Source organism: Bos indicus x Bos taurus, chromosome 3 (genome assembly GCF_003369695.1).
Source record: "Bos indicus x Bos taurus breed Angus x Brahman F1 hybrid chromosome 3, Bos_hybrid_MaternalHap_v2.0, whole genome shotgun sequence".
NCBI lineage: Eukaryota > Metazoa > Chordata > Mammalia > Artiodactyla > Bovidae > Bos > Bos indicus x Bos taurus.
In genome coordinates, this window is record NC_040078.1 from 105,741,608 (window position 1) to 105,813,178 (window position 71,571).

Consider the following 71,571-nt stretch of genomic DNA (forward strand, 5'->3'; position numbering starts at 1 on the left):
TCCTGCTTTGTTGGATTTATGAAGTTTTCATTATTCCTCTCTTCAGATTTTTAAGTTATACACTTTATTTCTGTTCTTCTAGTTACCATTACATTTTTTCACCTTATAAGGCCTTATCCTTTTTCAGAACTCAAGGATTCCTAATTTCAGATCTCCCTTTTTCCACATTCTGTGTTTTCTTCTTTTCATTATCCTTTTCATATTTAATTCTTAAAAACTACCATGTATGATATACACAGAAAAAATGGAGCAGATTAACTGGCGGAAAAAAGGCCCTAAAAGAGAACGAAAGGATTTTTCAGTGATCTTTTTATAAAGTTAAACAAGAAAGAAAACCTCAATGTATGACAAACTCTTAGAGGTGGGAAAAATTGAGGGGTTTCTCCCTTAGACTGTGTATGGCTGTTTCAGCCAGAGAATACGGAGTAGGGAGTTCTGGGAATCTGAGATGTTTGGATGGAGCTGAGCATACTTTTGGTTTTCTTCTTGTCAAAATCTTGTACAGCTTGACAATGAGGTCAGTGACAAAAGCTTTCAAGGCGGCAGTTTATATTTGTCTAGTATTGGAAATATATTTTTAACTTGCTTATTGTATTCTCTCTTTCACTTATGCTGCTGCTGCTGCTGCTAAGTCCCTTCAGTATGGAAGGGAGCAAATTAGAGAACCTAGATCACAAGCTTGCTGATGTATTACAATTAAAACTCCCTTATTTTAGGGACTTCTCTGGTGGTCCAGTGGCTAATGTTTCATGTTCCCAAGGCAAGGGGCCCAGGTTCAATCCCTGGTCAGGGAACTAGATCCCACATGTCACAACTAAAGATCCCTTATTTCATTCACAGATCTTTACACACTTCTTGCCACATCTTTATACATTTCTTGCCTACACAGCTGCTCTTCCAAGGGGACCTCACATCATGCTGACAACAATAGAGCTCCCTGCTTGCTGCTGCCAAGTCGCTTCAGTCGTACCCAACTCTGCATGACCCCATAGACGACAGCCCACCAGGCTCCCCCGTCCCTGGGATTCTCCAGGCAAGAACACTGGAGTGGGTTGCCATTTCCTTCTCCAGTGCATGAAGGTGAAAAGTGAAAGTGAAGTCGCTCACTACTTCCTCTTAAAATGTGTCCTCCTCCTATAGTCTTAAGTAATTTGGAGTTTCTCAGATGAGAAGCATGGGCATGGGAAGGGGAGATAGGATGGGAAGGGGAAGCACTAAGCAGGGCAAAATGAGGATTTCATGTAGGAAATGAGAAAACTGTTAAGTTGAAAAAAGGCAAATTCCATGACTATAACTACTTAAAGAATTCCCAGTACTTCCCTGGTGATCCAATGGTTAAGACTCTGCACTTCCACTGCAGGGGGTACTGGTTTGATGCTGGGTGGGGAACTAAGATCCTCATGCCATGTGGCCAAACACAGAATTCCCTGTGTGGCCGGCAAACTGATTCTGAAGACAATTCCAAAATAAGGTAACAGAGATTTAGGGAACTTGAAAGAGTGTAAACAATATGTAGTCTCCTAAAATAACTGGCAAACTGTTAAAGAAAAAAAGGTATTTGATGACATTTGTTAAAGATGACAAATGACAAGGCAGACTTTCTTCAGGACCAGCGTGATAGGCAGAGGGACCAGTGCAATGGGGTTTTAGTCAGGCTCAACTCTGAATATACTGTGGACAAGTGGGTATTTACAGCCAAGGAGTAGGTAGGGGTCAGTGAATGGAAAATTATTAAGAGAAAACATTAGGGAAAAGAAGGGAAAACATTAGGGGTAAAGGAGGGTTCTGGCTAAATCATCCTTACAGGATTCTTGCCGAAACAGGCCAGGGTAATCAGACGTTACCTGAAGGATGATGGAGGATGAGAAATCTGATCAGACACTCAGGGTGGAGAGTTCTGTTTAAAATGACTAGCAGGGTTCTTGCTAAAAATAGATTTTTTTAAGGAAGCGTGCAGGTGAGCCTCAGAAAGTTTCAGGAACCTGACTAAAGTTTAGTCAAGCAAAAAAATATTCAGTAAAAGATTTAATTTAGATCCTTAAGTTCTAGTGTGCTTGTTCAAAACAGCACGAGTATTCATTTATAATCATCACTCAACGTTACTCTTCAAAACATGGTTAATGAAAGGAAAGCAATGTAAAAAAGTTGTGACTGAGCCTAAACTTGAAAAGGCCTGATTTCTGAATTTCGGATCAAGCTGTTTGGCCACAACTCAAAAAAAGGCATAAACATTTTTTGACATGATCAAGGAATATTGTGTACAATTATAAAAACTGTAGCTTCAATAAAGATTGGTTCATCCTTTTAAGGGAATATTTGGAATTTACCAAATGTCACGTTCCAAAGTGAAGTTGCTAAACTAAACATAACAAAAACAGTGCTCTTTTCAACTCAATTAAAGGGCCTATGGAAATTTTCCATGTGCTGTCACATGGAAAATGCCAGGCAGTTCTAAGAGTTAAACCTGTATCAATCTCTTAACAAGAAAACAAAAAATAGATCCAAAAATTTGCTCCCTGAAAGTTGCAAAGTATCACAACACCCTACCTTACTAAGATGAAATTCAGATGATACCCTAGGTGACTATGCTTACACCTCAGGTGGACACATCAATGAAAAAGAACAGGGGTATCTGAAGTGCAAATGTTTTATTTACATACTTCTTTAAATACTTCCTTTTCCACAACTGAGCACTTAGTGTATAGAATACAACTGCTTTCACCATCTCAACTGATATCTTGTTAAGTTATACACACATGTAATTCTATATATCTTTATAACAAGTTTCAGAATTAAAGAGGAGACTCTGAAATTCAGTAACACTGCCACACCCATTAAAAGCGCCAGTGGGTGGATGAAAATATTACTGAGATTCATACTATATCTTAAACCACATTTTTTCACTTGCATGTTACTATTCAGATTGGAAGAAAAAGTGATATTTACTTCAGAAACTCTTGATAGATATAATTTAACATATAAACTTTTTATATTCACACTTGCATAATTATATAATTTGTTATAAAAATAATCAGAGATGCTGAATGTAGTTTTCACTGATTCCTTGATTGTTTATGTTTTCCAAGCTCTAAGTTTTATCATTATAAATTAACGTTTTCTGTGATCTTTCCTCTAAAAACTTTATCACTTCCAGAACATGACTGGCATTGATTTTTTTTAATGGGAATTTATTCTTTCAGTTCCTTCAAATTGTTGCATTTCTCCTCACCATGAATTCTCTACTCAATAACTTATCAAATATTAAAGCTTTCTCATATTCATAAGTAAATATTACATATGAATTTTCTGATGTACAATAAGATTTGACTTCTGGGAAAATGGTTTCCCACATTTGCTACATTCATAGGGCCTTTCTCCTGTATGAGTTATCTGATGTCTAAGGAGATGAGACTTCTTGATGAAGGCTTTGCCACATTTAATACATCCATAAGGTTTCTCTCCTGTATGAATTCTTTGATGGGTAACAAGCACAGAACTGTTGCCAAAGGCTTTGCCACATACAATGCATTGATATGGTTTCTCTCCTGTATGAAATTTAGAGTGTTTATAAAGGGACGAACTATACCTAAACGTTTTCCCACATTCCTTACATTCAAATGAGTTCTCAAGTGTATGCGATTTCATGTGTTGATTAAAGGAAGAATTCCAAGTGAATGATTTTCCACACTGACTGCATTCATAAGGCTTCTCTCCAGTGTGGAGTCTCTGATGGACCACGAGTTGTGCTTTATGTGTAAACGCTTTTCCACAATCACTGCACACAAAGGGTCTCTCTCTGTTATGAATTTTCTGATGAGTCGCAAGGTGTGCCTTGCTGCTATAGGCTTTCCCACAGTTGTTGCATTCAAACAGTTTTTTTCTTGTATGATTTTTTTCACGTCTAATGAAATTAAATTTCTTTTTGAAGGCTTTCCCACATTCATTGCATTCATCAGCGTGTTCTCCATTATAACATCTATTATAATTATGAAAGTCCAAAGTAGGCTGCAAACTCTTCCCATATGACTTACATTTATATGATTTTTTTCTTGTAGGATTAAGACTTGTGCTCATATTATAACCATGAAGTCTCTCCACAGTCAGAATTTTATCAAACATGAACAAAATTGAATTTAAAAAATTGTCTTTGCTTTTCTGGTGCTTGTCTGATTCATCAACAAGTGGGCAGTCAGCTTCTAAAAAGGAGTACAATGAAATGTTCCTAGTTAATTTTTGCCATTGACAGTCATAGAAAGAAACTTGATTTCAAATCTAGTCTCATTCTGAAACAAGTATGCTTTCACCTTGCTCCTGAACTTTAAGAGTAAAACTGCTAGGGAGGAAAAAGGAGACAGAATGACAGTGAGCTTAACTTGTGACCTGGGGGGGAAAAACAACAACAACAACAGTAAAATAGCATAAGGTAGTGAGGAAAGTACAAAGAAAATCAAAAAGTTGCTTAACAGGGTGTATGGTCAACTCACAGAACAAAGACAACCCACTACGGAGATGTGATCAATGGACAGGGAGAGGAACAAGAGACAATGGAGTTAAGGGGAAATTAGATTTGGAAGAGGGAGATCAGAATCAGAGTCCTCACTACATAATTCCTAGATCACCCTGGTAGAATACCTCCCTTTTTTTCTGCATTCATATCTCTTTTTTCCTCTTGGTCAGCTGGCACAATATCAGTTCCCTTCAGGAACATTTTTGTATCTACAGTCCTCTGCTGCTGCTGCTAAGTTGCTTCAGTCGTGTCCGACTTATGCGACCCCATAGACGGCAGCCCACCAGGCTCCTCCATCTCTGGGATTATCCAGGCAAGAATATTGGAGTGGGTTGCCATTTCCTTCTCCCTCTCCAGTCTTCTAACCTTATCCAAAAGAGGTTGGTGGAGTAAGACTGCAAATCCACATAAGCTGACTACATTATTAGAACTAGATGTACGGAAAGATCTGCCATCGTGTTGAGAAGGAAAGAACAATGAGGATTCTAGGAACTGAGAGAACCAAGCAAGCACTTCGATGCAATGGGCAGTGTGAGGAGTCAAAGTGGAGTGGCAGGACATCCTCCTACACAAGAGCTGAGGAAGAGAAAGAGCAGCCACGTGGGAGAGGGGAACTGAGGGTGTCATTGGGGGATCTGACGATGTCAGATGCATGTCAAATGCACCCAGTCACTTCCAAAGGTATGTGCTTCCTAAAAAGTGTTTCAAAGGTGCCAGTCCCTCACTCACCAACTGGGACCCCAATTTCAAAGACTCCCATCTTCCTGGGTTTCTCTGACTCACCTGGAGAGCTCCAACGTGAGTTCTCTCCCTCCACCATCCAAGGTCCTTGTCCTTGCTCCACCTTGAATATCACTGTTGTTTCAGTAACTGGACACCCTGTTCCTGGGAAACAACACAGAACTGGGGACAAAGTGCTAGGAACAACTACCTCATAATTCAGGTTTGCCTCCTGGTGTCTTAGGGCCTGTGAAGGCTGACAAACAGGCTTCAGAACAGAAAAGACCCTTCTTCACTTAGAGGCAGAAGCATAAACACAGTACCTGATCCCCAAAGGAGATTAAGAGTCTTTGACTAATGAAGTTCAAGGCCAAACTTGCTAATGCTTCAGAATGTTCAGAGCTTTCACAGGTCTTAAAGGAAGGGTACTGTTAAAACATTCTGAGTTTCAACTAAAAAGTTACCACCCACTGTCCTTACCCACTGAGATGAGGTTTCTAAAGTTCTCCAACATCACATCCCAATACAGGGTTCTCTGATCACAGTCAAGCAGCTGCCACTCCTCTGGGGTGAATTCCACAGCCACATCCTGGAGTGTCACTGATCCCTGTAATAGTACATGGATCTTCAAACTAAAGTGTGCATCATTTTCGGACTTGTAAGAGTCATGGCAGCCTCTTAGGATCATATCATGTTCGTTGATGAGTTTTCAAAGTTATGTATGAAAACTACTATACACCTGATTCAGAAATATACTTTGTGATAGAAACAAAAATTATATTAAAAATATTCAAATAGTATCAGAACAATTCAATAGCAGAAAGAATAGTCTTTTATTTTTTTTTAATTTTATTTTTAAACTTTACATAATTGTATTAGTTTTGCCAAATATCAAAATGAATCCACCACAGATATACATGTGTTCCCCATTCTGAACCCTCCTAAGAATAGTCTTTTAAATGAATGGTGTTGGGACAGTTGGATATCCACATGCAGAAGAATGAAGTTGGACTCCCTCCAACCCACACACCTCATATAATAATAAAAGAAAGTGAAGTCGTGAAGTCGCTCAGTTGTGTCCAACTCTTTGTGACCCCATGGATTATAGCCTACACCAGGCTTCTCCGTCCAAGGGATTTTTCAGGCAAGAGTACTGGAGTGGGTTGCCATTTCCTTCTCCAGGGGATCTTCTCGACCCAGGGATCGAACCCGGGTCTCCTGCATTGTAGGCAGAAGCTTTTACCCTCTGAGCCACCAGAGAAGTCATCATAATAAAAATAAACTAAAAATGGATCAGAGACCCAATGTAAGAGTTAAACTACAGGTAACTCTTGAACAACTTGGGGGTTAGGGTGCCAACCCTCCCCACAGTCAAAAATCCACATAAGTTTACAGACACCTCCATATCTGTGGTTCCACAACCATGAATTCAATGAACCACAGGTCATGTAGTACTACAGTATGTATTTACTGGAAAAAACCTGCACCTAAGTGGATCCACACAGTTCAAAGCTGTGTTATTCAAAGGTCAACTGTATATAATTCTTACATGAAAACAGGGAGTAAATATTTATGACATAGGATTTGGTAACGGTTTCTTAGACATGACAGAAAAAGTGTGATAAAAGAAAAATAGATAACTTGGAATTCATCAAAATTAAGCATTTTTGTGCTTCAAAGGACACCATGAAGAATGTGAAAAAGACAACTCACAAAATAGCAGGAAATATTTGTAAATCATATATCTGAAAAGAGAATTGTCTCTAAAAGAAAAAGAATTCTTACAACAATAAAAAGAAAACTCAATTTAAAAATGGGCAAAGGATGTGAACAGACATTTTTCAAAAGACAGATATGATCCAAAAGCACATGAAAAGATGTACAAATCAAAATCACAATGAGATATCACTTTACATCCAGCAGGATGGCTAAAATCAAAGGCAGACAATGACAAGTTTTTCACAAGGGTAGGGAGAAACTAGAACTCTCATACACTGCTGATGGAATTGTAAAATGGTGCAGCAACTATGGAAAACAATTTAGGAGTTTTTCAAAACATTAGAGTTACCATATACCCAGCAATTTTTCCTAGGTATATACCCAAAAGAGTTGGGAACATGCTGCTAAGTCGCTTCAGTCGTGTCTGACTCTGTGCGACCCCATAGACGGCAGCCCACCAGGCTCCCCCGTCCCCGGGATTCTCCAGGCAAGAACACTGGAGTGGGTTGCCATTTCCTCCTCCAATGCATGAAAGTGAAAAGTGAAAGTCAAGTCACTCAGTCGTGTCAGACTCTTAGCGGCCCCCTGGACTGCAGCCTACCAGGCTCCTCCGTCCATGGGATTTTCCAGGCAAGAGTACTGGAGTGGGGTGCCATTGCCTTCTCCGAGGGAACATATGTCCACACAAAAATCATACACACATGTCCATGGCAGAATTATTCATAGCAGGCAAAAGTGGTAACAATATGGGTATTGAGCAAGTAATAAATGAATAAACAAAATGAGGTATATCCATATGATCCAATATTATTCAGTACTAAAAGGGACTCTATGACATAGATGATCCCTGAAAATATTGTGGTAGGTGAAAGAAGCCAGTCACAAGAGATCACATATTGTACAGTTCAATTTGTATGAAATTTTCAGAATAGGCAAATCCATAAAAACATAAAGTAATTCAGGGCTGGGGGAAGGAAGGAATGGGGAGTAGCTGTTAATGGGTATCGGGTTTCTTTTGAGGATATGAAAATGTTCTGAGATTAGTGATGACAGTTTCAGAATTGTGCTAACACACTAATTTTAAGGTGGTCAACTTATAATAAGTGAATTAAGTCTTAATAAAATTATTTTAAAATACTGCTTATATGTTCTTCACTCATTCACTCACATAATATTTAATGAGGACATACCAAGTATAGTACCGATGCTGCTGCTGCTAAGTCGCTTCAGTCGTGTCCGACTCTGTGTGACCCCATAGACGGCAGCCCACCAGGCTCCCCCGTCCCTGGGATTCTCCAGGCAAGAACACTGGAGTGGGTTGCCATTTCCTTCTCCAGTGCATGGAATTGAAAAGTGAAAGTGAAGTCGCTCAGTCATGTCCGACTCTGTGCAACCCCATGGACTGCAGCCTACCAGGCTCCTCCGTCCATGGGATTCTCCAGGCAAGAGTACTGGAGTGGGGTGCCATTGCCTTCTCCGAGTACAGTACTTTTTTTCTTAGTACTAGTGATACAAAAAAGAAAAAAATTATTACTGCCCTCAGTAATCTTACAGCCTATTAAACACTACAAAATAAATGTATAACGGTAATTAGATGTTAAATAGGCTATAAAGTTAACAGGCTAGACTTATATAAGCATAATAAAATAGAAAAACACAGATTTTTATATGATAAAATATATCCTCTTAACCATGAATCAAAATCATTTTTAATTTAAACTGAAATTAAAAAGGCACATAGCAACATTTCTATCACAAAGAGATAGTTAAGACCATATAAGGAAGCAAACTAAAACCTACAAGCTTTTTTTTAATGCCACAGAAATATTTTTATTTAGAAGAAATATAATTTTGTAAATGAAATGTAACTGGAAAACAGTTATGCCTATTTGTTTTACTTCAACTACAAGGGCAGAGTTGAGCAGTTGTCAGGGAAGCCATATAGCCTTAAAGCCTAAAATATTTATTGTTTGTCCCTTTAATGGGAAGAGTATTATAAATTCTTTAAACTGTTATGTTAAAACCATGAAATATATTATTGACAAGTATAAAAAGAGGATATGAGGGGAAAAGTTCCCAATTTATGAAAACAATTTTAGTAAGCTAAGGATCCTTAACTTGATTAAAAATAAAAAACCAAAGAACAACTATCTACCGGAATATAAGACACTGGAAGAATTCCCATTAAAACTGGACCAGAAAAGATTCTGGCTAGCAATTACATTCAAAATTATAGTACTAGAAATCCTGTCCATTGCAATAAGACAAAAAAAAAACCAATGGAGATAAGCAAATAAGGGACAAAACTCCATTTGAAGAGTATATGATGGTCTATCTAGAAAATCTAAGACTAAACTAAAAAACTCTTAGACTTAGTAAGAGTTCTGTAAGTTGAATAAAGTCAAACAGACAAATCTATACTTTCCTATGCACCAGAATAGCCAGTTAGAAAATATTATGAAAAAAATATTCATCCCATTCTCAATAGCAACTTAAACCATGTGTAAGAATAAACATGATAAGAAATGTATAAGAATTTACATACATAAAAACCTATACAACTATAATGAAGGACCAAAATAAAAATGCAAATAAAATGAAGAACTCATTATTGAAAAGTTATGAATTCTCTCCAAATTTATCTAAAAGTATAATGCAATCACAATAATGATACCTAATCTATCCCCTGGGTCGAGAAGATCCCCTGGAGGAGGGCATGGCAACTCACTCCAGTATTTTTGCCCGGAGAACCCCCACAGACTGGCAGGCTACAGTCCATGGGGTCGCAAAGAATCAGACACAAATGAGCGACTAAGCACAGCATAGCACAGCACACATGGACTTGCAAACGGAGTTCTTGGCACTATGTTCCCTGCTTATTCTAGGGAACACTCTTAAGGTCATTGGAAATCGGATGTTATATTTATCACAGAATTGTTACTGGCAATACTGTTGCTAACATAACCTCTTTGAAACATTATTGTAATATTTTCTTTGGAATTGTAATATTTTCTTTGGAGAACTGTGCTAGGAAAGATTTTACTTATCAGGGGAATTGTTCGGCTTTATGCTCCTGGACAAAGCCAATACTGTGGTTGGCTACCCATTTTCTATGATCACCAGAAAGAGTGGGTACACATATGAGGCTCTGCTGCTGCTGCTGCTAAGTCGCTTCAGTCGGGTCCGACTCTGTGTGACCCCATAGATGGCAGCCCACCAGGCTCCCCCATCCCTGGGATTCTCCAGGCAAGAACACTGGAGTGGGTTGCCATTTCCTTCTCCAATGCAGGGAAGTGAAGAGCGAAAGTGAAGTTGCTCAGTCGTGTCCGACTCTTAGCAACCTCATGGACTGCAGCTTGCCAGGCTCCTCCGTCCATGGGATTTTCCAGGCAAGAGTACTACTGCAGTGGGGTGCCATTGCCTTCTCCGATATGAGGCTCTACCTAAATGCTGAAAAACCTTATAACCTGGATATCAATTTATCAATTTTCTGAATTTCCTATTGGACCTGATCTATTCAGTCTACATTCTCCCTAACTATATATAATCTCCTTTTTATATGGATTTTTAAAAAAGAGATTTGGACCTCCTGCTTTCTGAGATGGTGCACACTCTGTCTATGGACTGTGCATCTCTCTAAATAAATCCACTTCTTACCCATCAAAAAAAAGAGACAGATTTTAATAACAATAAATGGACGCCTTACCTTGAAGTTGATCATTTCTGCCTCTCTGCACAGAGATCTATGAAAGTAGAAATGGGGAAGAGAATAAAGACATGAAATACCAGGACTGCAATGGAGAACCCTGCTCCACGGGAACAGAAGCACATACAGTGCAGTCTGAGAAAAGGCCACCCTGTGAGAGAATGATGTTTCCAGCAAGTCAGAAATGTCCACATTTTATAAGCAATGATCTTATATTAGTAGGCTGTACATTTCTATCCTACTGACCTAATAGCAAATCATTAACCTTAACCAGTGACAGGTTTTTTTCTCCCAGAAATTCATTCTAAGTAGATAATAATGAATGAGTTAAAGTGATAACTAAAAGCCTCATCTCTCAAGCTCAGTTATCTTTGGAAGTCATTCCTTCCTGTGATTCTCTGGCCTCTGTTCTGTAGGTGGATTGGGTAAGAGATCTCAAATTAGGTTTTATGAAGAGGCTGGATGCAGGGAAAGTGGGGGAGGGATTTTTTTTTTAAGCTGAAGTCTTAAACTGAGACTCTAAATCTCAATCTCTCTCTCTCAATCTCACCATCTCCTACAGGCCCAACCTGGGCTTTTTGAAATTCTAACCAGAACTGCTCGAGCCCTAGAAAGGCTAAAATGTGCAAGAGGCACTCTCAGCTTTATTTACAATCATCACTGGAAAATCTGCAGATTCACCAAGGGTTCTTTTTTTTAAAAAAACTTTAATTTGTATTGGGGTATAGCCGATTAATAATATTGTGGGAGTTTCAGGTGAACAGCAAAGTGACTCAGCCATACACATACCATGAGTTGTTTTTTTTTTTTTTTTTTAATGACAAACCAAAATTTACTTAGCATATATAAAAATATTTCGAAAGAAAAATAAATCCAATGATTTGTTTTGCAGGTTCTTTTCAACTTGCAAAAAGAATGAAATTTGAAGGAAATTCATCTGGAGTTTAACTCTCAGATCATCTATACTAAACTGCCTGAGTCCAGGCAAGTTAAACTCACCTTTCTGCTTCAGTTAACTCATATACAAAATAGAGATAATACTTACTTCAGATGATTGTTGTGAGTGTTGACTAAAAAAATATAGTCACAATCTGAAAGTAGCGAATTATTTTATTTGGTGGGAATGTTAGCCTGGGAGACCGCATCTCAGTAACTCTGGGAAAACTGCTCCAAGGAGGCAGGAGAGGAAGTCAGGCTATACACAAGTTTGCAACAAAGGAAGCAGGCAGGCTGAACCTCAAATATCAGTATCAAGTTAAGGAATTTAGCATTCTTTGTATGGGAAGATGCAAGCCTCTGGGCTCACTGAATTCATTCCTTTCATATTCACCTCAGCTATCTGGGACTAATCCTGTTTCCTTGTTCACCTTACTTCTGGCATTCTCCCAGCTCCAAAGCAATCACCGTGGGGCGGGGGGCGGGCAGCAGCTTCTGCTGGATCGCAGTTTTAGCAGCCCTCATTCACATTTGGAAGCCACCTATCACTGATAGCTGTGACATTTCTTGTTTATTAATATGGCAGGAGATATTTTCACTTCATATGAAAATACCCTAAAGCATGCACCGAAGTTTCTCTAAAAATGTTTTCTTCCTAGATCCCTGAAAATGGTTTACTATTTCCTTTTGTAGGCTTTAGTAGGGCCAAAGGTGCTTCTGTCATCAGGAAAGGTGCAGTTTAAAGCACAAGAGCAGGAATGCAAACTGAACTTGCTCAAGCCGCAACTGGGATCTAGGAACCCACGGAGTGGCAGTTGGACCCTTCCCTAGCTTTCTCTGAACTACTCCAGAATCGGACAGGACCCACACACCCAAACTGGAAGTCACCGCATGTGAGGGTTTTCACGTTTTATTTTCGTTGGGTAAGCCAATAAAGCGGTCCCTTTCTTCCTGCCCTTTCCTTGTGTCCCCCAAGTTCTGTAGAGTCATACTTGCCAGCTTTGCACCGCCACACTCCCAGCTCCGGCTCTAAGCTGGAGATCAGGTTACGGAGATCTCCCAGATCCGGGAGATACCCCAACTTTCACTTCATGCAGTACTGGTTCAAAAATTACAGAATACCGGCTACCACCCCACTGCGCGTGTCCGGAAATAACTCTTCGCCCAGAGTTCCCAGGCTCCCGCGGGGTGCAGGCTATTCATCCAATACTACATTTCCCATAAAGCCCATGGAGCTTATTTCTGGAATGCGTCGGTTCTGCCTCCTTAGAGGGAGACTCCAGATCTGGTATTTCTGGGGCTGCTTGAAGAGACATGCTCACTTATAAAAGGGAGATGTAGATACCATTTTTGTTTAAAAGCTATAGACCTCAGAATTTTTAAATACTGGAAAATCTAAGTCAGCAGTTTGCTAAGAGAATAATTTGCCTTTACTCAGTTCAGTCTTTTCTAGTAAAACAGTAGCTTAGGTCAGAAACATGAAGAGGACCCAACAAAGAAGACTGAGACGGAATAATCCCGAGGCAGATGGAAAAGGAGGAAGGTTTGGATCTGCAAAATCAAGGGAAGAGAACGTTTCAAGGAGGAGGGAGTGATCCATTGCATTAACTGCTGCTGATAGGTTAGGTAGGATGAGAAGTAATAATTGACCATTGGATCGAGCAATTCGGGGATGGCTGAAACTTGCCCTTTTGGTGTACTGATGGAAGTTTGATGAAGTCTGACAAGAATTAGGAGTGGGATGAAACAATGGGAGAAGGCAAGTACTTATAGACATACTCCTTCAATTTTTTAAAGATGAATAGGAAAGTAAAACTGTCCATTGCAGATGGATTTGGGGTTCAGAAATTTTTTTTAAGATGGAAGAAATTACAGTGTTTGTACCCTATTTAAAATGATACAATGGAGAGGGGGAAATCAACAATACAGGAGAGACAGGACAGTTGCAAGAGCAAAGTCCTTGAGGAAAGAAGGGATAGAATCCAGCACACAATTGGGAGGATCAGTTCTAAGCAAGAGCCTGGGCAATTTATTCATTGAAATAACCGGAGAAGCAGAATCAATAGGTACAGATTTGGTGGGGGGAGAATGAGGATATCCTCCCTGAGTGTTTGTATTTTATAAGTGAAATTGAAAGCTCAGAGTGATGTTAGGGAGAAGGTATTTGAGATATGAGGAAAGAAAAGATAAGAAATTCTGCATTAGACTGATTCTAATATTTTTTTCATATTTCAACATATGTGAAATTGCTGTCTCACAAATGATGACATGCCATAGTTTAATTGGTAGACTTTTTCTTTCCTAGTAATATGTAAAATAATGATGTATCTTATAATCAGTGGCATCTGAGATTCTAATGTTAGTTATTTAGGAATGTGGGGAAGTGAATGGATTCAGAAAATGAAGTACTATTACACAGCACCATTAAGATCTCACTTGATGCTCACCATTAAGATCTCACTTGATGCTAGTAAGCTCTTGACTTTACTGGCGTTTTCAATGTCATAAACACATATTTTTATATCTTATTTTTAAAAAATCATTTCTTGACTTTAGCTCACAAGCAATTGTGCCATTTCCTAGCTTTCTTTTTTTTAAGGTTTTGACTGTGTCCTGCAGCTTTGGTAGTTCTGTGACCAAGGATCAAACCCATGCCCCCTGCAGTTAAAGAGCACTGTCTTTTTTTTTTTTTTTTTTGGCCTAACTTTTAATTTGGAAACACTCAAACTCACAGAAAACTTGCAAGCAGAGTACAAAGAACCATTTGTTTAGGACCGCAACAACCTAAAAAAGGAAGTTCAGTTCAGTCCCTCAGTCGTGTCAGACTCTTTGTGACCCCATGGACTGCAGCATGCCAGGCTTCCCTGTCCATCACCAACTCCCAGAGCTTGCCTAGCATCAGGGTCTTTTTCAATGAGTCAGTTCTTCACATCAGGTGGCCAAAGTATTGGAGCTTCAGCTTTAGCCTCAGTCCTTCCAATGAATATTCAGGACTGATTTCCTTTAGGATTGACTGCTTTGATTTCCTTGCAGTCCAAGGGACTCTCAAGAGTCTTCTCCAACACCACAGTTCAAAAGCATCAACTCTTCAGTGCTCAGCTTTCTTTATAATCCAACTCTCACATCCATATGTTACTGGAAAAATCATAGCTTTGACTATACGGACCTTTGTAGGCAAAGTAATGTCTCTGCTTTTTAATATGCTCTCTAGGTTGGTCATAGCATTTCTTCCACGGAGCAAGCGTCTTTTAATTTCATGGCTGCAGTCATCATCTGCCGTGATTTTGGAGCCCAAGAAAATAAAGTCTGTCAGTGTTTCCATTGTTACCCCATCTATTTGCCATGAAGTGATGGGACTGGATGCCATGATCTTAGTTTTCTGCCATGTTGAGTTCTAAGCCAGCTTTTTCACTCTCCTCTTTCGCTTTCATCAAGAGGCTCTTCTTCAGTTCTTTGCTTTCTGCCATAAGGGTAGTGTCATCTGCATATCTGAGGTTATTGATATTTCTCCCGGCAATCTTGATTCCAGCTTGTGCTTCATCCAGCCCAGCATTTCGCATGATGTACTCTGCATATAAGTTAAATAAGCAGGGTGACAATATACGGCCTTGACATATTCCCTTCTGAATTTGGAACCAGTCTATTGTTCCATGTCCAGTTCTAGCTGTTGCTTCTTGACCTGCATACAGATTTCTCAGGAAGCAGGTCAGGTGGCCTGGTATTCCCATCTCTTTCAGAATTTCCCATAGTTTGTTGTGATCCACACAGTCAAAGGCTTTGGCATAGTCAATAAAGCAGAAGTAGATGTTCTTTCTGGAATTCTTTTGCTTTTTCAATGATCCAACGGATGAAACCAGGAAAATAAACAAATATACCTCCTGCCCCCAACTGGAATCAACCAGACAGCACTGTCCCCCAACACGAGGGGTCCCATGATGCCCCCTCATCCTACCTAAGGATGCTTAGCTGGCACTGGCTGGGCCCAGGCCTGCCTCTCAGAGGTGGTTGACCAACATCTCCAATGGCTTGGGTCACTTTGTGGAAGCGAAGTCTTAATCACTGGGCCACCAAGGAAATACCCCTGGCTTTCTTTCCGAGGAAGATTTCCCTAAAGAGTTGCTTCTTGGTTCTGCCTACATTTTCTCACCTCCAGTTCTCTCTTAAATCCACTCTAACTGGCTTCTTGACCATAACCACACTCCTAAAACTGCTCTTGTCCATTTACCAAGGAAATTCCACTTGAAAAACTAAATGGGTTTTCTTTGTCCTCATCATATTTGACTTCAACAGCATTTAAGATAAATGACATATTTCCTTATTTTGTTTTTTACAACATCTCACGAAAGATAATTTCTCCCACCTCACTAATACTGTTTCTCTATTTTCTTTATTGAATAATCTTCCTCTATTCCACCTCCAAATGTTGGAATACTTGGCCTTGGGTCTTTTCTTTTTGAAGTTTTCCTCAAATGGTCTCATTCAGCCCCACAATTTTAAATACCATTTATTTGATGACAAATTTCTTTGATTTAACTGACACATCTGTATCTCCACCCCTCATCTCTCCCCTGAATTTCTGAGCCCTAATTCCTTATGCCTACTTGAAATCTCCCCTTAAAAGCTACCTTCAACTTCACATGTTCAAATCAACCTATTAATCCTGTCCCCACCCACACTCCCACTATAACACTTCTCCTAGTTCAATAAATGTATCATTCACCTGGTTACTTGAGCAAAAATTTAGGAGCCATCCTTCATTTCTCTTATTCCTGTTTCCTTTCTTTGATTTATTTGTATTTGGCTTTCATCCCCAGTTCTGAATCAGAGCTCCTAAAACTCTTGGAATTTCCTAAGATATGAGAATGAGCATGTCTTTTGTTATGTTAATGAGGTGACTTTTGGACAGCACCTAAGGATGAGGGCTGACTGTCCGGAAAACCAAACCACATGATTAGAGGGTTAGAACTTTCAGTCCCACATCTCCTAACCTATGGGGAAGGGAGAGAGGTTGGAGATTGAATCAATTGCCAATGGCCAATGATTTAATCAGTCACGGCTATGTAATGAAGACTCCATAAAACCCCAAAAGGGGACTTCCCTGGTGGTCCAGTGGTTAAGAATCCACCTGCCAATGCAGGGGACACAGGTTCAGTCCCTGGTCCGGAAGATTCAACATACTGCAGGCAACTAATCTGTGTGCCACAACAACTGAGACCATGCACCCCAGAGACCATGTCCTGCAACAAGAGGAGCCACCACAATGAGAAGCCCACACAATAACTAGAGAGTAACCCCTGCTCACAACCAGGTTGGTGAACACGTGAAGGTATGGGGAGAGCCATGTACCCATAGAGGGCATGGAAGATCTGCACCCTTTACTGATACCTTACGTTATGCATCTCTCCATATGGCAATTCTTGAGTTATATCCTTTAATAATAAACTGGTAGTCTAGTAAGTAAAATGTTTCTCTGAGTTCTGTGAGCCATTTGAGTAAATTAATCAAGTCCAAGGAAGAGGTTGTTGAAACCTCCAACCTATAGCCAGCAGGTCAGAAAGACAAGTAGGCAACCTGGACTTGTATCACCGAGCAGGGAAACTTCCCTCCCATCTTCTGGGTGTTTGTCTAGACTTCAGTGTCATTTCTAAATATTTGGGAGAATTCAGCAGTAAATCATCTGGGCCTACAGCTTTCTTTGTGGGGAGGTTTTAAACTACAAAATCAACCTCTTTGTTGGATATAGGGCTATTATTTAGGTTGCAAATTTCTTCAGAGAGCTTTGGTAGTTTGTATCTTTCAAGGAATTTTTCTATCATCTAAGCTGTCAAATGTATTGGCATAAAGTTGTTCTTACTATCCCCCCCCCTTTTTTTTTTTAACAAATCCACACTTTTTATTTACTTTTCAGTAAGTTTAAATTCTCAAAGGGTACAGCATCACATGATGCTGTGTTCAATGTCTTCAGCAGGAAGGTTGCTTTGGAATTTGGCAGGAACCATGCCACTGTTTCCATGAGCTTGAGTTATCTTTCCCCAGATTACTAAGGTTTTCTGCCAGGAAATACTGTGTTGTTCTTTGCTTTGTACACAGAAACACATCTCTTGCCTAGACAGAATTCAGTTTCATCCCGAGCATATACACTTTCAATTTTCAGGAGAGCTGCATGCTCCCTCTGGTTCTGTAGACCCCACTTATAGCCAGAAAAAATGGCCTTGGACCACAGCCTTCCAGACATATTTGTCAATTTAGAAGTCCTGTTCCTAGCAGGCCTCCACAGGATCCAAGATGGCTGCATAATAATCCCTTATTTTCTTTTAATATCCATAATATTTGTAGTGCTGTCACCTCATTCCTGATATTGGTCATGTGTCTTCCCTCTCCCCTCTCCCACCCTAATTGCTCTGGCTAGAACTTGTCAGTTTTATTGATCTCAGAATCAGTTTTTGGTTTCATTGATTTTTCTCTATTATCTGTTTTCTATTTTATTAATGTCAGCTATGTTGCTCATTTCATTTTTATGGTTTCTTTGAATTTGATTTTCTCTCCTTTTTTTAGTTAATGGGGACACTGAGGTCAGTAATTTGAGATCTTTCTTCTTTTCCAATTAGTGGCATTCATTTCAGTTCAGTTCAGTTCACTCGCTCAGTCCTGTCCGACTCTTTGTGACCCCATGAATCACAGCACGCCAGGCCTCCCTGTCCATCACCAACTCCCAGAGTTCACTCAGACTCACATCCACCGAGTCAGTGATGCCATCCAGCCATCTCATCCTCTGTCATCCCCTTCTCTTCCTGCCCTCAATCCCTCCCAGCATCAGTCTTTTCCAATGAGTCAACTCTTCACATGAGGTGGCCAAAGTACTGGAGTTTCAGCTTTAGCATCATTCCTTCCAAAGAAATCCCAGGGCTGATCTCCTTCAGAATGGACTGGTTGGATCTCCTTGCAGTCCAAGGGACTCTCAAGAGTCTTCTCCAACACCACAGTTCAAAAGCATCAATTCTTCGGCGATCAGCTTTCTTCACAGTCCAACTCTCACATCCATACATGACCACAGGAAAAACCATAGCCTTGACTAGACGGACCTTTGTTGGCAAAGTAATGTCTCTGCTTTTGAATATGCTATCTAGGTTGGTCATAACTTTCCTTCCAGGAGTAAGCGTCTTTTAATTTCATGGCTGCAGTGACCATCTGCAGTGATTTTGGAGCCCCCAAAAATAAAGTCTGACACTGTTTCCACTGTTTCCCCATCTATTTCCCATGAAGTGATGGGACCAGATGCCATGATCTTCGTTTTCTGAATGTTGAGCTTTAAGCCAACTTTTTCACTCTCCACTTTCACTTTCATCAAGAGGCTTTTGAGTTCCTCTTCACTTTCTGCATCTGCATATCTGAGGTTATTGATATTTCTCCCGGCAATCTTGATTCCAGCTTGTGCTTCTTCCAGTCCAGCGTTTCTCATGATGTACTCTGCCTATAGGCTAAATAAACAGGGTGACAATATACAGCCTTGACGTACTCCTTTTCCTATTTGGAACCAGTCTGTTGTTCCATGTCCAGTTCTAACTGTTGCTTCCTGACCTGCATACAAATTTCTCAAGAGGCAGATCAGGTGGTCTGGTATTCCCATCTCTTTCAGAATTTTCCACAGTTTACTGTGATCCACACAGTCAAAGGCTTTGGCATAGTCAATAAAGCAGAAATAGATGTTTTTCTGGAACTCTCTTGCTTTTTCCATGATCCAGCAGATGTTGGCAATTTGATCTCTGGTTCCTCTGCCTTTTCTAAAACCAGCTTGAACATCAGGAAGTTCACGGTTCACATATCAATTAGGTATCCAATTAGGCATTTAGTGTTATCAATTTCCCTGAAATATACTGCCTCCCACACATTTTTGTATATTTTCAAGTAAATATAAGTAATTTCTCTTTTTGTGATATCTTAGAAAATGAAGATCATGGCATCTGGTCCCATCACTTCATGGGAAATAGATGGGGAAACAGTGGAAACAGTGTCACACTTTATTTTGGGGGGCTCCAAAATCACTGCAGATGGTCACTGCAGCCATGAAATTAAAAGATGCTTACTCCTTGGAAGAAAAGTTATGACCAACCTAGACAGCATATTGAAAAGCAGAGACATTACTTTGCCAACAAAGGTTCGTCTAGTCAAGGCTATGGTTTTTCCTGTGGTCATGTATGGATGTGAGAGTTGGACTGTGAAGAAAGCTGATCGCCGAAGAATTGATGCTTTTGAACTGTGGTGTTGGAGAAGACTCTTGAGAGTCCCTTGGACTGCAAGGAGATCCAACCAGTCCATTCTGAAGGAGATCAGCCCTGGGATTTCTTTGGAAGGAATGATGCTAAAGCTGAAACTCCAGTACTTTGGCCACCTCGTGCGAAGAGTTGACTCATTGGAAAAAACTCTGATGCTGGGAGGGATTGAGGGCAGGAGAAGAAGGGGACGACAGAGGATGAGATGGCTGGATGGCATCACTGACTCGATGGACATGAGTCTGAGTGAACTCCAGGAGTTGGTAATGGACAGGAGGCCTGGCGTGCTGCGATTCATGGGGTCGCAAAGAGTCAGACACAACTGAGCGACTGAACTGAACTGAGGGTACTTTAGTGTGTAATTTAGTTTGCACATAATTTTTGATTGTTCAGATATCTGTCATCAAACTCTAACTTAATTCCATTGTGATCAGATAGCATACTTTGTATGACTTTCATCCACATAAATTTATTCAGATTTGTTTTATGGCCTAGAAATAGTCTATTTTGATAAATACTCTATGTTCACCTGAAAAAACAAGCATCTACAGAAGATTTTTTATGTCTAATCACATACACCCAACACATGTATTTGATTTATATTTAAATGTATGATTTAAATATATTTAAATATATGATTTTTGATACATCCACAAAGTATCTTGAAGAACCTTATCCAACTTCCTATTGATGGTTATTTTGAGATTCAGAATTAACAGGTATGCATGTAAGACCAATATTTACTTTCTACTTTATACATTATTATAGTGTTTGTAGTAGGAAAAGATAGGAAATAGCTTAAGTATATATAAATAGAGGTCTAGTTAGATAAACAGTATATCTTTACAATGGAACCCTTTGCAGCAACTAAAAGGAAGGAGGTGAACTATAAATACTAATATGAAACAACTCTAAAGTACATTGATAAGTAAAAGAAACAAGGTGTGTTGAAGTTGAAAAATATTGTATATCTTAAGTGAGATACCAAAAGCACTAATGAAACATTCCAACTGGTCTTCAGCAATATTTTGTTCATCAAAAGACACCATGACAGAATAAAAAGGCAAGCCACAGACTGGAAAAAGATACTCCCAATAAAGATATTCAATGAATGTTGTGTTTATTGGAGACATTATTAAAGAACAGCAGAAGTGAAGTTCAGTGGAATTAGAGCTACTGAGGCTGGGATAACAATTCTTAGCTTATTCGTGGTCCACATTCACAGATTCTGCTTATGAGGCTTAATCAGTATTCCTAGGATACTGACCTGGAATTCAATACAGCTCATTTTTCACTTCATCCAGACCTCCAGGACTTAGACCCTCCCCTTGTTCCCAAGTCAACAGAACCATCTGCATTTTTAGCTTCCACATGTGAGGATCTGACAACCTGGTGGACTGTGACACCACTGTAATATTTCCAGTTTCAGATCCATCTGAGATAAATCATTCTGCACCATGTTAGCTTTTACCATGTCAGCTCCTCCTTTGGAATACTACTTTGCTCTCATTTACTTTTAAAAGCTATTGACACAGTAGAATATTATTCAGTCTTAAAAAGGAAATTCTGGCACATGCTACAGCACCTTGTAGAAATCTTGATTGAGAAAAACATAGGGAAGAGACTTAAAAGAAATGGAAGAATCTTAAGAAAACAATGATTGTGCTCAAGCCATGATAAGCATTTGTCTTTTTGGCGACCTGTGGCAAAATTCTAGGGATAGTATAATCCCAGATCTCTCCCACTCAGCCATGAGCCAGGGTCTTGGATTTGTGAGGTTAGAGGCTGAGGAAATATGAAAAGAACCAAAATAAGAACACTGTCCAAGAAATTCAAGCTTGGTTGAAGAGACTGGGCCTCTTTAACTCTGCTGAGTACATTAGATGCAGGAAACATCCAAGTTCTTGAAGGCACATCTTCTGTTCATTTGGCCTTTTTGACTTGTGGCTCTAGCGTGGCACTGATCAACCCACCGCTCTTCTTCCACTCACAGATATCTGCATAGTTGCACATCCGGCATTTCCAGGCCTCCTCCACATCAACCCCTTGAGGCTCTCGGTGGCCCATCCAGTAGGTCATATAATGCTGTACTTTGCTTCTCACCTCCTTCTCTGCAAAGGCCACCATCTCTGTACCTAGCACAGTGGCAGTCCCTTGGTGGACATACTCAATTTTCAGGCTATCAATAAGTGGGAGGTCAGACAGTGTTAGAGACAAGAAGACCAGTTCTATGAGGTCACCCAAGGACTTCACAGAGTAGCCTCCCTGCTGGGCATGCCTCAGCACTGAAGGTCCCAGTGGCTTTTCTGGATCCAGTTTTGTGTGGTGGATTAAGCTAGCAGCAGTCACTTTCCCCTGTACCATGGCATCAAAGATATATTTGTACAGGCTGACTTGAAAATAGTCTTTTTTTTTCTGAGCATCTGAAGGGAGCACAGGGTTCCCACGGGTCTTGAGTTCAGTCAGTTCCAGTTCCCCGCTGGCTGTATAGTGCAGCTCATCAATCACACCAACAAGAAGCACACCCTCCACTTCTGCAAACACTGGAAACTCTCTGATGCGCCCTTCTGACTGCAGGGTAGGAATCATTGATAATATGTTCAGAAACTTAACTGCCCAAGCATCTTCTTTACTGGTGATGGGGATACTCACAAGATCATGAACTTCTAGTTCTCTAGCTAGATGGATGCTGGCACCAGTATCCAAAATCGCTGATTTCTCAGGTGTCAAGAAACCAGAAAACTCCTTTCCATATACCATTTGCTGTTCACACCAGTTCTGAGTAGACAGGTCAGTGACATACAAATATTTCAGATGAAATCGCTCCATAGGTGATGAGACATCCAATCTTCGTTTCCATTTTGGTGACCTTATGAGCTTGTCATCCTTCCCAGGTAATTCATAAGAAGGACCAGGCTTGCTAGCTGAAGCACTTGACTCTTGTGTATCCTCCAGGTCCAAAAGTTCTGAGTCACTCAAGTCTGAGAATCCAGAAGCCTCTTCTGACACCGTCTCCTCTTCCTCAGTCTCTGCCATGGCACAGCTCTGGATTGGGCAAAGGCTGTACACATCATATTAAAGAAATGCATTATCCAAATGGAAAATTTCTCAAAAGCACTTTTGAATTCCAATGAGAAAAAGATTCACAACTAATTATTTATATATAGTCTTTAAAGATGCTTATTAATTTATGAACAATTAATAATGCTATAGAGTTGTAGCACACATGCAGTTTACAATAAGGCTCACTGTATCATCCATATGTGAATACTTGGCAAATATTTTTTAAGTGCAAAATAGTTTTATTCCTAAATCTGGCACTAACATATTATGTGACTTTAAGCAAATCACTTTCCTCATCCTCAATTTCTCCATTTAAAAGGAGATTTAAGGTTTGTCCTTTTTCCTTCAAAGCTCTCCTGGGGCTTCCCTGGTGGCTCAGTAGTAAAGAATCTGCCTGCCAATGCAGGAGACATGGGTTTGATCCCTGGTCCAGGAAGATCCCACATCCTCAGAAGCAACTAAGCCTATGTGTCACAACTATTGAGCCTGTACTCTAGAGCCCAGGAGCTGTAACTACTGAAGCCTGCGTACCCTAGGGCCCGTGTTCCACAACAAGAGAAGTCACTGCAAAGGGAAGTCCATGCACCGTGACTAGAGGGTGGCCCCTGCCGGCTGCAACTAGAGAAAAGCCTGCACAACAAAAAGAACCAGCACAGCCAAATATAAATTTAAAAAAAAAAAAAAAAAAAATATATATATATATAAATCTCTACTGCCTTGGGATATTATTTCATTATTTTAAGTAAATACAGAACACTGTAAATGTTGTACAATGTCTGCCAGTTTATCATGGACTGCTTCTACAATTCCTCTAAATACAAAGTCCTTAGCTAGGAAAACAAATCTCAATACCAAAGTGTTCCATGAGGAAAATCAGCTCTACAGTGACTGTTTCAGGAACACGGTGTGGCAAAATTTAAAAACTAACTACAGATAAATGCAAATAGACCTACCCATATACAAAGTAACAGCATACAGTAGTAGAGGATATTCACAGCAACATGCAGAAATCAGTTGTTTTTCTATTTGAGACATATTAATACTTTACCTTTACTGCCTTTATAAATTCCTCCTAACATTATAGAAATTGATGTTTCTTGCTAAGTTTTATTTTCTCTCCCCACAAGAAATTAGCTTATGATGGAAAACATCTGTCAGTGAACACTCTTAAAATATTACTGTATGAGCATGCTTGCTAAATCACTTCAATCATGTCCGACTTTTTTCGACCCTATGGACTGTAGCCCACCAGGCTCCTCTGTCCATAGGATCCTCCAGGCAAGAATACTGGAGTGGGTTGCCAAGCTCTCCAGCAGGGGATCTCCCTGACCCAGGAACTGAAACCAGTTTGTTATATCTCCTGCATTAGCAGGTGGATTCTTTACCACTAGCACCACCTGGGAAGCCAACAAATATTACTGGATTTTGCTACAAATAATAGTGGATATTGGGAATTCCCTAGCGGTCCAGTGGATTGGGCTCCATGCTTCTACTGCAGGGGGCACAGGTTCTGTTCCTGGTTGGAGAACTAAGATCCCACATGCTGCACTGCACAGCCAAATGTGCTAGACACTGAACCAAGTGCTTCACATTTAACATCTCACTACTTTACTACAGGACAAGTACTCCCTCTCTTTACAACAAGCAATTTCTCAAACGCAGGAGATAGAAAGAATAGAACAATGAACACAATCTAGTTAGCAACTGTTGATATGTTGCTGTATTTGCTTCTTTCAGGTGCTTTTTGTTTTCAGTTTAACTATTTTAATATAAATTACAGGCAGCATAATGCTTCAAATATAAATGCTTCAGCATACATTTCCAAAGAAGACTTTTACATTAACTACAATATTATCACACCTAATAAAATAATTCCCTAATACTCTAGTCCATATTCAAATTTCCCCAAGTGCCCTAAAAACATCTTGACATTGTCCAGATTCCAGGCCTGCCCACAGCATAGTAAGTCAGGCAGCACTTTAGATAAGAAAGGGAGTGGGTTTTGGAATTCTTGAGCCCCTGGAGGTCTGGCCAACTGCTCAGGGTATAATGAAATTCTGTGACTCAAGATAAACAGTATTGTGAAAAGAGTAAAGTAAAACCAGAACTGCATTCGTTCTTGAAAACTGATAATATATCTGTTTGCGGCCTGGATTTTTAAGTGGGACCTCCCAAAACTGCAGTTTGAAGTCTCACCTGTGGAGTGGATGCCCTACCTGGGATCTTCTCCCACCTGGGACTCCAGGCTGCTATATAAGGAGGGACTTTGCAGTGCTGTTTATATCTGGATGTTGGCCAGCCCAACTTGGTGATGTATGTCCTGTTACTTTTCTCTATTGTTTCTTTTGTTTGTTTGTTTGTTTCTTTTCTTTTAATGGCTGTATATTGAAATTAAGTCAGATAATCTCCTATAAAAAATTGAATTGTGAGTAACACGTGGTTTCTTTTGTTAATGAATCCTTCAAACCTGAAATGAAAGTAAAACTTAAAGCAAAATATAAACTGGCACTGCAAGCAGGATTCATGAAGCAAAATGCCACAAGAGATTAAGATTAATGAAGTTTTTAATTCCTGGATGGGAAGATTTGCCTTATTGCTCATTAGCTACTGAATGGGGCGTATCCACCGGATTGCGTGAGAACTGAGACCCCAAAATAAGCATGCCAAAACTTTAGAATTTATTGAATGTTTGCAGCTCATGCCAATTGAGAAAGGATAAGAATGTACTGCCCTGGGTCAGACAGGCTGGATCTACCTCTCTGCCTATTGTAAGGTACATGAAGCCAAATTAAAACTGGCTGAAGAGAAGTCAAAACTGGAGAGAGAATTATGCAATTCGCAAGGACAATTGTCCATGTTACAATGTCAAAGATTTATTTTAGCTGATCAAGTCCATTTTCCAGTTGGTAGCCGAAAAAGTCACTATAAAGGTTGCAGAAACTATGAGCCATGCTGTGTAGGGTCACCCAAGATGGACTGGTCACAGAGAGTTCTGACAAAACATGATCCACTGGAGAAGGGAAGGCAAACCAGGTCAGTATTCTCGCCTTGAGAATCCCATGGACAGTATGAAAAGGCACAAAAATATGACACTGAAAGATGAACTCCCCAGGTCGGTAGATGCCCAATATGCTACTGGAGATCAGTGGAGAAATAACTCCAGAAAGAATGAAGAGACAGAGCCAAAGCAAAAACAACACCCAGCTGTGGATGTGACTGGTGATAGAAGTAAAGTCTGATGCTGTAAAGAACAATATTTTATAGGAACCTGGAATGTCAGGTCCATGAATCAAGGTAAATTGGAAGTGGTCAAACAGGAGATGGCAAGAGTGAACATCAACATTTTAGGAATCAGTAAACTAAAATGGACTGGAATGGGCAAATTTAATTCAGATGACCATTATATCTACTACTGTGGACAAGAATCCCTTAGAAGATATGGAGTAGCCTTCATAGTCAACAGAAGAGTCCGAAATGCAGTACTTGGGTGCAATCTCAAAAATGGCAGAATGATCTGTGTTCATTTCCAAGGCAAACCATTCAATATCATGGTAATCCAAGTCTATGCTCCAACCACTAATGCCAAAGAAACTGAAGTTGAATGGTTTCTATGAAGACCTATAAGACCATCTAGAACTAAAACAAAAAAAGATGTCCTTTTTATCATAGGGGACTGGAATGCAAAAGTAGGAAGTCAGGAGATACCTGGAATAACAGGCAAGTTTGGCCTTGGAGTAAAAAATGAAGCAGGGCAAAGGCTAAAAGAGTTTTACCAAGAGAACACACTGGTCATACCAAAAACCCTCTTCAACAACACAAGAGAAGACTCTACACATGGACATCACCAGATGGTTAATACCGAAATCAGATTGATTACATTCTTTACAGCTGAAGATGGAGAAGCTCTATAAAGTCAATAAAAACAAGACTGGGAGCTGACTGTGGCTCAGATCATGAACTCCTTATTGCCAAATTCAGACTTAAATTGAACAAAGTAGGGAAAACCACTAGACTATTTAGGTATGACCTAAATCAAACTCCTTATGATTATAAGCGGAAGTGACAAATAGATTCAAGGGATTAGATCTGATAGATAGAGTGCCTAAAGAACTGTTGATGGAGGTTTGTGACATTGTACACAAGGCAGTGATCAAGACCATCACCAAGAAAAAGAAATGCAAAAAGGCAAAATGGTTGTCTGAGGAGGCCTTACAAATAGCTGAGAGAAGAAGAGAAGCAAAAGGCAAAGGAGAAAAGGAAAAATATACCCATTTGAATGCAGAGTTCCAAAGAATAGCAAGGTGAGATAAGAAAGCCTTTCTCAATGATCAATGCAAAGAAATAGAGGAAAACAATAGAATGGGAAAGACTAGAGAGCTCTCAAGAAAATCAGAAATACCAAGGGAACATTTCATGCAAAGACGGGCACAATAAAGGACAGAAATGGTATGGACCTAAACAGAAGCAGAAGATATTAAGAAGAGATGGCAAGAATACACAGAAGAACTGTACAAAAAAGATCTTCATGACCCAGATGACCACGATGGTGTGATTACTCACCTAGAGTCAGACATCCTGGAATGCAAAGTCAAGTGGCCTTAGGAAGCATCACTACAAACAAAGCTAGTGGAGGTGATAGAATTCCAGTTGAGCTATTTCAAATCCTAAAAGATGATGCTGTGAAAGTGCTGCACTCAATATGCCAACAAATTTGGAAAACTCAGCAGTGGCCACAGGACTGGAAAAGGTCAGTTTTCATTCCAATCCCAAAGAAAGGCAATGCTAAAGAATGTTCAAACTACTGTACAAATGCACTCATCTCACACGCTAGCAAAGTAATGCTCAAAATTCTCTAAGCTAAGCTTCAATAGTACATGAACTGATAACTTACAGATGTTTAAGCTGGATTTAGAAAAGGCAGCGGAACCAGAGATCAAATTGCCAACATCCGCTGGATCATCAAAAAAGCAAGAGAGTTCCAGAAAAAAAACATCCACTTCTGCTTCATTGACTATGCCAAAGCCTTTGACTGTGTGGATCACAACAAACTGTGGAAAATTCTTCAAGAGATGAGAATACCAGACCACCTTACCTGCCTCCTGAGAAATCTGTATGCAGGTCAAGAAGCAACAGTTAGAACTGGACATGGAACAAGAGACTGGCTCCAAATTGGGAAAGGAGTATGTCAAGGCTGTATATTGCCACTCTGCTTATTTAACCTATAAGCAGAGTACATTATGCAAAATGCTGGGCTGGATGAAGCACAAGCTGGAATCAAGATTGACAGGAAATATCAACAACCTCAGATATGAAGATGATACCATCGTAGTGGCAGAAAGTGAAGAGGAACTAAAGAGCCTCTTGATGAAAGTGAAAGAAGAGAGTGAAAAAGGTGGCTTAAAACTTAACATTAAAAAAATTAAGATTATGGAATCCAGTCCCATTATTTCATGGCAAATAGATGGGGAAACTGGAAACACTGACAGATTTTATTTTTTAGGGCTCCAAAGTCACTACAGATGGTGACTGCAGCCATGTAATTAAAAGACACTTGCTCCTTAGAAGAAAAGCTATAACCAACCTGCTGCTACTGCTGCTAAGTCGATTCAGTTGTGTCTGACTCTGTGCGACCCCATAGACGGCAGCCCACCAGGCTCTGCTGTCCCTGGGATTCTCCAGGCAAGAACACTGGAGTGGGTTGCCATTTCCTTCTCCATTATGTGAAAGTGAAAAGTGAAAGTGAAGTTCCTCAGTCTCGTCCGACTCATAGTGACCCCATGGACTGCAGCCCACCAGGCTCCTCCATCCATGGGATTTTCCAGGCAAGAGTACTGGAGTGGCTTGCCATTGCCTTCTCCGATGACCAACCTAGACGGCATATTAAGAAGCAGAGACGTTACTTTGCCTACAAAGGTCCATATAGTCAAAGCTACGGTTTTTCCAGTAGTCATGTATGGATATGAGAGTTGGACCACAAATAAAGCTGAGCGCCGAAGAATTGATGCTTTTGAACTGTGGTGTTGGAGAAAACTCTTGAAAGTCCCTTGGACTACAAGGAGATCAAAGCAGTCAATCCTAAAGGAAATCAGTCCTGAATATTAATTGGAAGGACTGAGGCTGAAGCTGAAACTCCAATATTTTGGCCACCTGATGTGAAGAACTGACTCATTGGAAAAGACCCTGACTATGGGAAAGATTGAAGACAGGAGTAGAAGGGGACAACAGAGGATGAGATGGTTGGATGGCATCACTGACTTGATGGACATGAGTTTGAGCAAGCTTTGGGAGTTGGAGATGGACAGGGAAGCCTGGCGTGCTGCCAGTCTATGGGGTCACAAGAGTCTGACACAACTGAGAGACTGAACAACAACATGCTCTTTCAATCTAAACAACCCTGAGGCTGACAGGGAAATTAAAATGGAGAAAGTCTTGTTCAGGCTTCAGGAGCAGGAGGGCAGGCCCCTGACCTGGCTTCTGACCTGCATGGACACTGCCCAGATTCAGTGCCTACCCACAAGCATAGTAAGTCAGGCAGCACTTTAGATAAGAAAGGGAGTAGGTCTTAGAATTCTTGAGCCCCTGGAGGTCTGGCCAACAGCTCAGGGTATAATGAAATCCTATGACTCACAAGGTAAAACAAACAGCATTGTAAAAAAAATTAAAGTAAAACCAGAGCTGCATTTTTGCACACAAATATGCGGGAATCCCTGAAACTGCAATGTGAAGTCTCACGGGTGGAGTGGAGGCACTGCCTGGGACCTTTTCCTAATTGGGACTTCAGCTTGCTATTATCGAGGAACTTCCCAGCACTGTTTAAATTTGGATATTGACCAGCCCAATTTGGTGATGTATGTGCTGTTACTTTTCTGTATTGTTTCTATTTCTTTTCTTTAATGATAGTATATTGAAATTAAGTCAAATAATTTTCTATTAAAAAAACCTGAAATTGTGTATAATGAGTTATTTCTTTTGTGAGTAAACCCTTCAAACCTGAAACGAAAATAAGACTTCCGGCAAAACAAACCCTTCATAGGAAAAAAAAAAAGTATGATCAGTCCACTAGTATTTGACTTTGGGTGCCCAGGAAAATAACTTGACATAGAATTTAAGCCGATTGAGGTTATAAGCCAAATTTCCTCCTTGCTACTCTAATGAACAATAAAAGAGATGCATTCACCAACTCCCATGGTAAAAGTTTAACATTTGGTACCTTGAAAATGGTACAAATATTAGTTGTCATTGTACTTAACTAACTTTTAAATAGTCTGCTGCTGCTAAGTCGCTTCAGTCGTGTCCAACTCTGTGCGACCCCATAGACGGCGGCCCACCAGGCTCCCCCGTTCCTGGGATTCTCCAGGCAAGAACACTGGAGTGGGTTGCCATTTCCTTCTCCAATGCATGAAAGTGAAAAGTGAAAGTGAAGTCGCTCAGTTGTGTCCGACTCTTCACAAACCCATGGTCTGCAGCCTACCAGGCTCCTCCGTCCATGGGATTTTCCAGGCAAGAGTACTGGAGTGAGGTGCCATTGCCTTCTCCATTAAATAGTCTAAATTCCCCCAAAGAAAGAAGACACAGATAACTGGAAGAAAAGTTATTTGCAATAAACAAAGGCAATACAATGCTCAGACTTCTGGATATATCCTATTAAGTTATTGCTTTATAGGATACTTCAACAGTAATAAAACACAGGAGCACATTTGCACAAGTGTCTTGAACTACAAGTGGGTCTTAGATAATGATAGTTTCAAAATGAGTAATGTTATTTGGACAGTTAAGTCCCTGAAAGTGGGAGAGAATCTTTACCCTTCATCAAAAAACAAAAGTTAAAAGGCATGACAGTGCACGGTATCCCAAATTGCAGTCTGCATCTTTTTGACAGGAGACGATTTTACATGGTACATAGATCAACACCTTCAGATACATCTTACTACTACTACTACTAAGTCACTTCAGTCGTGTCCAACTCTGTGCGACCCCATAGACGGCAGCCCACCAGGCTCCCCCGTCCCTGGGATTCTCCAGGCGAGAACTCTGGAGTGGGTTGCCATTTCCTTCTCCAATGCATGAAAGTGAAAAGTGAAAGTGAAGTCACTTAGTCGTGTCCGACTCTATCGACCCCATGGACTTCAGCCTACCAGGCTCCTCCGTCCATGGGATTTTCCAGGCAAGAGTACTGGAGTGGGGTGCCATTGTCTTCTCCGCAGATACATCTTAGAATAAATATAAAGCCTTTAAAGCATCTATCAAATGCATAATTTCATATGCAGTGTTTCTCAGTGCAAGTTTGTTTTTTAAAATAAAAGTTAAAAATTAAAAATATGAGAATAACAATAATACAGGTAGTACACAGGTATGGCATAAATAGGTGGTAAGTGAATAAGATGTTTGGGAAACACCAGCATAGTGTCAAGAGTCTGGAGGTCCTACAGCTCTGGATTCTGAATCTGACTAGGTCAATAGTATTTCGTAGTAGGCTACGTCCCTTCCGAGTACTCTTGGGCAAGTTTTTCATTTTACTGAGGCTACTGACACATCTTTAAAATTAGAGTACTTCTTCCAACACCAGCTTCTCTGGTGCTTTAGCCGGTAAAGAATCTACCTGCAATGCAGGAGACCTGGGTTCGATCCCTGGGTTGGGAAGATTTCTTGGAGAAGGGAATGGCTACCCACTCCAGTATTCTTGCCTGGAGAATTCCAAGGACAGAAGAGCCTGGTGGGCTACAGTCCATGGGGTCACGGAGTTGGATATAATTGAGTGACTAACACTTTACGACAGTAGTCAGATGCCCATATGATAGTGTGATGACACACTAGGAAGACATGAGGTAGTGTATCTATTCCCTCTGTCGAATTAAAATAAATTTTAGGAGAGAAAAAACTTCTACTCACCTGGGACTTGGCTGATCTTCCTCCTCACAGGGAAAGGCAGAATGCTGAACTGACAAGTCTGGGGAAGAGAAAGGAACTCTGAAAGACCAGGTCTGAAATTGGAGAATTCAGATTAGCAACCGCCAGACTTGCTGTGGTAAAAGAGCAACTTTTGGTCTTTTCTCACCCGACCAGTCTCTCACACTGTGGTGTTTCCTCCTCTCTGATCCTCACTGCACAGACTGTTGCCCACCCAGATCCTAGGTAATGCTTGCCTCTCTTTACAGGCAAATTCTCCGTAACTTCTTCGTTTTGCCCACACCCTGGATGCAGACACTCGATCCAATCCCTGCTTCCAGCAAGTAAAAGTGTCAACAATAGCGAAGATCTCCCTGCAACTCCAAGGTCAATTTCCTCTTCCAGCCCCAATCTGGGCTCAGAAGCTCAGAAAGAGATCTCAGATGCAGAGGCTTTTCCTCCCTGACGGATTCCTGATGCCTCCGGAACTGCCACTGGCTTTACCACCAATATTCTGACATGGTCGGTACAAGCCCGGACTTGCGGGTCCCAGAAACTTCTGCTTTCAGCGGGGACCTTCCCACCATCCCCAAACCACTGTCTCCCCGGGAGTCTCAAGCATGCCCAAAAGTTTACTGAGCACTCCCTACAAGGTGCTAGAGGAGCGGCGAGAAGGGGATCGCCGGCTTCGGGAAGGGGTCCCAGCCGACAGCAGGGTGTTCCAAAGTGAGAAGGTCCTCAACCCACAGGAACAGACGAGATAAACCGCTACTCCGGAGCCGTTCCCACCCGGAGAAAGCGACAGGGGGACGTCGTAACCGCGGATACAGATCCCAGGGTTCCAAAACGCAACCCCTCAGCCCGCCACCCGCATTCGCCGGCCTTCTTCTAACCCTCCTAACCTTGGATACGCCTCCGAACCCAGGACTTCACCTGCTCCTCTGGAGCTTCGCAACCGCTCCCGGACTCTTTTCCTTTAGGCTCAAGTACTAGTCAGGTCCTCTTTCTTGAAAGGACGGCTTCTCAGGAAAGCCGCCCGGAGACCACGCCCACAACGCCCAGCCCCTGCCCAAGGACCGCCCCCTCCCAGAGCCTCTGCGGCGCCGCTTAGTCTTAACCGGCTTGCGACTCAGACTGGCAAGCGGCTCGCTGCGAATCGGAGTGGGGTCCTGGTGCGGTTATGCGTTAGCGCTGAGCCTGCGCTTTGCCACCTTGGATTCTGTATATTGTTCTTTGCATCTCGCACCAGCTTCCCCACCCGAGAGAAAAGCCACAAACTCACTTTTCAAAGATGCTGGCACTCGTCTCATCAATGTATTTCTTTTTTCTATTTGCTTACTTTTTAGCTAACCCTTTTGTTAGGAAATGTAACACAATTATATTCTGAACTAGAAAGGTAAGTATAATAATCACTGAACAGACATGTCATCATGGAGAGCAAAAATAGAAAAGTGTCGGGCGCTTCACAAATACACTCCCTGCCTCCTTCCTAAGAAGACCAGTAGTCTGACTTTTTTTTCTTTTTAATTTTGGTTTTATATTGGAGCACTTTTGATTAACAATGTTGTCCTAGTTTCTTTTAGGTGTGCAGCAAAGTGGCTCATACATATACACGTATATATTTTGGGAGGGGGGCTTCCCTGGTGGCTCAGGGGTAAAAGAACGCGCCTGCCAATGCAAGAGATCCCAGTTCGATCCCTGAGTTGGGAAGGTTACCTGGAGAAGGACATGGCAACCCATTCCAGTATTTTTGCCTGGAAAATCCCATGGCCAAAGGAGACTCGCAGGCCACAATCCACCCGGTCACAAAAGAATTGGACACAACAACTAAACAACAGCAATTATTTTTCAAATTCTTTTCCCATTAGGTTACTACAGAATATTGAGCAGTGTTCCTTGTGCTATACAGTAGGTCCTGGTTGGTTATCTATTTTAAATATAGCAGTATATACATGTCAACCCCAAACTCCCAATGGATCCTTCCCCCCACTACTTGTCTGACTTATATGACAATCGTTGTTTTAAAAAACACAGTTTTTATAACATATTTGCAAACTTGATTTGTGACAAAGGTGGCCTCACATAGCAATGGAGGAATAAAAGCTGGTCTTTTCAGTGAAGGGTCTGTGACAATAGGGTATCCTTATGGAAAAAAAATGAGACACTTACCTTATTTCATCACAAATATCAATTCCAGGAGGATTTAAGACCTGGATACATTTTGGACTTCATAATAGGGAAATATTTCTTTTAAAAAATACATGAACACTTACTCAGTTGTGTCCACCTGTTTGCGACCCCATGGACTGTAGCCGACCAGGTTCCTCCGTCCATGGGATTTCTCAGGCAAGAATACTGAAGTAGTATTAAAAAAAATGTTAAATAATAAAGAAAACTACAAAGGACATTTTGGATCTGTTGAAGAAGTTAAATGTGACATATATTAGATAATTATATAACTCAACCAATTACCAACATCCTGAGTGTGATTTTGTGGCTGCATAGGAAAACATCCTTGTTCTTGGAAATGGGAAAGTTGAGGAAAATCTTCTTAAGTGAAATAGGAGTGGGCGTTGCTTATTGAGGCTGGAGGTTTCTGCCTCCTCCCAAATGTAACTTTCCTTCACCAAGATGTAATTCCCAATGTTGTGAAAGACCCTCCTCCACTCTTTCACATATGGACCTAGTCTCTTCCAATAGAGTTTGAGGAGGCAGTACTGCTGGGCGGAGTCAAGCAAAAGGGATTGAGAAATGACCACACAGTGGGGAAAACATATGTCCAAGTTAGCTGGATAATGTTCCCCAAAGCTTTCATTCTCAAATTTCTGAAAATATTACCCTTTCCCCAAAAGGCTATCATAAGAAGCCTAGGTTTTTAAGGTCTGTGTGTGTGTGTGTGCTCAGTGGTATGTGACTCTGTGACCCCATGGATTGCAATCTGCAGGGCTCCTCTGTCCAAGGAATTTTCCAGATAAGAATACTGGAGTGGGTTGCCATTTCCTACTCCAGGGGATTTTCCTGACCCAGGGATTGAACCCATGTCTCTTGGGTCTCCTGCGTCGGCAGGCAGATTCTTTACCATTTGCCTCGATTTAAGGTCCATCTGTATACAAAAATCATTGATTTAGATCTTCTACCTCCAGGGATGTCTGTAATCTAGGAAATACTATTAGGCACAAATCATGTTTCCTCTTTCCGTCTTACCTTCCTTGCTCTTTCAGAGCATAGAATTTGTACCTCTAAACCACACTGATTACATTCTTTCATTTAAATGTTTATAAGAGTGTTCTCTAGAATTCCACTGTCCAACACGTTAGCCTCTAGGCACATGGGGCTCTTAAGCATTTGCAATGTAGCTAGACCAAAATGAGATGTGCTGTAACTATAAAACACTGTATTTGTAGATTAAAAAAAAAACTAATAATTTTTATTTCAATTACATGTTGAATTATAATATTTGGATATAGTATATCAAATTAAAGATATTTAAAAATTAATTTTATTTACTGCCTTTCATTATATTTGGTTGCTAGAAAATTTTAAATTCCTTATATGATTTGCATTTTTATTTTGACTCACATTACATTGCTCTTGGACAGTGCTCTTCTTGAGCATCAGAATATAAGGGCAGGGAATTTATCTTACTCAAGTCTTTGTTTGTCACAAGTGCTAGAACAATTATTGATATAATTGTTACATGCTTAAGAGAAACCCACTGATGATATTCTGTATTTGAGAATCTCTTCTTCCCTGTGTTAGGATCAGGCTCTCTTCAGCAAAACACCAGTTTCTGGTAGTTGAAAACAGCATTGCTTAGTTAGAGAAAGCCAGAAAAGGTAGCCCTAAAGCTAGGAATTTTCCACAGTTTATTGTGATCCACACAGTCAAAGGCTTTGGCATAGTAAATAAAGCAGAAATGGAAAATTCTGAAAGAGATGGGAATACCAGACCACCTGAACTGCCTCTTGCGAAATCTGTATGCAGGTCAAGAAGCAACAGTTAGAATTGGACATGGAACAACAGAGTGGTTCCAAATAGGAAAAGGAGTACGTCAAGGCTGTATATTGTCACCCTGCTTATTTAACTTCTATGCAGAGTACATCATGAGAAATGCTGGGCTGAATAAAGCACAAGCTGGAATCAAGATTGCCAGGGCGAATATTGATAACCTCAGATATGCAGATGACACTACCCTTATGGCAGGAAGTGAAGAACTAAAGAGCCTCTTGATGAAAGTGAAATAGGAGAGTGAAGAAGTTGGCTTAAAGCTTCAGAAAACTAAGATCATGGCATCTGGTCCCATCACTTCATGTGAAATAGATGGGGAAACAGTGGAAACAGTGTCAGACTTTCTTTTTTTGGGCTCCAAAATCACTGCAGATGGTGACTGCAGCCATGAAATTAAAAGACACTTACTCCTTGGAAGGAAATTTATGACCAACCTAGACAGCATATTAAAAAGCAGAGACATTACTTTGCCAGCAAAGGTCCATGTAGTCAAAGTTACAGTTTTTCCAGTAGTCATGTATGGATGTGAGAGTTGAACTATAAAGAAAGCTGAGCACTGAAGAATTGATGCTTTTGAACTGTGGTGTTGGAGAAGACTCTTGAGAGTCCCTTGGACTGCAAGGAGATCCAACCAGTCCATCCTAAAGGAAATCAGTCCTGGATATTCACTGGAAGGACTGATGTTGAAGCTGAAACTCCAATACTTTGGCCACCTGATGCAAAGAACTGACTCATTTGAAAAGATCCTGATGCTGGAAAAGATTGAAGGCGGGAGGTGAAGGGGACGACAGAAAATGAGATGGTTGGATGGCATCACCGACTCAATGGACATGAGTTTGAGTAAATTCTGGGAGTTGGTGATGGACAGGGAGGCCTGGCATGCTGCAGTCCATGGTGTCGCAAAGAGTCAGACACAACTGAGCGCCCGAACTAAACTGAAAGCTAGGAAGTTAGGGGACCTGTGTTAAGAATGTAAGACTAAGCCATGCTTCTGCTAATACAGGCCGCCTCAGATGTAGGACATTTGAACCCTTGACTCAAATAGGGTTTATTCATTTATCAGTTCGAAAACCCAGGAGCTCTAGCTTCAAGTGAGGCTTGATCCAGGTCTCAATCAGTGTGATCAGAACTGAGTTTTCGCTCTCCAGTTTTTGGATCTGTTTGCTCTGTGTTTCATTTATATGCAATCTTCCTCCTCTTCCTCTGTCAGTAGCTTCCAGGGCCACTTCCAGGTTTTTGTCCCGTGGAAAAAACAGTCCATTCCCTAATATCTCAAATATAAGTCCAGAAATTGTCCAAAAGTTCAGTTTTCATTCCAATCCCAAAGAAAGGCAATGCCAAAGAATTCTCAAAATACCCCACAATTGCACTCATCTCACACGCTAGTAAAGTAATGCTCAAAATTCTCCAAGCCAGGCTTCAGCAATACATGAACTGTGAACTTCCAGATGTTCAAGCTGGTTTTAGAAAAGGCAGAGGAATCAGAGATCAAATTGCCAACATCCACTGGATCATTGAAAAATCAAGAGAGCTCCAGAAAAACATCAATTTCTGCTTTATTGACTATGCCAAAGCCTTGGACTGTGTGAATCACAATGAACTGTGGAAAATTCTGCAAGAGATGGGAATACCAGACCACCTGACATGCCTCTTGAGAAACCTAAATGCAGGTCAGGAAGCAACAATTAGAACTGGACATGGAACAACAGACTGGTTCCAAACAGGAAAAGGAGTACGTCAAGGCTGTATATTGTCACCCTGCTTATTTAACTTCTGTGCAGAGTACATCATGAGAAATGCTGGGCTGGAAGAAGCACAAGCTGGAATCAAGATTGCTGGGAGAAATACCAATAACCTCAGGTATGCAGATGACACCACCCTTATGGCAGAAAGTGAAGAGGAACTAAAAAGCCTCTTGATGAAAGTGAAAATGGAGAGTGAAAAAGTGGGCTTAAAGCTCAACATTCAGAAAACGAAGATCATGGCATCCGGTCCCATCACTTCATGGGAAATAGATGGGGAAACAGTGGAAACAGTGTCAGACTTTATTTTTTGGGGCTCCAAAATCACTGCAGATGGTGACTGCAGCCATGAAATTAAAAGATGCTTACTCCTTGGAAGGAAAGTTATGACCAACCTAGATAGCATATTCAAAAGCAGAGACATTACTTTGCCAACAAAGGTCCGTCTAGTCAAGGCTATGGTTTTTCCTGTGGTCATGTATGGATGTGAGAGTTGGACTGTGAAGAAGGCTGAGCGCCGAAGAATTGATGCTTTTGAACTGTGGTGTTGGAGAAGACTCTTGAAAGTCCCTTGGACTGCAAGGAGATCCAACCAGTCCATTCTGAAGGAGATCAGCCCTGGGATTTCTTTGGAAGGAATGATGCTAAAGCTGAAACTCCAGTACTTTGGCCACCTCATGCAAAGAGCTGACTCATTGGAAAAGACTCTGATGCTGGCCTGGCGTGCTGTGATTCATGGGGTCTCAAAGAGTCGGACACGACTGAGCCACTGAACTGAACTGAACTGAACTCAAACTGGGGCTATATACTTGTCTTAACCAGAGTCACCAAAAACAAAACAGAGACTGAGGCAAGGATTAGATGCTTTTTTTTTTTTTTTTAGGTACAAACCCAGGACTTCCCTGGTGGTCTAGTGGTTAAGACTTATGCTTCCAATGCAGGGGGCGTGGTTTCAATCCCTGGTCAGGGAACTAGGTCCCACATGCAGTGTGGCGTGACCAAAACACAAAGCAAATCTGCAAATCCACGGTACCAAAGGTAAGAAAAGAAGGAAATGTAGCCAACAACAGTGTGAAGCAAACTGAAGTGGTACAGCACTGGCTATTGTGTCATGTTGAGCCATCGTCTTCCACAGTGATTCCGGAGTAATTTTATAAAATTAAAATCCCATCTAGGAAAAAACCCAATAGGATAAGATCTAGATCATTATTAATAAATTCAGTCAAGAACTCAAGTGTTCATCTAAAATTTCATAAATTTGGGGTAGTATTTGCCATGGTCTGTGTGCAGGTTGAAAGAGAATTTCAAGACATGAGGTAGAATGAAAGGAGAAAAGAGTTTATTAGTGCAGGAGATACTGTTAGAACAGTGGGGCAGCTCAAGGGAAAGCTGACCCCATTTGCAGGCTAGTAGCCAATTTTTATAGCCTCCAGAGAGAGAAAACTCCTCCTGGAAGGGTGGCCTTAGGCAACTGGTTAGGATGCCATAGGGTGGGTAATAGGGTGGGTATTTTACCTCATAGGGGGCCCGGGAAACGGCCAGTGTAGATCAGGAGGCTTATGGCAACAACTGTTATGGGGCTTGATTAATTCTGGAAATTTTTGTCCTGTGACCTTGATAAAAGGCTCCACACCTGTGACCTTGGTAAAGGGCTCCATAATCCCATCTCTTTTTATTTCTGGGCCAAATATTTGGCCTGCTCATGATGAACTGACTACCTACCCCATCTCAGGTCATGGGGACACAGGTCACTGGGAAAGGGATGATGACCATTCCTAGATTCTTCAGGCTTAACAGAGACATCGTGGGGTCCTGGGTTCCATTGCCTGCTCTCTGACAGGGTGCATTTACAGAGGCAGATGAGAGTCCGCAGAATGACAAGGCAGCTTGTTCAAGCATTGTCTGAGTGTTGGTCAGGTGATATTCTTGTTCTGCTATCATCTGGAGATTTATTTGTTGTATTCTAGAAGAAACAAATTTACCAAAAAGTTTGAAGATACATGGCCTGAAGATTAATAGAAGTAGAAAGGCTGCCAAGCGGCTTAGAAGAGGGCCTAGCCAGAACCAGAACGAGACATTGATCTGTGGTATTAAATGTTTCTCTAGGTATGAGAAGATTCAAGAATTGGACTCATGAAAATCTTTACCTTAAAGTATGAAAGCACCTCCCATACAGGGACTCTTGGGGATTTCCCTCCACCACTTGCTTGTTGCTTTCTCCTCAAACCCTCTGCAAACAGGCAAATGGCTATGAAAGCAATTGAGAAACTCTGGCTAGGGTTACCCTCTGGCATGTTCCAAAGGCCCCGTAGCCCACTGCACCCCAGTAGCTGTCACCCAAGTGGGTGAGGGCTCTCCTCTCCTCTTTCTTCCTTAGGCTGAGGATTAGGCCAATTGATCATGTGCTGGCATGGGTCAGGCACTTAAAAGACATCACTGCACCTGCTACTTGAAGACTCCTGTGACAGGATAAGGTGGCCATAGAATGGACCAGGCTACAGGGCATCCACCCTCAGCAAGACAACTTCCATGCACCATGAGGCATATATTGGTTCAAGCAAAACACTAAGCCCACTTCCCTGGCCACCACCTTCCCGGTAGGACTAAAAGACAGATTCCTCAGCCTGTCTTCCCTGTTATTTTCACTTCTCTTTCAGTCCAGATTGATTTACAGGAGCCTAGGTATTGCCTCTGAACCATCCCAAGTGTGCCTTCCATGTTTCAGGAAATCGCCAATTGGAGAGTTATCCATTGGTCCTGGGAATCTCTCTCTTTTCTGTCTGTCCGTGCCTAAGTCACATGGTTGGTGCCTTAGCCTCATGGTTTACACTTAGGGGTCACCTCTCACTGTTGGATGCAACTGTTGGGATGGTCAGCCATTTTGTGCCACTAGTTGAATGGAGGGCTCACTGGGACAAAAGGGATGACTTTGAGTCAACTAGTGACTCTCAGTATCCCCATTCTACAGCATATAGGCTAAAAATGGGTACTAGTACATCCAGGCAGAGAAGGCAATGGCACCCCACTCCAGTACTTTTGCCTGGAAAATCCCAAGGATGGAGGAGCCTGGTGGGCTGCAGTCCATGGGGTTGCTGAGAGTCGGGCATGACTTCACTTTCACTTTTCACTTTCATGCATTGGAGAAGGAAATGGCAGCCCACTCCAGTGTTCTTGCTTGGAGAATCCCAGGGACGGGGGAGCCTGGTGGGCTGCCGTCTGTGGGGTTGCACAGAGTCGGACACGACTGAAGCGACGAAGCAGCAGCAGCAGCACATCCAGGAGCCTCCCTCAGGCTCACCTTTGGCTACATTCTCAGGAACTGGAAAAATTTGAAAATCTAGACTGACCTCAATAAAAATTGGAGGACCAAGAAAACTGATCTCTTAATGGCACACTAAAGTATACCTCCATCCTCCAACTTGATCTCTTTTGCCGAAAGCAGGGAAAAAGGACTCACTCAGAAGTCCCTTATGTTCAAATCTTTATGACCCTTAATCAGAACTTTGTTCTGGGTACACATGCCACATGTCTTTCTGTTGCCGCCTTATCCCCATGCCCACCCCCCATCCCCATCCCTTTGTCTCCCTCTCCATCGGATCTCCCAGATGACCCCAACTTAACTTTTCCTGTCCACATTTGATCTTTATCGTTGCAGACAAGGAAGGGATTTTGAAGTTCCCTTTGGTCCAGGACTTTCTCCTAGCCTGAGGGATCAAAAAACTCTAACATTCTAAAGAATCCCTTTCTAACTTCTCTCATCTCTGGGGGTGAGGGTGTTGGGGGGAACCAAGATTTCCATACTCCTTCAAGTTCCCTTACTCCTCCAGATTCTTCTGATCAAACTAAGACCCCACCTCCCCAGAGGGACAATCCTTGCTAGGACAACATTTTATCAGTCAGTCTGCCCCTGTTAACAGAGCTGATCTGAGCACTCTAATTTAAATTTTAGCTATTAGACCATGATCACAGAAGGGAAAAAAACAATATGACCAGGATATTCTTTAGATTCCAGAGAAAACTGGTTAAAGTGAAATCTTTCTGAAATTATAAAACCAGTTTTCCTAGCATGTACAATTAGAAAAATCCAGGTTGTTAAACAGAAATATGCCTAGGAAAAGCCTGAAGTTAACTCTTATCATGTCCTTGAGATACACAGCCCACATTTTCTGAGACTTCAGCCTTTGGTAAATTGGTAGAACTTCAAGTCAAGGGAAAAAAGGAACAAAGAGACATTTTAAATCTCAAGTGAAAAACTATGATATCAGATCTCTGTCTCTCTGGATTTATGTCTCAGTGTATGTCTTAGTCTTTGGATAATATTGCTGAGGTTAATTTGTAAATGAGCTCTAATTTAATTGGCCTAAAGTAAGTACCTATAAATCAAACAATTCTAAATACAAGAGAAATTAAGCTAAAGGTTTCCAGGTTCATGTGAATGGGGAATAGTCAATATTAAATTAATACCTGGTATTTAATGTTTGTTGATCTAATTAATATAGACATATCTTAAGAATAATCAACATTAAGCATAATACTTTTATTGTACCTGTTTAATATAAACTAAAGATGAGCTTATTATATCTGTTGCAAAGTTGTCCATAAGGGAAGTAACTCAAGACCTCTTTATTTAAAAGTGAATGAACTTTTAAGGAAAGAAAATGTGAGGTAAGCATTTTTAGGTAAACTCTATTAAAAATATGCAAAAGCAGAGACATTACTTTGCCAACAAAAGTCCTTCTAGTCAAGGCTATGGTTTTTCCTGTGGTCATGTATGGATGTGAGAGTTGGACTGTGAAGAAGGCTGAGCGCCAAAGAATTAATGCTTTTGAACTGTGGTGTTGGAGAAGACTCTTGAGAGTCCCTTGGACTGCAAGGAGATCCAACCAGTCCATTCTGAAGATCAGGCCTGGGATTTCTTTGGAAGGAATGATGCTAAAGCTGAAACTCCAGTACTTTGGCCACCTCATGCAAAGAGTTGACTCATTGGAAAAGACTCTGATGCTGGGAGGGATTGGGGGCAGGAGGAGAAGGGGACGACAGAGGATGAGATGGCTGGATGGCATCGCTGACTCGATGGACATGCGTCTGAGTGAACTCCGGGAGTTGGTGATGGACAGGGAGGCCTGGTGTGCTGCGATTCGTGGGGTCGCAAAGAGTGGGACACGACGGAGCGACTGAACTGACTGATTAAAAATAACTTTGTTTTAGTCTCTGCAGATTTTGGTAACTTGAATTTCTAGGGTTGTGCTAAATTAAGTGTTGGAAGTTTATTGAATAGCTAGGTCACTCCCAAGTAAAATAAGATACTGAAACATTAATTACTAAACATTGGCTTCCTTTTACAGAGAAACTAAAGATATTTTGAACTATTAATGAATATGTTTGGTGCCATCCTGAGATGTTCCCTATAAGAAAGGAAATGTTTTTAGAAATTATCACTGGTTATTTTCACCAATCTACAGAAAGATAATATAAAGGACAGTTCATGGTTATTTAAGAAAAGTAGGATGTTTTTCTAGTAAAGGAGGTATAAGCTTCACACTTGTGACCTTGGTATAAAGCGCCACAGTATTCTCTGAAGATGTGCACAAACTAAATCTGGGAGGATGAGTAGGAGCTAACTAAACAAAGAAGTCAGGCAGAAGGAGGAAAAAATAGCATAAATGATGAACAGAAACCATAAGAGCATAGAATTTAGAGGACCATAAGATGTTTTGTCTGGAGAGACGTATGCTTGGGGAGAAATTTGGGAACCACTGCTAGAAAACTAGGCAATGCTCTATACCAAGTATTCTATTAAGGAAATTGACCTTTACTTTTTATGAGAAACCACTGAAGGATTTCTAGCAATAATTTGATTAGTTATATATTTTAGAATGACTACTTTAGCAGCAGTGGGGAAGATAGATAAGTCCAGATTAGATATAGAAAAAATAGTTTGGAATCTAAGCAATTAGGAAATGATAAGAGCCTGATTAAAGCCCTGACAATGGAAATAGAACAGAGGGTATAAACTGATGAGGTCCTAAATAGAATGTATAGGACCTGGTGACTGACTGTCATCAGACTGTGACTGATTGTCATCAGTCTGTGACTGATCGTCATCAGGTGACCCTGATGCGGGGTGGGGGAAATGGATGAGAGGGAGAAGTTTAAACTGGAGAATTGAATGAGTGGTGATACCACTTCCTGGATTAAGGAATACAGATTTTATCCCCAAAGCTGAGTTGAGTTTGGACATGCTGACTTTGAGGTTTACTATGAAATATCCAAGGGGAGATAATGCTGGAATGTTGAAGATAATGACGTGGGTTCAGGAGAGATTTGTAAAATGTAGATGTAAGAAGTGTTGGGATGGTAACAAAATCAATCAGACAAAATGTCTAACTTGAGAAAAGAATGTGCCTAAGGACATAACTCTGGGGAAGAACATTCACAAGACCAACAGAAGTGCCTGGCGGACAGATTGAATGAATGAATAGGCAGTGATAAAAGGCAAAACTAGTGGGTAGGTTCTGAAGCATAATTTATGAAAGATGTCCCTGGGGCAATAGCAGATCTAAGAAGTAAAATTCTTAGAATGATGAAGTGCAGCTATGGTCAGCCATTAAGGGCAAGTGTTTGGAGAACAAAGTTAACAAATTTAGAGGAAAACATGATTAAAAAAATACGACTCAGGTGAAAAGATGTGAGTAATTCAAGAAGGGGATTCTTCACTTCTTCATCTATAAAGGGAGAAGTTTCAATCAGGTGGATTCCTAGACCCTTTCCAGCTCTTAAGTTCTGATCTGATGAGCCAGCATTGAAGAGTGAGTAGGATCTGGAATTCTATGAACAGTAACTCTTTCTTTTGCTCTCCTGCCCCTCCAGCCCTCCTCTCCCATTCACCATCACACCCTCCACGTGGTTCCCACAGACGCTGAGATCTCTGCTTACAATTGATTTGTTTAGGGGAGGCAGCTGACCTAGCTGGGTCAATACAAGACCTTCCTCAGGATTTTGAGATAAAAAGTAAGGAAGAGAAGACAGTTTTTCTCTGGGTAATGAAAAGGGAATATATGTAAAATCTAAAGTTGATGATAACCGTGATTTGAAATGAGGTATTGGGGGTGGGGGAGGGGGGCAGCTGAAGAATGAAGACACAAGAAGCAAAGATCAGAGATGGAGAGAAAACTGCCTGGGTTTTCCAAAGCATTTCAGATCTCTGTCTCAGACCACTGTTATAATGTATCACTGCCCTGAATTCCATGATACCCCAATATCCTTCTATTAACATCCCCCTTTAAGACTTAACTAGCCTTAGTTGATTTCTGTTACTTGCAACTTAAAAGATTCTCATCACACAGAGTCGGACACGACTGAAGTGACTTAGCAGCAGCAGCAGCAGAGCTCATATGGGAAAGAGAAAAGTAAACGGAAGGTGAAGCTATAAGGTAGACTAGATGTAATGAGTGCCAGGCTTTGGTTTATAACTTGATTAGTGGCTGTGGTGATGGAGATGGGAAATCCATCAACACTCTACAGAATCACTAAAATTTTAAATAATAAAACTGCCAAAATGAAAAGTGAACATCTACAAAATCACTGTGGTCCTTTCATTGGCACTCAGCTTTCACAATGTAATAAGCAATGTCAACAAATTAATTAATGCTCTCATTAATTAATGTTTATTAATTAGAAAGTCACGTCCTATCTCATTTCTGTCTCCTTCCACAAGTGAACTGTAACTCACTAACATAGCCATAAAATGCTATGTATGGTCAGTTGATCCTTTGTAGTTTAGCCTGCCATCTTAAGTATCCTGACTGAATTGTCCATTTTCCTCCATTCCAAACAAAGGTGTTGTAGCCAGGATTATACTTGCTAAGGCAGGTGGATCAGTCTCTTAAGTGACTATACTTCATCAGACAGTTCCAACCTCAGAAGTTAGGGACTGGAGCAGTTGGTGGAGAGATGTTTTCTTCTCCAACAGAGACTGGTTGCCTTGGCTGCTATTTGATAAGATTCAGCTAATGCTGACTCCAGGGATGGCAAGTACTGCTCTTTTGGGGGATGAGCTTGGACTGTACTTCTAGGCTATGTTATTGAGATAAACTGATACTTCTTTAATGGATTATAAGGCTGCTGGAGATGCTTCAGTACCAGATATGGCTCCCACATGGCTTCTCTATCTTGCTAGTAGGGAAATAAATTGGTCCAACCTCTCTGAAGGTCAGTTTGGCAGTATCCATCATACAAATGCACATACCCTTTAGCACAGAAATTCCCATTCTAGGAATTTACCCTCTGCATCTTCTTACATGTGAGCAACAAAAAAAATGTGTAAGAGTATTCACTGCAAAATTATATAAATAAAAGACTGGAAATCCAAAAGGTCATGTACAATGAAATGGCTAAATAAAGTACATTCAAACCATGGAATACTATACAGCTGTTAAAAAAGAACAAGTAGGCACTCTGTTTACTGATACGGAATAACCTCCATGATACACAGTGAAGTAATAAAAGTAATATGCATTTGTCTAGGGAGCTGCCATTTATGCTTAAAAGTAAAAAAAATGTATGCTTGTATTCTCTTGGATTTAAACAGAAAGCTCTCTAGAAGGGTGTACAAAATATGAGTTATAAAAAATGGCTGCCTGTAGGTAGAATTTTGTGTGGAGGATGGAGAAAGAAGGCCTTTCACTTACAAAACTGACCATACCTTTTGAAATTTATACCATGTGAAGGGTTTCCCCATTAAAAAAATAAAATTTTAATTACAAAATTAGGGGTGGTGGTGATGTTTTAAACAGTAGTTTCCAAATGCTGGTCTGTATCTGTGAATGCCCAAGAAAAATAATTTATTAATCTACCATGAAGTCATAAAAATAATGATGTACAAAATTTTCTATATTGTTGAATTTAATTGAAGGGCCATCTTTTATTCTCGATAAAGTAACTCTGTGTGGAGGTATTAGTAAATAGTAGTTATCAACGTAGTGTTTATTTACACAATGAGCAAAACTAGAAGTTGGCATCATTATGTCAATTCCTCAAATTTAGAGTCCTAAAATTCAAAGCACAGGGTTACTGATTTAGATTTAGCTTTTGTTCTCATGGTGCATAATCTGTTTTCAGATATTATTTTGGAAGACATTTCTCCTGTGTATTTCATGGTGTCGAGTTAGTGATGAATTATAGCTGAAGGCTTTTCCACATTCATTACATTCATAAGGTTTTTCTCCTGTGTGATGCCTCTGATGTTTTTTAAAGGATGAATCATGCCTGTATGCTTTTCCACAGCGGTTGCATTCATATGCTTTCACTCCTGTATGAACAGTTTTATGGTTGCTAAGGTGTATCCTCTGCCTAAAGGCTTTCCCACATTCTTTACATTTGTAGGGTCTCTCCCCAGTATGGATTCTCTGGTGATGTGTTAGATAAGCTCTATGACTAAAGGTTTTACAACATGCAGTACATGCATAGGGCTTTTCCCCAGTATGAATTCTTATATGTTCACTAAGGTGTCTAATCTGTCTAAAGGTTTTCCCACATTCATTGCACGTAAAGGGTTTCTCTCCAGAATGAGTTCTCAAATGCTGGATCAAGCTAATGTTCTGGCTGAAAGCTTTCTGACATTTATCACATATGTAGGGTTTCTCCCCAGTGTGGGTTCTATGATGCTGATTAAGAGATGAGCGATGTCTGAAGGCTTTGCCACATTCTTCACATTCAAAGGGCTTCTCACCAGTATGGATTCTCTGGTGTGTGGTAAGGGATGCACTTTGACTGAAGGCCCTACCACATTCCTTACATCTGAAAGGTTTCTCACCAGTATGAATTCTCATGTGTTCAGTAAGGTGAATGGGTTGTTTGAAGGCCTTTTCACATATATTACATTCATAGGTTTTTACTCTTATGTAACTTGTTGGATGATTAATCACATCTGATTTGCATTTGTTTCTCTTTCTAGGTGTGTCACATTTACGGAGCCTCTGTTCTATAACAACATTTGAACTCACAATATTTTTGCCAAATTTGTAAGTTTCTTGGCTTCTCTTCTTATGGGTCATAATGGTTTGTCTCACATTTCTTCCATGGCGATCCTGGTGCTTTTCTAACTCATCATCATATTCTGAGACTTTCTTCAATGTGGAATAAATGACATCATCCCTCATGAACCTTTCCATCATCATGCCATGATATAACTGTTCTTGTAAAATGTTGTATTTTGCATTTGATGCACTGGTTTCTGTTTTACTCTTCAAGTCTGAAAGAAATGGAAAAAATGCAAATAACTCATATTCATTTTGCTTTGAAAAATCAATTATTATACTGGGTATGGAATACAGATTTAGATAACAATACATGTGAGGTACATGAAATTTTGAGTGTATTTATTTTTTTGCATGAGGCATCTGGGTTCTTAGTTCCCTGACCAGAGATCCAACCTGTGCCCCCTGCATTGGGAGCATGCAGTCTTAACCACTGGAGCACCATGGTAGTTCCATGAAATTCTGAGTGTATTTAAATATGGTTATGTAGCCTGTAAAAGTAATGGGAAATTAAGACACAATGAACAAGGTAAAAGTGTGATTTTATATACAGAGTAAAAATTTGAACATTTTAATCTTCTTCTTTCTATTAATACTAAAAAATGATATTTCAGGGCTATGTCTTAACAGTGTCTTTTTAACTGATAACTATTTTTGGGAAACATTCTCAGAAAGATAAAAAGATTTCCCCCTTCCCACTCCAGCTAGTTCATAAAACAGGTCTGAGGGAATTCCCTGGCAGTCCAGTGATTAGGACTCCAAGCTTTCACAGCTGAGGGTGAGGGTTCAATGCTTCATCAAGGAGCTAAAATCCCACAAGATATGCAGTGTGGCTAAAAAATAAAAAAACAGAATAGCAATAAAATGTATGTCCTTCAGGATGAATCTGACAAAAGATGTGTAATGTATACAAGACTTTTATGGGGGAAAATCCTGAAAATTTATTTTAAAAAATTAGAAAATATCAATAAGTGGAACAATATACCACGTTCCTGGACAACAGGACTCAATATCATAACATTAATTCCCCTCTAAATTGATCTATAGATTCAATATCTTCCAATCAAAATACCACCAGAGAATTTGTGTGCGTGTAATTGATGCACTCATTATGTAATTCATATGGAAAAGCAAGGGGCTAACAATAGCCAGGACAATTTTGAAGAACAAGATATTGAATCTCACTATGAAATACAGTAATTAAGACAGTCTGACAGAGTAAGGATAGAAAATAGAAAAATGGAACAGAATAGATAGAGCCCAGAAATAGACTCAGGCATATAAAGAAACTTGGCAGGTGACCAAGTAGCATAAACTATTCAATAAATGGTTCTGGGGCTTATTATCCACATGTAAAAAGTTAAACTAGAGCCTCACCTCACACTATATATAAAATATATGCAGATTCAAATCTAAATATGGAAAACAAATTTTAAAGATATAAAATAATATATATTTTTTCTATAAATCAATAAGGAAAAAATAATAGAAAGATTTGCAAAGGATATAAACTGGTAATTTATAGAAGGGCTTCCCTGGTGGCTCAGACTGTAAAGTGTTTGACTGTAATGCGGAAAAGAAATCCTGGAAGGATGGCCAACAAACATTAAAAACATGCTCTCTCTTATTAGTAATCATGAAAATGAAAAAACAAGACACCACATTCAACCACTGAATTTATAAAAATGTGAAAGTTTGACAATGCCAAGTGTTGACAAAGATGCTGAGTTCTAGAACCTCTCGAAACTCTCAGATAGGAGCACCAACTGGTGTAACTACTTTGAAGAACAATTTCCTGAAACATAAAGGTATATCTGCTCCATGACCCAACAAGTCTGCTTCTATCAAATATCTCAGAGAAATACTTACACACTTACACAAGAAGTTACATATACAAAGTTTTATTGCCTTATCTCTGTAACCCCCAAATTTCTATCATACAGGAAAATGGATAAATTGTGCTTTATTAACTCAATGGAAATGAATGATATGGATAAATATGAATGAATAATATGGGTAAATATCAACAGTGTTGAATGAGAAAAGCAAGTGGAAGAAGTACATATACCATTTTTTTAAAGAGTAAGAATATGCAAAACAGTATTATAAGTAGTAATTTATGTGCTATAAGTCACAGCAAGATCCTCTATGATCCACCTCCTAGAGTAACGGAAATAAAAATAAAAATAAACAAGTGGGATATAATTAAACTGAAAAATTTTGCATAGCAAAGGAAATTATAAACAAGGTGAAAAGAAAACCCTCAGAATGGGAGAAAATAATAGCAAATGAAACAACTGACAAAGGATTAATTTCCAAAATATACAAGCAGCTCATGCAATTCAATACCAGAAAAACAAAACAACCCAATAAAAAAGTGGGCAAAACACCTGAATAGACATTTCTCCAAAGAAGGCATACAGATGGCTAGTAAACACATGAAAAGATGCTCAATATCACTCATTACTACAGAAATGCAAATCAAAACTACAGTGATATATCACCTCACACTGGTCAGAATGGCTATCATCACAAAATTTACAAGCAATAAATTCTGGAGAGGGTGTGGAGAAAAGGGAACCTCTTGCACTGTTGGTGGGAATACAAATTGATATGACTACTGTGCAAGACAGTATGGAGATTCCTTAAAAAACTAGGAATAAAACTACCATATGACCCAACAATCCCACCACTGGGCATATATTCTGAGAAAACCATAACTGAGAAAGACACACATACCCCAATGTTCACTGATGCACTATTTAATATAGCTAGGACGTGGAAGCAACCTAGATGTCCATCGACAGATGAATGGATAAAGAAGCTGTAGTACATATATACAGTGGAATATTACTCAGCCATAAAAGGGAACGTGAGTAAGTGCTAATGAGGTAGATGAAACTAGAGCCTATTATACAAACTGAAGAAAGTCAGAAAGAGAAAAAAAAATTGTATATTAACACATATATAAGGAATCTAGAAAGAGGTACTGATGCACCTATGTTCAGGGCAGCAATGGAGATGCAGACATAGAGAATAGACATATGGAAATAAGTGAGGGGGTGGGGAGAGGGTGGAATGGATGGAGAGAGTAGCATGGAAACATATACACCACCATATGCAAAACACACGGCCAGTGGGAATTTGCTGTATGACTCAGAGAACTCAAACCAGGTCTCCGTGACAACCTAGAAGGGTGGGATGGGGGGGGAGGTGAGAAGGAAGTTCAAGAGGGAGGGGACATATGTATACCTATGGCTGATACATGTTGATATATGGCAGAAATGAACACAATATTATAAATACAATTATCTTTCAATAAAAAATAAATTCAAAAAATAATATTATATATTTTGGGGGAATATACACATACAATACAAATATGAAGACACATATAGGAATGACAATGTTTAAAGTCAGAAGAGTTGGTTATTTCACAAGCAAAGATGGGAGTACTGGGATTTAAACTCTGTTTCATTTCTTAATCTAGGTAGAAAGTACATAGCAATTTATTGTAATGTCCTCTGCCTTTCTGAATGTCTAAAATATTTTGCAATAAAAACGAAGTTTAAGAAGATTGTTAAAGATCACTGGATTTGATGAGAAGGAATCCCATGGTCATTTTTCTTGCAGGATTTTCCATAAAACATTTGTTACAATAAATAAGGATACTTTAGTTCAAAGGAGAGTGAGAATCAAAGTTAAGATTATAAAATGAAAGTTGATGAAAAGTGGAAATAGGATGCAAGAGAGAAGATTAAAGATCTGGAGAATGCAGTGAGAGTCCTGAAAAGAGATCTGCTTTCTGTGAGAAGAGACTACTACGTACATCTCAGAGCATGGGGAAAGGAGCTTTCGATTGGCAGACTTTAGGATATTGAAGAAAGAAGGAAAACCTTAATGAAGAGAAGACTTATCTCCCCTCCAACTCCAGAGACTTCTGCTAGGTCAGATGAAGAAAAGGACTGCAGACAGAGGGATGAAATCTAGTTCAGAGCATGCCTGTCCACCCGATCAGCCTTTCCGCAGCCTGGGAAGATGCTGGGCACTCTGGCCTACATATTAAAAGGCACCATCTGCCTTGGCTCACCTGAATTGGGATCTCCTGGGCCTTCTTTCTCTGTCATCCATGGCTCTTCTCCTTTCTCCAACTGGGAAATCACACTAGGTTTGGAAAGCTGACAACCTGCTTATGGAGTGAAAAAAAGGGTATGAATATTTATGTTGAGGTCAAAGAACCATCCCTGGGATGTAGTTTCAATCCTCAGGTATTTAGGGTCTCTGAAGATGGAAAGGGGCACCATAGCATGTTTTCCTATTCTCGCTCTACAAAGTAAAGTGTTCCCCGAAGGGAAGAGATTCAGGTATGTTCTGACTTGATTTTCAAAGGTAGGCAACATCCATCTCCAACACAGAACCCAAGGCCAGACTCCAGGGAATCTACCGCTTTTAATAATTTAGGAATTATTAATACTAAATTAAATATTAATCCTGTTAATAGGCAGGATTCTGGATGTATGTGTAGCCTGTCCTTACCCACTGAGACCAGATTCCCATAGTTCTCCAGCATCACCTCCCGGTACAGATTCCGGTGAGCAGGCGCCAGCTGCCCCCACTCCTCCTGGGTGAAGTCCACAGATATGTCCTTGAAGGTCAACAGTTCCTAGAATATCCAATATATTCCTTTTCAGCCTGAGACCACCTCCATCAAGATCCAATATGTTCTGACAGTCTTCTGAGAGATTCTAAATTAGTTTTACTGGGAGTCTCCTCTGGATCTGTTTGGTAATTCCCTGGAGACTATCATAAACAATATATGAAAGGACAGATGGTTATTATATGTGTCTTAGAAAAAAACAAAATGAAGCAGGATAATGGCACCAGAGAGAACCACAGTGAGGATGGGGAAGATCTTTCATGTAGGGTGTTAGGGTAAGTCTTCCTAAAAGGGGGATATTCAAACAGAGACATGAACTCAGTAGGAAAGAGCCACATGGAAATCTGAGGGGAGAGCATTCCAAGCAGGAACAAAGGACCTGAGGAGTGCATGTCCTTGGCTTGTCTGAGGAGCAGGAGAGTGGCCAGCATTGCTGGAGGCGGGCAAGTGGAAGTAGATGAGACCAGAGGGTCCAGGGGACGGAGAGAGAGGCTTTCAGTACTTACTGTCACAAAGACCAATGCATTCCTCCAGGGCTGAAATTCTGGGGCCCTGCTGGAGTTTAATGCAAGATGAACAAAACGGTTTGGAACTGTGATCGAGCTCTTCCTTAGCTCAAATACTGAACAGATAAAAAAGGATCAGCCCTTCAGCACTGATGGCATGGGGTGCTAGTAGCTGGGTTAATCAGAAGTGAACTCAATCAAGGACCCTGGCGGTGGAAGGTCCATACCTTCCAGTGCAGGGGGTATGGGTTCAGACCCTGGTTGGGGAGCTAAGATCCCACATGCCATGCAACCAAAAAAAGACAAAAAGTGAATTCAATCAAACTAAAGTGCATCTCAGCCAGAGCTCAGCCACAGCTCTAGGAAAAATATGAATAATCAGTCCCTCACCTTAACCACCAGTCAAGAGGAAAAGGCTTAGAGTTTTCTGCAAATAAACAGAACAGACAAAACAAACAGACTATATCTATCTATCTATACATATATACATTTATTTATTGTTTATTTATCAAGAGAAACTATTCCATAGCCCAGATATTCATGCTTCACAATTAACAAACACAGGTCAGGGATGAATTTCATGCAACTCAACCCAAAGAAATTTTTTACATTCTGAAATCATTTTGCACTCTGAAAGATACCAGCCTTTCTCATCACCTTAAAATTTTTCACAGAACGATACTTTCTGCAGAATCTGCATATGCCTGCATTCTTGTTGTTTGTTGTTAAGTCGCTAAGTCACGTCCGACTCTGCTGCCCCATGGACTGCAGCACACCAGGCTCCCCTGTCCTTCACTCTGTCCTGGAGTTTGCTCAAACTCATGTCCATTGAGTCAGTGATGCCATCCAACCATTTCATTCTCTGTCGCCCCCCTTCTCCTCCTGCTCTCAATCTTTTCCAGCATCAGGGTCTTTTCTATAAATCGGCTCTTCTCCTCAGACGGCTAAAGTATTGGAGCTTCAGCTTCAGCATCAGTCCCTCTAATGAATATTCAGGGTTGTTTTCCTTTAGGATTGACTGGTTTGATCTCCTTGCTGTCCAAGGGACTCTCAAGAGTCTTCTCCAGCACCACAGTCTGAAAGCATCTTCCGGGCTCAGCCTTCTTTATGGTCCAACTCTCACATCTACACACAACAACTGGAAAAACCACAGCTTTGACTAAATGGACCTTTGTCAGCAAAGTGATATCTCTGCTTTTTAATATGCTGTCTAGCTTTGTCACAGTTTTTCTTCCAAGGAGCAAGCATCTTTTAATTTCATGGCTGCAGTCACCATTCACAGTGATTTTGGAGCCCTGCTTTGGAGCTCCTGCTTTGGAGCAGGAGAAAATAAAACCTGCCACTGTTTCCATTTTTCCCCCATCTATTTGCCATGAAGTGATGGAACTAGATGCCCTGATCTTAGTTTTTTGAATATTGAGTTTTAAGCCAGCTTTTTCACTCTCCTCTTTCACCTTCATCAAGAGGCTCTTTAGTTCCTCTTCACTTTCTGCCATTATGCTGGTATCATCTGCATATCTGAGGTTGTTGATATTTCTCCTGGCAATCTTGATTTCAGCTTGTGATTCATCCAGCCCAGCATCTCACATGATGTACTCTGGATAGAAGTTAAATAAGCAGGGTGACAATATATAGCCTTGACATACTCCTTTCCCAATTTTGAACCAGTCCATTGTTCTATGTCCAGTTCTAACTGTTGCTTCTTGACCTAAATACAGGTTTTTCAGGAGACAAGTAAAGTGGTCTGGTATTCCCATCTCATTAAGAATTTTCCACAGTTTGTTGTAATCCACACAGTCAAAGGCTTTAGCATAGTCAATGAAGCAGAAGTGGATTTTTTTTAAATTCCCTTGTTTTTTCTATGGTCCAACAGATGTTGGCAATTTGATCTCGGGGTTCCTCTGCCTTTTCTAAATCCGGCTTGAACATCTGGAAGTTCTTAGTTCACATATTGTTGAAGCCTAGCTTAAAGTATTTTGAGTATTACCTTGCTAGCATGTGAAATGAGCACAACTGTAAAGTATTTGAGCATTCTTTGGCATTGCCTTTCTTTGGGACTGGAATGAAAACTTGACCTTTTCCAGTCCTGTGGCCACTGCTGAGTTTTCCAAATTTGTTGGCATATTGAGTGCAGCACTTTCACAGCATCATCTTTTAGGATTTGAAACAGTTCAACTGGAATTCTATCACCTCCACTAGCTTTGCTTGTAGTAATGCTTCCTAAGGCTGCCTTGACTGCACACTCCAAGATGTCTGGCTCCAGGTGAGTGACCACACCAAAACGATTATCTGGGTCATTAAATCTTTTTTGTACAGTTTTTCTGTGTATTCTTGCCACCTCTTCTTAATCTTTTCTGCTTATGTTAGGTCCTTGCCATTTCTGTCCTTTATTCTGTCTTTCTTGGTTCACTAAAGCAAACTTGTAGAAAGTTGCAACTCCCAGCGATACAATGATTGCTCTAACAATATGAAATTGCAGATGCTTGGCCAGGAGGCCACACATCTGAGGTTTCATTAAAAAACTGGAAGCCATTGTAGTTATTCTCAATACCAATGTCCTTCCAGGCTGATGGGGAAATGGATCTATCTATGCATATTTCATCCTCCACTGTTCTTTTATACAGAATATCTGAACCATAATAAAAAATTATTAGGCAAGTGAAGGAGGAAAATCTGACCTATAATCAAGAAATAAAAACATAAGAAACAAAGACCTAGGTCACCAAGTCACTGTAAGAAGCAGACAAGAAATTTAAAGCAATTATTAAAATATATGTTGAAGAGTTTACAATAAAATATGGATGGAATAGGTCAAAATGTCAGGGTAATTGAGGAGAGATAGAAATACCAAAAAAGAACTAAAAAACAATTCTACAACTGAAAAATACAATATCTGAAAAATCCACTGGATGGGCTTAACATCAAATAGACCCTGATGAAGACAAGATCAATGAAACTTAACACAGGTCAATAGACAGTATTCAAATGGAAGCACCAAGAGAGAAAAAGAAAAAAAAGAGGGGGGGATAATATCACATGGTCTAATATACATGTAATTAAAATCTCAGAAGGAGAAGAATGAGAAGAAAAGAATATTTGAAGAAATAAAGGCTGAAAAATTTCCAAGTTGATTAAAAAAAAATCAACCTATAAATACAAAAGGCAGCAAATCCTCCACCAAAAAAAAAAAAAAAAAAAATTCAAAGAATACCATGTCTATGCTGCTAAGTCACTTCAGTCGTGTCCAACTCTGTGCAACCCCATAGACAGCAGCCCACTAGGCTCCCCCATCCCTGGGATTCTCCAGGCAAGAATACTGGAGTGGGTTGCCATTTCCTTCTCCAATGCATGAAAGTGAAAAGTGAAAATGAAGTCTCTCAGTCGTCCCCGACTCTTAGCGACACCAAGGACTTCAGCCTACCAGGCTCCTCCGTCCATGGGATTTTCCAGGGAAGAGTACTGGAGTGGGGTGCCATTGCCTTCTCCACCATGTCTATGCACATCATTAAAACTGCTGAAGAGCAAAGATAAAAGGGAAGATTATAAAAGTAGTGAAAAGAAAGTAGGAAAGGAAGAACAGGAAAACCAGAAAAGTTAGTATAAAATAAACAAAAAGACATGTCACATCTGAGGAAAGAATAAGAAAAATAGCTCACTTTTTATCTGAAGCAATATAAACCAAAAGACAATGGAACATCCTTAAAGTGCTTAAAAGAAAAAAATTGTCATCCTAGAATTCTATATTCAGTAAAAGATCCTCTAATAGGAAGACCATATAAAGACATTTCTAGATCGCCAAAGCTGTGAGAATTCGTCATCTGAAGAACCGCACTACAGGAAATGCTAAATGATGTTCTTTAGGCTGAAGGGAAATGATGTCAGAAACTTAGAACCTAAAGGAAGGACTGAAAAGTGCTCCAACTGGTAAAGTGAAAGAAAGTCACTTAGTCGTGTCCGACTCTTTGTGATCCCTATGGACTGGAGCCCAACAGGCTCCTCTGTCCTTGGAATTCTCCAGGTAAGAGTACTGGAGTGGGTTGACATTTCCTTCTCCAGGGGATCTTCCTAACCCAGGGATCAAACCCAGGTCTCCTGCATTATAGGCGGATCCTTTACTGTCTGAGCCACCAGGAAAGCCTGCACTGGTAAATATGTGGGCAAATATGAAAGGCTCATTTTTTTTCCTTTTCTTAATCTCTTATGAGACAGTTTACTGTTAAAGGAAAAATAAGGACATGTATTATAGGCTATATAACATGTAAAGTGAAAAGCATGATGACAACACACAAAGAATGGGAAGAGTAAACAGGAAAATATGATTTTCATATTCTTTGTGAAACAGTATAATAGTAATTCAACTGTGACATGTTTAAAATGCATATTGTAATGGCCAGGACAACCACTAAAAACAAATCAAAGTATAGCTAAAAAAGTCATTAGAAGACATAAAATAGAATACTAAAAAACTGCACAATCCAAAAGAAGGCAGGAGAGGAAGAACAAAGAAATGAAGGAATAGGTTTGACAAACAACAAACAAAGGACAAGAATATACACTTAAATTACAAGCGTATCAGTGATTGCCTGTGTGCTCAGTCACTTCTGTTGTGTCCTACTCTTTGTGGCTCTATGGACTATAGCCCGCCAGGCTCCTCTTGTCCTTGGGATTCTTCAGGCAAGAATACTGGAGTGAGTTGCCATGCCCTCCTCCAAGCGATCTTCCCTACCCAGGACACTGAACCCATGTCTCCTGCGTGTCCTGCATTGCAGGCGGATTGTTTTGGGTTTTTTTGGGCTGCACCGGGTCTTTGTTGCAGCATGCAGGATCTTTAGTTGTGGCATGTGGGATCCAGTTCCCTGACCAGGGATCAAACCCAGGCCTCCTGCATTGGAAGCACGGAGTCTTACCTACTGGGCCACCAGGGAAATCCTGTAGGTGGCTTCCTTACCCACTGAGCCACCTGGGAAGCTCCATATCAATGATTATGTAACTGTTAACAGACTAAGCATGCAAGTCCCAGCTGTATCTAAGAAGGGCCACACTTTAAATATAAAGGCACAAATAAGTTAAAAGAATGAAAAAAGCTATACCATACCAACAATAACTAAAAACACTGGAGAAGTTACATTAAATCAGACAAAGTGGGCTTAGGAAAAAGAATATGATGAGACATTTCCTAAAGATAAATGGTCAGCTCATTAAGAAGACAATAATCCTATGTGTATATGTGCCTGACAATAGAATTTGACTTGACAGAACTAAAGGAAGATATGAACAAAATCACAATAATTAGAGATTTTAACACTCCTCTCACTAAGTGATCGAACAAGTAGACAAAAATTTATCAAGGATGTAGATCTGAACACCTATCAATCAACTTAACCTGACATTTGTAGAGCATTATACCTAACCACTGCCACATACAGATTCTTTCTCCAAGTTTTTATTTTGAGATTGTAGATTTATAAGATAATTTGAATCATAGATTTATATGCAGTTGTAAGAAATAATGCAGAAATCCCATGTACTGTCTCTCTACTGGGGGCCAGAGTTTTGATTGGAAAGGGGCACAAGTGAACATTCTGAGAGGCAGAAATGCTCAACTTGGTTACATGGTGTATAAGTGTCAAAATAGAACCATGTACTTTCTTAAGTGTTTTTCCTATATATAAATTATATCTCAATTTTAAGAAATTTAATCTTTTCCCAGTGCTAAGAATGCCACCAGTATTTTTAACTGTCAAGAGGTGAGAATTAAAGAAAAGTGGAATGCAGAGATAAGGTAACTCTCCAAATAATTAGAATATTACTATTTCTTCCATATTACTGGAAATAGCCCTGGAATGCATTTCAATCCTAAAAGATGTTAGCACCTGAATTAGCTAAAGAAAATGGCATCATAAAAAAACCTAAAAAAAAAAAAAAAAAATCACGGAGTAAGTAAATACCAGAGATAAGTTCAAATTCTGTACCATCCAATTTCAAAACCCAAGTTCTCAGTCAAAACTCTTCTGTCCTCGGATAATGTCCCCGCTTTAATAAGTCTTCCTTTCACTTTACTCTACAGTTTTCCTTCTCTGTTTCACCTGTGCGGCTACCAGGTGGTGAGGACATGTTTCCATGTTGTAACTGCCCAGCCTGTCTAATGTGTGTGCTCCATCGCCTGACCATTTCTTCTCTGCTCAGGTCTTTAGCTGTTATTTGACCTCTGCTCATGCCACTATTCTATGGGCCACTTCATGGAGTGATAGATGTCACCCATTTTTGAGTATAAAATACTCATGAAAACTGAGGTTTATCTTAGATCCCAAATGGTACCTATTGGTTTTTATGGGTTAGAATTAAATCATTCATTTTGCTTTCTCTACAAAAATTTGTATTAGATGTTGGCTGGAAAGAAATATTTAAAAAAAAAATATTTTTTGGCCACACAGCATGTGGAATCTTAACGCCCCAACCAGGGATCAAACCTGCACCCCCTGCAGTGGACGTGCATACTTGTAACCACTGGACCGCCACGGAAGTCCGAAGAACGTTTTCTAAGAGGAGGGAAACTGCCACCACTGTGGACCAGTTTTCTGTACAAGACAAACTTGCGTTGAGTTCCCTGGTTAAATTCATTAGCCTCAATATACCCAACTCCCCAGAAAAGGGCAAATTATAATCTTAAAAACTAAAAAGCATGTCAAGAAAGTGACAGGAAACTCCAACCCACCTGGGAGTCTGTTGTTGGGGTCCCGGGGGTCAATTCATCCTTTAAACTTTCTCCCTGGGTCTCATCAGCATCCTGAGATAGCAGAGCTGAGGAAGGAAAAGAGGCAGAAAGTTTGCATCTTACCTTACCCCATTAAACAGAAAAACTGCCTGCAGTTCTGCTGAAAACAGCCCTTCTCTGAATACACTCACAAAGAAAGACATTCAGAGCGACTCAAGAGCAGACTGGAGTCTCCTTAATGAGGAGGCCCTGCAGTGCACTGACTGGGGTATTAATGTTTCCCAATGGTCAATGCTGGTCCAAAAACACTGACCTACCAGGCCACTCCTCTGTTCAGAAATCCTCAAAGGTTCCCCACTTACAAGCAAGAAAAATCCACACACTACCCACAGACTTCATGGCACTCTACAATCTGCCTGAAGCGTATCTTCCGAGCATTAGTTTCCTCTAACCACCACCCTTTATCTGTGGGACACATGCACTGGCCACATTCTTAACCCTCAGTGAGACTAGAACAGTCTCCATTCTCTGAACCACTCTTCAAGGTCCCCACTTTTGTATTTTTTTCCCAACTCTTCCATAAAAACGATAGACATCTTTTAAGGCTCAATTCAGTGCTATCTGCTTTGTGAAAATTTCTCTGATAAATACAATCAGAAGAATTTTCCTGTCTCTTGTCTTCCGTAAGAATTTTACCATAAAATGTATTTAGGCTACTTTCTCTTCTTTCCATCCGGGTATGTGTGTATCTCTGCTGCTGCTGCTGCTAAGTCACTTCAGTCATGTCCAACTCTGTGCGACCCCATAGACAGCAGCCCACCAGGCTCCCCCGTCCCTGGGATTCTCCAGGCAAGAACACTGGAGTGGGTTGCCATTTCCTTCTCCAATGCATGAAAGTGAAAAGTGAAAGTGAAGTCACTTAGTCGTGTCCAACTCTAGCGACCCCATGGAATGCAGCCTACCAGGCTCCTCCATCTATGGGATTTTCTAGGCAAAAGTACTGGAGTGGGGTGCCATTGCCTTCTCCGGTGTCTATCTCTATCAATTAATAATTAGCATTAGAGATCATTATTCATTTTTCCATCCATCAAGATGCTTAACAAAGTCCCTGTCTGACTCTTGAAGTATTAAAGATGAACTAAGAGACCCCATGCTGCTCCTGCTACTGTTGCTAAGTTGCTTCAGTCATGTCCGACTCTGTGCGACCCCATAGACGGCAGCCCACCAGGTTCCCCCATCCCTGGGATTCTCTAGGCAAGAATACTGGAGTGGGCTGCCATTTCCTTCTCCAATGCATGAAAGTGAAAAGTGAAAGTGTCCCGACTCTTAGCAACCCCATGGACTGGAGCCTACCAGGCTCCTCCGTCCATGGAATTTTCCAGGCAAGAGTACTGGAGTGGGGTGCCATTGCCTTCTCCAAAGAGACCCCATGAGATATGCTAATTCCTCTGTCCATCCATCTATCCTGACCCGGCCAACAAATACTGTGTAACCTTGGACATGCTTCCCACTGAACTCAAAACAGTTCAAGGTAAAGTGAGAGTAGCCAAGCATGTCATTCCTTCCTCCTAGCGGGAGAAGAAAAGAAAGAAAAAGCATTGGTTTGGGACTAGACTGAGACTAATAAAGGAAAACCACTGGAGGGCTTAAGGGGGTAGAAACCTTTGACTCTAATGTCTGTAAATCACACTTATACAGCTGCTGGTGGGGAACACCCTGAATTCTGTCTTCCTGTCCTGTGTTTATTCAAGGACAGGAGATGGGAGCAGCATGGAGCACACGTCGCAGGGACCCAGTGCTTAAGAGCCCAACATTTTCTCACACAGCTATCTCCTTCCCCAAAGCCCCAAGCACGAGCCCCAGGAACCTAGTCTCTCCCAATTTTCTCCCCCCCCAGAGACCACTTCAATGATGTTTGTACCTATTTTCCCCAAGCAGATTGAGAACCCTTCTTCCTCCTCCATCCCCCATCCATCAGCCTATTCTCACCTCCTCCTTCAAACATCTTGGTCACATCCTCCCACAGGGGCGCCCCCTCCTTGGCGTTCTCTGGATGGTGCAACTTCACCCATGTGCTGGCCTCGGTGGGCAGGGTGATCAGGAGCTGCTGCAGCATGACGATGCCTCCTGACTGACCTTGTCCACTTCTGGTGAGCAAATGGCCAGAGCCTCTGCTTAGATGCCTCACAGTTGCGTGGTCCTCCTGTGATCTGTCTCCTGCCCTCAGGATTCTTGCGTGTGCCTGTGGCACCAGAACCTAGGGGCTCCTAGAGGCTGATGTGGCTCTCACAGCTCTGAAAAACTGATTCCTCTCTAAAATTAAGTCCTGCCTGCTTGCAGGTGGCTGGTTGAGTAGGTCTGAGTATACGCCTCTTCATATTCTTCTAGAGGAGCAAAAGGCAGGGAGGAGGGATCCACAAAACTGATCATACAGATAGAACTCCAGAACTTGCAGAAACATACTTAAAACTGAAAAAGATCCAAAAACAAAGATTTAGTATCAATGTGAAAATAAGTATAATCTATGCTTTAGATGCAGCTCTAATTTCTAGTTCCATACACACTTTCACAAACAGCACAAATACACACAAATACCAAAGATACACAAACATGCGCAGACCTTGCCTTGACTTTCCTCTTTGGAAGCTCCAATACTTTGGCCACCTGATGTGAACAGCTGACTCACTGGAAAAGACCCTGATGCTGGGAAAGACTGAAGGTAGAAGAAGAAGAGGGCAACAGAGGATGAGATGGTTGGATGACATCACTGATTCAGTGGACATGAACTTGGGCAAACTCTGGGAGATGGTGAGGGACAGAGAGGCCTGACATGCTGCAGTCCATAGGGTCACAAAGAGTCGGACACGACTTGACAACTGAACAACAAGCTGCATGCATCTTCTGCTTGGACACAGACTTGGGAGTTAAGAGGGCAAGCTTAGGAATCAGACAGTCTGGGTTAGAATCCCAACACGGGCACTTAAAAGCTCTAAGACACTTCAGTTCTCTGAGTTTCCATTTCATCATCTAGAAAATGCATCTAAGAAGTGTACTTCTTTTAGGCTTGTAACAATGTTGGGAATACAGTACCTTAATAGACATTATTATAAACCTTTTGCTTTAATGTGCAACCACAACACTACTTTTTAAAGTAATCTTTAAAACAATTATAGATCTGAATTTAAAGTTTCAAGTATCTCAAATATAGTACTTCGAATATAATGAGAAATATTGGAGAACTGCTCCCGGCAGGAAATTTTGGAAACCGCCTATCTTTTCGCGGAAGCCCTTGACATCTGAACAGGCGCCTCTACAGCGACCAAGTACAGTGTATTAGGGCTTCAAGAACAATCCTAGTCCTAGCTCCCTGAAAAGGGAGCTGGCCCAACTTTTTGAAGTTTGTGGGGCAGGGTGTTTGGCTTCTTGTTTTCAGCTGTGACTGATGCAGAGAAAGGAGCTGTATTGGAGCATATGAAAAATATCCTGCCCCCAAATATATGAAAAGTAAAATGGTTTGTTACCCAAGTGGAGAAACTTTCCAATCTTATTCCCGAAATGGTTAACGACAGAGAAGCTTCATTTCGAGTATGCCCCTTCTCATTAGTCCCAGACATGCCTCTGTCGGACCTAAGAAACTGCAGACACAGACAGCGTAGCTTCCTACTCACCAGAGAGGCCATGGACGCTGGTACGACCAGAGATGGGAGGCGTGAGACAGCCGGTTCTTGAGGCTTTCAGCTCCAGAGGGTGTCTCTTTAGAGAAGGACCGGTAAGAGATTTTGTTTTTTCCCAGCCTTTTATAGACAGACCACATCGACATCCAACACAATGACTTTTTTAAAAAACGCCGAACATTCACGCAGGCTTCCTTCTGAAGCCCAAAGGACTATCGGCCTCCAGACGGGACCAGGGCTCCTTTCTAAATTTCTGAGAGGCGGCCTAGGGCGGGTGCTGAGGCACCAGATAAACCCACAGCCCCTCCAACGGCACTTTCCCAGCCACACCCCCGGGAGCTGGGCTTTGGGGACCCGCAAGGCCAAGGGAACCCTGAACCGGCTTCCAACGGACCCGGGCTAGGCTACCGCTCGCCCGCCGCTGCTTTGATGCCAGGCCGGCGGCAGTGGCGAGGCCCACCGGCGCCCCGCCTCCTGGGCCTCAGGCCGGGTGTCCCGGCCCCTCCGCAGTAGCGAAGCGCCGTTGCCCGCGCCCCTGTTAGCCTTCGCCCAGGTCCGGGTGCTGCCCCCGGCGCAGCCGCAGTGCTATCAACCCTGGTACCCTCAAGTCTTCCGGCGGCTCGGCCCGCCCCGCCGCCGGCTCCGCCCATCAGGAACGGCGAGAGTCCGCCCTCTCCGGGGAGGCAGGCGCTCCCGAAAATCCGGAACACAGATTCCGCGGAGCGCGCCTGGGCACGCCGCCCCCACGACTGCAGTCCTCTTTGGTGGGACCCTAAATGTGTTTTTCTAAGGGCTGTTTCAAAGAACTTCTCGCTCAAAAGACAACACATTTTTTTAATTTAATGCCATACATTTGGCAATTGGAAAGTAAAAGACAATTAAAATGCCATCCACCAATCTTAATAAAAAGACATCAATATGTATTAGGAATTATGGTCTAATTTTCTTAGGTGTAATAATGGCATTGCAGTTAAGTCTTAAAAGAGTGGTGGTTATCTTTTAGAGATACATCCCAAAGCACTTGTGGATAAATAAAAAAAAAAAGCATCATTATGAACTAAAGTCTACATAAATATCTCCATAAATAATTCCTAGGCTTCCACAACAGCATTACAATTGTGATTTTAAAAAACCTTTTTGCAACAAAATACCAAAGAGATTGATAAGGAAACAAGACTTTTGGCATAGATACAAGTGAACATACGAATATGACATTAAATGGTAGTCTAGTGTCAGTATTAATCATTGTACATATATTCATTTTACATAGTGGGATGGGCAAATTACAATCCTTGGGCTAAATGCAAACCAACACTTGTCTTTTAAATAAAGTTGATTGGAGCAGTTATACCAATTCATTCATGTCAGTGGTTCCCAACTAGGAATTATCTTGCCCTCCCCAGGTCTGGGGAAATTTCTGGTTGTCACTGTGGAGCGGGGAACTACTGACATCCAGTGGCCAGCTGCTACTGCTGCTAAACATCCTACAAAGCAAGATAGCCACCTACAACAAAGCATCCCAAAACATTAGCAGTGCCACAGATGAGATACCCATATATTGTCTCTGGATACTTCTGCACTAAAATGATAGAGTTGAGTAGTTCTGACAGAGGTCATATGGCCTACAACACCTAACATGTTTATTATGTGGCCCTTTACAGAAAACATTTGCCAATTTTTCTCTATGAAACCAAAAAATGTAAGTACCTCATGTTTAGCTGGTTACCTATTAAGTCTAGAAAACGCTCTTTAACATTATTTCTAGAATGAGACAATTGACATTTTTATTTCTACCTCTTCTAGCCATATAAAGGGCTATAGTAAAAAGTTATATTTTATTCTGATTCATTAAAGGGATATTTAAATCCGTGACTCTCAAAGTCAATCACAGATCACTGGCTTGTCATGATGATTTCACTGCCCCACAGTGAAATGAGAAAAATAAAGACAAATTTGGGAGATTTCCATAAAACTAATTTAATGTAAGAGACTGTTCTCTATAATTATAGTCTTCCTATATTTTAAAATAATAAAACGCCCTTTCTTTTCTGAAGCAATGCTGATAATAGGTAGTTTGTTTTTTTAACACAGCAAAATTAGTAATTGTAACATTGGGTCAAACCATTAAAAAAAAAGATTCGTTCTTGAAATCTGAAAGTCAGAAAATCCAAATTTAGAGGCTTTTGCTCCAATTGGGGGATTCTTTGATGTTGAACATATTTCACATACCATTGCTGAAGGTGTTTCTTAAGTGTGTTTTGCAGTGTCAAATAAGTGGTGAACTACAGCTGAAGGCTTTTCCACATTCATTACAATCATAGGGTTTTTCTCCAGTATGAATTCTCTGATGTTTGGCAAAGGATGAATCATGCCTAAAGCCTTTCCCGCAATGACTGCATTCATAAGGTTTCACTCCAGTATGGACTCTCTGATGGATAGAAAGATGTATTCTCTGGCTAAAAGCTTTTCCACATTCCTTACATTTATATGTTCTTTCCCCAGTATGACTTCTCTGGTGTTGAGTTAGGTATATGCTGTGGCTGACAGTTTTACTGCATACACTACAAATAGAGGGTTTCACAGCAGTATGAATAATCTCATGTTGCCTGAGGTGTCTAATATGGAAAAATGCTTTTCCACAGTCTTTGCATGTAAAAGGTTTCTCTCTGACATGAGTTCTCAGATGCTGGATCAGTCCAATGCTTTGGCTAAATGCTTTCTCACATACACCACATTCACAGGGTTTCTCCCCAGTATGAATTCTGACATGTTGAGTAAGAGATGATGGATGGCTGAAGGTTTTCCCACATTCCTTACACTCATAGGGTTTCTCCCCAATACGGATTCTCTGATGTGGAATAAGGGATGAGCTTTGGCTAAAGGCTTTTCCATATTCTTTACATCTGAAAGGTTTCTCTCCGGTGTGAATTCTCATGTGTTCTGTAAGGTGAATGAACTGTTTGAAGATTTTTTCACATATACTACATTCAAAGATTTCATTCTTGTATAATTCCTTGAATGATTAATCAAATCTAAATTGCATCTACTTTTCTTTCCAGATATGTCATATCTATGGTGTCTTTTTTCTGGAGGGCCTACTGGTCCTATAACTTTTGAGCTTATATTAATATTTTTCTCAAATTTGTTAGATTCTTGGCCTCTCTCCTGAGTGAGCCTTTTCTTGTGGATCAAGGGGATTTGTCTCTCACCCATTCCTTCGTTCTCCTGGTAGTTTTCTAACTTGTGACATTTGGAGATTCTTCCCAATGTGGAAATCAAGGTGCTTCCTCTCAGGAACCTTTCCATCATCAGGGCATGGTGTAATTCTTCCCATGAAATGTCATTCTTTAAAGTTGTCTCTTTGGTTTCTGTTTCATCGTCCAAGCCTGAAAGAAATCCAAAAATATAAATGACCCATATTCACTGCACTTCAAAAATAAATGGCCACAGTGCAAAGAGGAGGGAAAAATAATATATACTAGGTACAGGAGGGCTGAATAGTCTTCAAATAGGATCCTGCCACCTAGAGAGCTAATATGAAAATAACAAAGTGGTCAAAACAAAGAAGCTGTTAAAAGAATACGAGATAGGACTTCCCTGATGATCGAGTGGTTAAGAATCTGCCTTGCAGTGCAGGGCATATGGGTTTGATACCTGGTCAGAGAACTAAGATCCCACATACCACCAGGCAACTGAGCCCACAATTGGAGATAGCATGCTACAACTAAAGAGTCCATGTATCAGAACAAAAGATCCCTCATGATGCAACAAAGATCCTGCATGCGGCAACTAAGAACTAACACAGCCAAGTAAATAAATGGAACTCTGAGGAGTTATACAAAATGAAAGACTTTTTAAAAATGTATGTGAAAGTGACTTTGAAAACTGAGAGGAGTTCATCCATGAGAACTACAAGAGGAAATGGACTAAGAAGAAAACATCACTATAAGGGCAAATATCAAGAGATAAGACAGGAAGATAAGAATTTTAACACAATATCTCAACCTCCTATTTCTATGACAAAATTTATTTACTTAAAAAATTTAAGTACCTCATACATTTTGCATGCTCAAATAAAACATTAAATAATATAGAAATGCATTCACTAAAAAAGGGTAGCTTCTGTCAATTTCATCTCCATTTCCTTTATTCTCTTAGGATTATGGAATGAATCTGTTCAGACATTTCTCAATAATATATGCATGTAAATATGTGCGTTTGTGTATATATGGTCATAAATATAATTCTGCATGTTTTTTTAACTCAACTATGTCTTATGCCCCCCCATGTCTGTACATTTAGATTTATAATATTCTTTATAACAACTGCATTCCACTTAGTGAAGTAGTGAAAGTCGCTCAGTCATGTCCGACTCTTTGCGACCCCATGGACTATACAGTCCATGGAATTCTCCAGACCTGAATATCAGAATGGGTAGCCTTTCCCTTCTCCAGGGGATTGTCCCAACCCAGGGATCGAACCGAGGTCTCCGGCATTGCAGACAGATTCTTACCAACTGAGCTATGAGGGAAGCCCACATTCCACTTATAGACATATTTCTTTGACTTTTCTCTACTGAAAAATATTTAGGTAGTCTCCATTTTTTCCCTTTATTTTTTATATATAAATTTGTGTATGCTTCTGTCAGTGTTTCATAGGATTTACTAAAAAGAAATTATTAGGTTATGGGTATATGTGCTATTGGTGAATATGGGTGCCTTTCACTGGATTTTTATCTATCTTCATAATTATTGTCTATATAAGAGGTGAAAAATGGTTTCTTAATTTGTGACAAAATATTATCTATACTGTAAAATCTTAAAAGATAGAGAATGTATATATATATATAGGGTAAATATATCCATAGTACACATGACACAGCATTTTCAGATGTGATTTTTATAAATCAGATGAGGGAGTTTCCTGGATTTTTACTCTCTACTTCTATCCAACTATTCTGGACTCTATCATCCTAAAGCATCAATAGTTTCTGTTCACAGCAAACTTATTCTCCAGGATGTCCAAGCTCATTTTAGTCAAAGCACAAACAAAGTACTTGGTAATAGCAGGATAAATTTTGGACTGGACTCAAAAAGCAAGTAGAGATATTTGGATTACTTATTATAGGGGATAAGGAGTCACTTAACTTCTTTTTAGGGTAAAAAAAAGATAAATGAGATGTTTTGAGTGGTCCAATCTAGCAGTAACATTCAAAATGATTCTGAAAAAGAAAATAAGATATCCACAAATGCAGCTGGAAATTCTAGTAATTGGCATGGAATAATGGGAACCTGGCTTAAGAGTACATCAACAGAGATGAAGAGTAGAAGTGGACTGAGTAGGTAAAACCAGAGAAGAAAACATGGAGGATGGGGGGGAAAACAAAGTAGAAAGCATGATACATCCTTGCTGATACAATGATTTCTAGTCTTAGAGGCTGAAAGGACAGGAGGAGTCAGGATGAGAACTTAGTTTGGGAGAGATAATTGCTTCCAATTTTGGATGTACTGCGCTTGAAGTAACAACAGTGTGTCTATATAGAGATGTTCCAAACACCAGGGAGATGAGGGAATAGAGTTCATATGAACATGTATGACACAAATGAAGATATGGAGAATACAGATATCAAAGGGATAGTTGAGAACATCACAATGCATCTGTGGGAGTTTGTGTAGAAACAGGACAGCAGTGTAAAAGAGAGAGGCTCCTCAGGGATTGTGGCAGAGACTGTTAGCTGTTCATTGAAACATCTCCTTATTTTTGGACACACAACTATACTATACTATACTTCCCAATCTTCCCTGAATTTGAGTGAAGTAACAGGTCTCTCCCATTAAGTGAATAAGAGTGAAAAGTGATGTAAGCCATTCCAGTTTGGCCCATAAAAACCACCTAAATGAACTCCTCTGTGCTTTTCCTCTGTGCTGCGCTGTGCTGTGCTTAGTCGCTCAGTCATGTCTGACTCTTTGCAACCCCATGGACTGTAGCCCGCCAGGCTCCTCTGTCCATGGGGATTCTCTAGGCAAGAATACTGGAGTGGGTTGCCATGCCCTCCGTGTGCTTTTCCTCCACTGCTGGCCAAACTCAGATGATGAGGAGGCCCTCAAGAATGACAGAACTACCATGTGGAAGGAATCTCTGTCCCTGAATGCAAAGTGGTAAAAAACTGTCCACTGAACTAACCAACTTCCCCGGATCAATATATGAGCAAGAAAGCCCTATTCAGTTTGAGCCAAACTTGAGCGTCTATATGCTACAGTAGGTTAGCCTAACCTAACAAAGACATAAGTGATACACCTGCATTAAGAAGGAGATCGATGAGAAGCACTGAAGAAGCAATAAGAGAGACAGAAGAGACAAATATTATTAAACTAGCTGATGGAAGAAAACAATACCATGAAGGTGGTGAGGTCTACATAACCTAATGCTTCCCTGTAGGAAAGCACCATAAGAACTCAAACCGTGGAGGCAGCATGATTAGAATTCAAACACGGATTCCACCTAATAGTGGCTAAACAATCATGGACAGATTTCTTAACCTAAGCACCTTCTTTATCTCATTTGTAATATGGGGTTAAAGTAGGTACAGGACTCATAGAAACCAGCTTGGAAAACAGTGTCATTTTTACTATTCTTAGAAGTCAAAGACTATTAAAACCCACTGGATTTGCTAAGAAGGAATTCTGTGGTGATTTCTCAAGGAGTCATGTATTATCTGAAATAGAAGTTAAATGACCCAAGTTAAAAAGAGAATCAAAATTGAAGGGATAGTCATAGAATATAGGGAAAAAATTTAAATGGAATCATCAGAAAAAGTCATGATAAAATGACTTAAGAATCTGGTGTAGGGTGCTGATATTTTTTGAGTGTTTGTCTTTTGTTGTGTTTCTTTTGTTTGGTTGGTTGGTTGATTTTTTTGGCTGCACTTCAGCATGAAGGATCCTAGTTCCCTGACAAGGATTGAACCCATGCTCCTTGCAGTGCAAACACAAAGTCTTCACAGATTCTTAACCACTGGATTACCAGGGAAGTACCAAGAGCACTGTTTTAAATGAGGAGAGATCCATGGATATCTGAATGTACAGGAGAAAGAAACTATGATCAGGGCAAGGTTTAGAATGCTGGAGAAAGCAAGAAAACCACAAAAGTCAGGTCAGAAGAAATGGTAAAGGCAGTTAACCCTGAAGAGAAAGCCATCTCTTTTCCTCTGACTCCAGAGAAACTAACAGAAGAGGCAAGTGTAGGAAAGGAGGGACAGAGTGGTAATCGAGTTTTTTGTGGGTCTCACCCAGGTGACTGCAGCCTTCCCCACGGCCTGGAGAAGCCTTTAAGCTGAACTCTCTGGCAAACGTAAGGGCTCCACCTGCCTTGCTCTTTCCTGGACTTGGACCTCCTGAAACCTCTCTCTTCATCAGCCATGGCTCTTCTCCTTTCTCTAACTGGGAAACCACACCAGGTTTGGAAAGCTGGTATCCTGCTTACAAGAAGAAAAAACTGCATGTGCTGAGGTCAGAGAGGTATCCCAAGAATTTAGAGACAGTCATTTGTTAGTCAGGCCTTCTGCAGAGTAGAGTAGAAAGACCAGGGCAGAAAAGACCACAGCAGTTCTGACTTGCTGTTCAAACGAACTAGAAATTTCTAACACAGAACCCAAAGCTGAAGCAGAGCAGTTCAGTTAGAAATAAAGATTCTTATTCCAATAGGCAGATTCTTCTTACAAAGGGAATCCACCCTTACCCACTGAGACCAGATTTCCATAGTTCTCCAGCATCACCTCCCGGTACAGATTCTGGTGAGCAGGGGCCAGATGCCCCCACTCCTCCTGGGTGAAGTCCACAATTATGTCCTTGAAGGTCAATGGTTCCTAGAACATCAAATATATTTCTTTTTAGCCTGAATCAGGAAGTTGTTTTCACTTTCTCTATATGCTAAGAGATTGTAGCCAAGTTTTCTTGGACCCTGGACCCTCTTCTTTTTTTTTTAGCAAATCTATCACAGAGGTGGAAAAACAGCCCTCAGCAGAGATTCTCCTCAGGTCTGCTGCTGCTGCTAATTAATCGTTTCAGTCGTGTCCGACTCTGTGTGACCCCATAGACGGCAGCCAACCATGCTCCCCCGTCCCTGGGATTCTCCAGGTAAGAACACTGGAGTGGGTTGCCATTTCTTTCTCCAATGCATGAAAGTGAAAAGTGAAAGTCAAGTCGCTCAGTTGTGTCTGACTCTTCGCGACCCCATGGACTGCAGCCTACCAGGCTCCTCCGTCCATGGGATTTTCCAGGCAAGAGTACTGGAGTGGGGTGCCATTGCCTTCTCCACCTCAGGTCAGATAGGTCTATATCAATCTGTATGAGAAAGCCTGCCACACGTGGGAACCCATCTTGTCGGGGGACGTCCAACTTTAAGGAACACAACATGTTGCACTTTT

At 40.7% G+C, this 71,571-nt stretch overlaps 3 protein-coding genes and 1 pseudogene across 9 annotated transcripts; all 4 read right to left on the reverse strand.

Moving 5' to 3' along the window:
* Positions 1–2,631: 2,631 nt before the first annotated feature.
* ZNF684 (zinc finger protein 684) lies at positions 2,632–32,729 on the reverse strand. 4 transcript variants are annotated; one of them, XM_027537671.1, is made up of 6 exons: positions 32,710–32,729; positions 31,811–31,868; positions 10,653–10,689; positions 5,708–5,834; positions 5,291–5,386; positions 2,632–4,196 (listed from the first exon to the last, which is right to left on the reverse strand). In XM_027537671.1, the coding sequence occupies exons 3-6, from the start codon at positions 10,665–10,667 to the stop codon at positions 3,292–3,294; spliced, it is 1,143 nt and encodes a 380-aa protein (XP_027393472.1). In that variant the 5' UTR covers positions 10,668–10,689; positions 31,811–31,868; positions 32,710–32,729; the 3' UTR covers positions 2,632–3,291. The 4 variants fall into 4 exon arrangements, with proteins under 4 accessions (XP_027393472.1, XP_027393470.1, XP_027393471.1 ...); XM_027537669.1 differs by lacking the exons at positions 31,811–31,868; positions 32,710–32,729 and adding an exon at positions 12,585–12,725 and having other exon boundaries at positions 5,291–5,392; XM_027537670.1 differs by lacking the exons at positions 31,811–31,868; positions 32,710–32,729 and adding an exon at positions 12,581–12,725 and having other exon boundaries at positions 5,291–5,392.
* On the reverse strand, positions 15,406–18,223 carry LOC113890071 (annotated as a pseudogene).
* On the reverse strand, positions 20,962–32,865 carry EXO5 (exonuclease 5). Of its 2 annotated transcripts, none has more exons than XM_027537673.1 (3): positions 32,710–32,865; positions 31,811–31,868; positions 20,962–22,919 (listed from the first exon to the last, which is right to left on the reverse strand). In XM_027537673.1, exon 3 carries the CDS (start codon positions 22,892–22,894, stop codon positions 21,782–21,784), a length of 1,113 nt encoding a protein of 370 aa, XP_027393474.1. In that variant the 5' UTR covers positions 22,895–22,919; positions 31,811–31,868; positions 32,710–32,865; the 3' UTR covers positions 20,962–21,781. The 2 variants fall into 2 exon arrangements, with proteins under 2 accessions (XP_027393474.1, XP_027393475.1); XM_027537674.1 differs by having other exon boundaries at positions 31,811–31,902; positions 32,710–32,799.
* A 13,578-nt stretch (positions 32,866–46,443) lies between these two features.
* On the reverse strand, positions 46,444–63,743 carry ZFP69 (ZFP69 zinc finger protein). 3 transcript variants are annotated; one of them, XM_027537679.1, is made up of 7 exons: positions 63,141–63,742; positions 62,093–62,185; positions 61,462–61,941; positions 59,473–59,558; positions 52,131–52,257; positions 51,685–51,783; positions 46,444–47,809 (listed from the first exon to the last, which is right to left on the reverse strand). In XM_027537679.1, the coding sequence occupies exons 3-7, from the start codon at positions 61,586–61,588 to the stop codon at positions 46,674–46,676; spliced, it is 1,575 nt and encodes a 524-aa protein (XP_027393480.1). In that variant the 5' UTR covers positions 61,589–61,941; positions 62,093–62,185; positions 63,141–63,742; the 3' UTR covers positions 46,444–46,673. The 3 variants fall into 3 exon arrangements, with proteins under 3 accessions (XP_027393480.1, XP_027393481.1, XP_027393479.1); XM_027537680.1 differs by lacking the exon at positions 62,093–62,185 and having other exon boundaries at positions 51,685–51,780; positions 63,141–63,743; XM_027537678.1 differs by lacking the exon at positions 62,093–62,185.
* Between the last annotated feature and the right edge of the window lie 7,828 nt (positions 63,744–71,571).

Bases quoted from the DNA above. Each gene is read 5' to 3' on its own strand.
- ZNF684 (XM_027537669.1), bottom strand. The intron at 5,393-5,707 runs GTAAGGACAGTG...GTTGTTTCCCAG, and splicing joins TAGAAACCTCATCTCAGTGG to GAACAGGGTGTCCAGTTACT. The intron at 4,197-5,290 runs GTGAGTCAGAGA...ACTCCTTTTTAG, and splicing joins CTCACGTTGGAGCTCTCCAG to AAGCTGACTGCCCACTTGTT.
- EXO5 (XM_027537673.1), bottom strand. From the start codon at position 22,894: ATGGCAGAGACTGAGGAAGAGGAGACGGTGTCAGAAGAGGCTTCTGGA.
- ZFP69 (XM_027537678.1), bottom strand. From the start codon at position 61,588: ATGCTGCAGCAGCTCCTGATCACCCTGCCCACCGAGGCCAGCACATGG. The intron at 59,559-61,461 runs GTGAGAATAGGC...TTCCTTCCTCAG, and splicing joins CAAGATGTTTGAAGGAGGAG to CTCTGCTATCTCAGGATGCT. The intron at 52,258-59,472 runs GTGGGTTGGAGT...TGGATATTCTAG, and splicing joins CCCCAACAACAGACTCCCAG to GAACTGTTGACCTTCAAGGA.